This window comes from Cannabis sativa, chromosome 1 (genome assembly GCF_029168945.1).
Source record: "Cannabis sativa cultivar Pink pepper isolate KNU-18-1 chromosome 1, ASM2916894v1, whole genome shotgun sequence".
NCBI lineage: Eukaryota > Viridiplantae > Streptophyta > Magnoliopsida > Rosales > Cannabaceae > Cannabis > Cannabis sativa.
The window spans coordinates 57404089-57476177 of NC_083601.1; the positions used below are offsets into that span (position 1 = coordinate 57404089).

General features: G+C 36.6%; 2 pseudogenes; both read left to right on the plus strand.

Annotated features, from left to right (window-relative positions):
- Window positions 1-33705: 33705 nt before the first annotated feature.
- LOC133033646 (amino acid transporter AVT6C-like) lies at window positions 33706-35741 on the plus strand (annotated as a pseudogene).
- A 54-nt stretch (window positions 35742-35795) lies between these two features.
- LOC115705845 (cyclase-associated protein 1-like) lies at window positions 35796-38453 on the plus strand (annotated as a pseudogene).
- The last annotated feature ends 33636 nt before the right edge of the window (window positions 38454-72089 follow it).

Here is a 72089-nt window from a genome sequence, read left to right on the forward strand (position 1 = left end):
TTGGCAAAGTTTACCAGCATCGGATGTATGGAGTATACATCGGAAGGGACCGATATTGAACTTTGATTAAAATTTACCGTAATATCTATTCAATTCAATATCACCTATTGATCCTAGATCAAATGATCTTAATCCTGATATGTTTAGGTTCGATCTCAAGAGTATTATACATGTTCTTTGATTTGTTAGTTAAGCCTACTTTTGGGTCAGGGTGATACGTACATTTTGGGAACATGATAGTATAATTGAGTGGGAGCGCTAACATAAATATGGAATCTATAACTTCTATAGGGATTTAGAAGTGAAACGATGATATCCTTCGAGCTTGGCTAAACAGAGATAAATGGTGGAGATCTCATTTCACTTCGCTGAAATATCATTTATGCGGAGCTAAGTGTTTTAAGGATAAAATACATTGAAGGTGTAACGGTAACTGTTGGGTTTTATGCCCTAAATAAAACTCATTTCAATATAATCAGATTTACTTATTAATAAAGATCAGAAATAACATTTAATGTTGCATGGTTCACATGATTTATTTCATGATTATTTACATAATGTATGAATTCTATTAAAGTCCAAAACATATCAATTTGTTAATTATTATAGTGTTGTCAACAAAGTGGAATATAATCTTAATTATATGTTCGAAAGTTTATTCCCTGATTTGTCAGTTCACTAGATTTAGACTGACATGATAATCAGCGATAGGTATTCTTACACCTTGGATAAGTGTTATGTCCTTTCCAGGGCATTGGCAAAGTTTACCAGCATCGGATGTATGGATTATACATCGGAAGGGACCGATATTGAACTTTGATTAGATATGTTAAAAATTACCGTAATACCTATTCAATTCAGTATTACCTGTTGATCCTAGATCAAATGATCTTAATCCTGATATGGTTAGGTTCGATATAAAGAGTACTGTACATCTTCTTTGATTTGTTAGTTAAGCCTACTTTTGGGTCAGGGTGATACGTACATTTTGGGAACATGATAGTATAATTGAGTGGAACCGCTACCATAAATATGGAATCTATAACTTCTATAGGAATTTAGAAGTGAAACGATGATATCCTTCGAGCTTGGCTAAACAGAGATAAATGGTGGAGATCTCATTTCACTTTGCTAAAATATCATTTATACGGAGCTAAGTGTTTTAAGGATAAAATACATGGAAGGTGTAACGGTAACTTAGTGCCTTTTCAATGTAGATCATCTGTTAGAGGGTCATTAATCAAATTAGGATTATAACAATGGATAACTAATGACGTATCTATATCGTGGAACATATAGAACGTTCTATATACTGAGAGTGCAATTCTAAGTTCTATGCGTGGATTCAACGCAGAATTAATAATTCAGTGAATTTAAGATATAAATTCTTGATCTGCTTATTGGAAGCTCGGATATATAGACCTATGGTCCCCATACTAGTTGAGACCATACTGCTTGTAAGACTCAGTTAATTGATTTTGATTAATCAATTATAATTCTAAAGTTAGACTATGTCTACTTTGTGAATTTTCATTAAGCAAGGGCGAAATTGTAAAGAAAAGAGATTCTAGGTTTATTTGTTAATTAAGAGACTTTATATGTCTAATTAATAAATATATTAAATGACAATATTATTTAATAATTAATTTTTAGTTATTAAATAATTAGAATTGGCATTTAAATGATTGAATTTGAAAAATTGGCATTTTTGAGAAAATGAGATGCAGAAATGATAAAACAGTAAAATTGCATAAGTGAGGCCCATTATCCAAAGCCCATGGCCGACCACACTTATAGGGTTTTATCATTTATTTTTTCATTATTTTAATGCCAAATAATTCTAACCTAAACCTAGGTGGTTACCTATAAATAGATAGTGATGGCTCTCATTCACACTTAACTTTGTCAGATGAAATTTGAGCCTCCTTTCTCTATAGGCCGAACCTCTTCTTCTCTTTTCTTCTTTTACTTTTCGAAATTCTTGAGTGAATGAGTGAGTGCCCACACACATCAAGTGGTATCTCAATCATAGTGTGTAAGACTGTGGAAAATCAACAAACAAGAAGGAGAATCAGCATCAAAGGAAGGAGAGAAAGAGATCCAGGTTCAGATCTTCGTGATGCTCTGCTATAGAAAGGAATCAAGGGCTAGAGATCTGAACGGAAGGAGTCATTATATTCCGCTGCACCCAATGTAAGGTTTCCTAAACTTTATATGTGTTTATTTCATTGTTTTAGATTTCATATTAGGATGTTAATGAAACATACTTGTTAGTAAATCTATATCCTGGTAAAATATATCCAACAGTAACTTAGTGCCTTTTCAATGTAGATCATCTATTAGAGGATCATTGATCAAATTAGGATTATAACAATGGATAACTAATGACGTATCTATATCGTGGAACATATAGAGCGTTCTATATATTGAGAGTGCAATTCTAAGTTCTATGCGTGGATTCAACGAAGAATTAATAAGTCAGTGAATTTAAGATATAAATTCTTGATCTACTTATTGGAAGCTCGGATATATAGACCCATGGTCCCTATACTAGTTAAGACCATACTGCTTGTAAGACTCAGTTAATTGATTTTGATTAATCAATTATAATTCTAAAGTTAGACTATGTCTACTTTGTGAATTTTCACTAACCAAGGGCGAAATTGTAAAGAAAAGAGATTCTATGTTTATTTATTAATTAAGAGACTTTGTATGTCTAATTAATAAATATATTAAATGACAATATTATTTAATAATTAATTTTAGTTGTGAAATAATTAGAATTGACATTTAAATGGTTTAATTTGAAAATTGGCGTTTTTGAGAAAATGAGATGCACAAATGATAAAACAGCAAAATTACATAAGTGAGGCCCATTATCCAAGCCCATGGCCGGCCACACTTTATGGGTTTTATCATTTATTTTTTTATTATTTTAATGCCAAATAATTCTAACTTAAACCTAGGTGGTTACCTATAAATAGATAGTGATGGTTCTCATTCAAACTTAACTTTGTCAGATGAAAACTAAGCCTCTATCTATTCTCTATAGCCGAAACCTCTTCTTCTCTTTTCTTCTTCAATACTTTTCGAAATCCTTGAGTGAATGAGTGAGTGCCCACACACATCAAGTGGTATCTCAATCATAGTGTGTAAGACTGTGGAAAATCAACCAACAAGAAGGAGAATCAGCATCAAAGGAAGGAAAGAAAGAGATCCAGGTTCAGATCTTCGTGATGCTCTGCTACAGAAAGGAATCAAGGGCTAGAGATCTGAACGGAAGGAGTCATTATATTCTGCTGCACCCAATTTAAGGTTTTCTAAACTTTATATGTGTTTATTTCATTGTTTTAGAATTCATATTAGGATGTTAATGAAACATACTTGTTAGTAAATCTAGATCCTGGTAAAATATATCCAACAACTGGCCTCAGAGCCATGGTAAATTTACTTTCATGAAACATGAATTAAAATGATGATTTGTGTTGATTTGGATGGTTTCATGTGGTTTATGTGCTTATTTGATGATAGTTTAGAAATCGCAATATATATTACTGAAATACTTCCTTTTTCGATGTGGAAGTATTTTTTCTGGAAAGTAGACGAAAAATTAATAAATTTATGCTTTTACAGAACCTAATTTGGATTTTTTATGAATTAGTTATTATTTTTTGAAGTTGGACGATAATATCAGGATTTGAATGCACGCACGCACGCGCGGACGCTCGGACAGCACCCCTGTCTGAAGTGCAGCTCGCGCCCACGTCCCTTGGTCAAAAGAAGCTGCTCGCAGCCTCTTTCCTAGGCCAAAATCATGCATCCGCGCGCGCAGGGGTATGCAATGCATACATTGCATACCCTGTGCCTCAAACTTGTTTTCTTCATAACGTTTGATTCAAAGATCGTTTTTCATTGAAACAAAAGCCAGTTTTTGGTAGAATTTTGTGTAGAATCTGAATTTTCAATTAAACATCTAATTGTCATCATAAAATTAATTTTTATTAATTTTTTAATTAATTAAAATTAGTTTCTGATATTAGTAGGCTTTGAATTTTGAAAATTTAATTTCTCACAAAGGAGCCTTATGGTTATTTTTGAAATTTTAGATTATTTTATTTATTTTAATTATAAGATAAGATATTATTTTAAATTTTAAATGATCTTACTTTGATATTAAAATATTATCTTTCAAAAATAATCTTGTACTAATTTCAAAATTTGCTAACCATATCATATTTTTTTTTTCAAATTTGTTATTTTCAAAATATATTTTATTAATTAAAATCATAAGATTAGGAAAATGTTAGGTTTAACATTTTATCTTATTAGACATTGTTTTATTAAAATTATATTTTGGCAAAAATAACATGAAGATTTGAAAAATTGGTTAGTTTAGTTTGAATAGATATTTTAGGGTTTCAAACCATAAACTTTTCAAACTTATTATTATTATTATTATTTATTCTAACCATATAAAATATCTTATTTTTCAATTAGTTTATTTATGTAATATTTAAATTTATTAAATTATAAGACTCAGAATATAATAAAATATCTAAATTTAAAATTCAAGATATTATATTATATTATCTTATTAGAAATTTTAAATAAATTTTAATTTTGAATAAACTTGATATTTAAAAAATTGGTTAGATATTTTTGATTTTTTGTTAGAATTTAAGAAATTTAGGAGTTTGTTGAATTTTGAATTTTTTTAAATATTCTCTAACAACCTAAATTTGAATTCTAGTTAAGATATTTATTTTAAAATTTTATTTTATTTTAAATTTTAAAATTGAGATATTTTAGCTTACTTTCTAGATATTCCAGATCAGTTATTTGTTTGTATTGTTGGATTATATTATTATGTATTGAATTTTTTTTTTTACAAACCTATTATTTATTTGATCTAAATTGCTATGATTAACTTGTTGACAGATCCAATGATCTGATTTTAATCATAGTCCAATTGTCAATAGATCTTATAAATAATTTGTAACAAGTAAATTTTGCAATTTCTTTCATCTGTGTAAACCTAGTAACATGATAGGGCCCATCCAAATCTTTTGACCTGTGTGAGCCTATATGTTTGCTATTGGGCTTAGATGCATATAGGAAGCCCATTTAAGTTTTACTAAGTAAATGGACTAGGTTGCTAAAATAAATTTTGACATAAGTAAATTTATTTAGGCCCAATTAGATTTGGGCTTATTCAATGAATAACAATTGTTTATTTAAAGGTTAAATTCCTCTCTTTTGGGCCTTGTGTGAGAGTTGGGGATCAATAGAAGTGGGTACGACATACTGAACCCAGCTCCCCCTCACATGAACTACCTCAATTGTGAAGGCCCATTTGCCATATTTAAATAATTGTATAAGGTTAATTATATTAGTCTAACCTAATTAAAATTGAATTAGCAACATAATTAACTTTTAAAATATATAAAATTTATTTTTTCATTTAATATTTTAAAGTTAGTTTTAGAAAAACACTTAGTAAATGAAATTATTCTAGATAGTTATTTCTAGAACTAGTTATTTGTTCTAATATTTAATTAGGAAAATATCATAGATTGTGAAATTAATTGTTTAATAATTAATTTTGGTACAATCTAATCTAAAGTATATTTTTCCTAGTATTAAATTAGAATTAATAATTAAGTCTTCCCTATACTTAATTATTTATTTCTTCAATTTAATACATTTAATTAAATTGAAAATTTAAATATTTAAGTTGATTTTCACCATGACACTTAAATATTATTATTTTCATGTTATTTAATTAAAATTAAAAATTATTTTAAGTGTGAAATCTTATTTCATATAACTTAAATTTGAATAATTTTCAAAATATATTTTATTTTATTTTATTAATCTTTTTCCACAATTTTGAAATTGCATTTCTTAAATGCAGAAATTTTGAATTTTATTTGAAAAATAGATTAAAGTTGTAAATTATTTATTTTAATTTTGGACCAACTTAAATCAATGATTTTTTCATTTAATGATTAATTAAAATAAATGAAGTAAAATATATTTAATTAGAAAATGAATTAATTAGTCAATGAAAATCTAGATAGATATTATTTGTTTTTGCTTGAAGTATTTTTCTAGTGTATTTAATTAAATAGAAAATTAATATTTAAGTTGATTTTCAGCATGATACTTAAATATTTTAAATTTTTCTTATATATTTAATTAAATAGGAAAATTATATTTTTTTGTTGTAAATTAATTTTATTAATTAATTTTGGGCCAACATTAAATTAGAATAATTTTTCCAGAAGTTATTTTTATTTATTTTAAAGCATTTTTTCGAAAATAGTCTTCTTAAATACTTCAATTTTTCGAAATGCAATGTATATTTATAGAAAATTAAATTTGAGTTGTAAATTAATTTAAATTAATTTTGTAACAACTTAAATTGAATATTTTTCTAAATATTTATTGGAAATTATTACTAAGATGGAAATAATTCATGTTATTTTCATATCCATCTAAGTAAAATTTATAAATATTAAATTAAAATTTATATTTAGAATCTTTCATTCTAAATTGGAAATTTTAATTAAATAAATATATATATTTAAAATAAATTGATTAAAATAAATATTAGAGGAAAATACACTTTAAATAATGAGCTTTATTATTAGGACATTCGATCTCCATTGTTGGTTTTACATAGCTTATGTTTTAGTGAGTAATCCTCCCTAATGGAGGAAAGTTCATTAGCAAGTTAGTGTTGGGTTTTATGCCCTAAATAAAACTCTTTACAATCTGATTAGTTATCAATATAAGAAATTTGAAGTGATTGATGTTTGCATGAATTTTACATGCTAATGGTTTAATATGTTTAATATGTTTATTACATTCATACACACAAAATCAGTTAAATCCAGATCATATGTTTATTCACAATTACAGTATCGTCAACACAGTGGAATGTGATTGTGATCATATGAATCAAAAGACTTGGTCCCTGTTTCATCAGTGTTATTGGATTTACACTAATGTGATAATCAGCGATGATGTATACTTACACTTGGAGTAAGTGTTATGTTCTTTCCAGGACATTAGTAAAGTATACTAGTTTCGAATGTATGGAGTATACATTGGACTGGACTGATATTGCAACTAAGTTAAGATATTACAAACTTACCGTTATTGTAACACCCTAACTAACATAGGCGTATTACGTGATTTTTAAACATGTTGTGCAGCTCGTTGCTAATCAACGAGGTTTATGGAAAAACGTGATTAATTAAAATTTTTGCTTTTTAATTAAACTTATAAAATAATATTACAAAAGACTCGGGATCCCGATTATAAAATCATTTACAAAAAGATTTAACTGTTTAACTGATACACAAAATAAATGTCGCCTAGCGACCAGTTACAAAATCAGCCTCGCTGTCCCGATGATCGTACGCTCCAGGCCTAACCGCCCCGACATGTACAACCTTCATAAGCTCGCTCACGGTCCATCAGCTCTAGCCTTGCCTTTACCTACACATCAACGTAGAACTGTGAGTCGACAGACTCAGTAAGAAAAGCATAATAATACTCATACATAAATCCCGGTCATGATCAGACGCCCATACCCCTGACCACAACCCTAACTGCCGTGTCCAACACGATACTGAGTCCCGCTACTGCCGTGTCCAACACGGTACTGAGCCACTACTGCCATGTCCAACATGGTACTGAGTTCTGAACGTTCATAGGGACGGTACTATTGACACGTAACAACCTGATCGGTCGAACCGGTCATACTCCGGCCGCTGGTCATACTCCAGCCTGTACCGACGTGTTACTATATCCTCCTGATCGGTCGAACCGGTCATACTCCGGCTGCTGGTCATACTCCAGCCTGTACCGACGGGACACGTCAATAGTACGGAACCACCAACCAAGTGTCTGATCGGTCGAACCTGGTCATACTCCGCCGTCGGTCATACTCCACTCGTACCGACGTGACAGGGTTGGATGGTTCGAAGCCAACATACATAACTAATGTAATCTAACAGGCTTCCTACATGCACGCTAAACATGTAATCTACATATGCATACTGTTATACTAATCTTACCTGGATTCCGAATTCAGGTGTGCCGGTCAACCTGACTGGAACTTTAACTGCGCGGCGGATTACAGGCTCCTAAACCATAAAAATCACAACACTATAAGTGACACGCTAAATCACTTCCCGGGGACTTAAACTAGGAACCAAAAGTTTCCCTATCGATAAAAAACATGGCAATACCCCCTAAAACACAAAATCGAGAAAATCTAGGGTTTCAGAATTTTCCCCAACCGGCAGACTGGTTGCCCAACCGGAATTCCGGTTCTGGGAAAATTCAGAACCCCATCCGGAATTCCGGATGCACTACTGGAATTCCGGTTCCTCGCAGGCAGCAACATCAAAAATCATATCTTGCACAAATCAACCCCAAATCACATGAAACCTTCCAGACCTGTTCTATACCTCCCCTAGAACATTTCTAAAGCCTCAAAACCACCCAGAAAGCACAGAAACGAAAAGTGCCATTAAAGCTCAAGCTTTGAGTTCTAAACTCAAACTTGAGTAAAATCACCTAACATGCATTCAAACCAACTCAAATCCTCCTAAACAAGCATAATATAGCCTCTGAAAATGAAATCTACTAACTACAGAAGTAATTTACAGATCCACACATTTCTTCAAAAATTCATGTTCTTGAACTAAAAACTTCAAAACTTAAATCCAAGCAACTATCATGCATACACTAACTCTGAACCACTTAAAATAGCAAGATTAAACCATTGAGAACAACAACAAACACAGCAGCAAGTATCACAACAATTCACATGCAACAATCATCTTTTAAACATTTTCTTCATAAAATACAAGAGGAAGAGATTAAAGACCTTACCAAAGCTTGAAGAATACTTAGATTGGAAGAGAAATGGCTTGAAAATCAAAGGAAAAAATCTAACTTCATGCAACCACATACCCAGCCGAAAGAGAGAGGAAAAGAGAGAGTGGGTTTTTGAAAATTTTCTTTCTAGTGTTGATTTTTGTAAAAAAAAAATAAATTAAAGCCACTTAACATATACAATCCATTTCAGCCAAATAAAGCATAAATAAACATTTATTTTTCAATTACTAAACTCACTAAAAGACAAAATACTAATGGGGCAAAAAGACCATTTTGCCCCTCCACCTTAAAACCACATAAATCATACTAAAGGGGTATTTTTGGGAAATTCTAAATTCCCGGCCATTCCCGACATTCCCAATGTCTAAAACTCGTCCCAAACTACTAACATACTAAGTTGTGATTTCTACTGAGCCAAACGCCGAGTTCTAAAATACCGGGCACCGAAATGCAAAATATGAAAACTACTGAATGACATAGCAATGCATTTCTGAATTCCATAAATAACAGTATAATAAATTATTTAAATAGCTATAAATAATTTTCATAATTAATCATAAACACTGCTAATTTCCAAAATAAATAAGCGGGCTTTACAATTATCCCCCCCCCCCCTTAAAAGGATTTCGTCCTCGAAATCTAACCTGAATAACTCTGGATATTGAGCTCTCATATCTGACTCTAGCTCCCAGGTGGCTTCCTCCACCTTGCTGTTTCTCCAGAGAACTTTGACCAATGCTATGGTCTTATTCCGAAGGACTTTATCCTTTCTATCCAGGATCTGCACTGGCTGTTCCTCATAAGTCATGTCTGGCTGTAGCTCAAGACTCTCTTAACTGAGTATATGAGAGGGATCTGAAACGTATTTTCTCAACATCGAGATATGGAATACGTTGTGAACTGCTGATAAGGCTGGAGGCAATGCTAACCGATATGCCACTTGACCTATCTTCTCGAGAATCTCGAAAGGTCCTGTAAATCTAGGGCATATCTTGCCTCTTTTCCCGAAACGTTTAATCCCCTTCATCGGAGATACCCGTAAAAACACATGGTCCCCTACTTGGAACTCAACATCTCTGCGTTTCGGATCTGCATAACTCTTTTGTCTGCTCTGTGAGGCAAGCATTCTAGCTTTTATCTTCTCTATTGCCTCATTGGTCCGCTGCACTGACTCTGGACCTAGGTATTTCCTCTCCCCTGTCTCATCCCAGTGGATAGGAGATCTACATTTCCTACCGTATAACAGTTCATAGGGAGCCATCCCTATCGTACTCTGGTAACTGTTGTTGTAAGAAAATTCTATCAACGGTAGATACTTATTCCATGAGCCTTCAAAGTCCATAACACAGGCTCTCAACATGTCCTCCAATATCTGAATTGTCCTTTCGGACTGACCATCTGTCTGAGGATGGAATGTTGTACTAAATTTCAGCCTTGTACCCATTGCTCGTTGCAAACTTTGCCAAAATTTGGAGGTGAACTTCGGATCCCTGTCCGAAATTATAGACTTCGGTACCCCGTGAAGTCTCACTATCTCTCTGACATACAACTCTGCCAACTGATCCACTATAAATGTTGTTCTAACCGGCAGAAAATGAGCAGATTTCGTAAATCGGTCCACCACTACCCAGATGGAATCAAACAAACCCGTGGTCCTAGGTAACCCGACCACAAAATCCATCGTGATATCTTCCCATTTCCATTCTGGTAGGGTTAGAGGCTGCAACAACCCTGCTGGTCTCTGATGTTCAGCCTTAATCTGCTGACAAGTGAGGCATCTCGATACGAATTCTACCAAATTCTTCTTCATACCGCTCCACCAGAAGTACGGTTTCAAATCTTGGTACATCTTAGTGGTGCCGGGATGCAGAGAATACGGGGTAGAATGAGCCTCCTCAAAGATCTCATTTCTAAGTTCCACACAATTCGGAAGACAAACCCTGGCTTTATACGAAAGCATCCCACTGTTTGACACTGAAAAGTCCTTGGCTTGACCAGCCAACACCTCATCTCGGATCTTCACTAACTCTGGATCCGTCATCTGAGCGACTTTTATTCTTTCCAACAAATCAGATTGCAGCGTTAAGTTGTGAAGCTGACCTACCACAAACTCAATGCTGGATCTAACCATATCCTCTGCTAGCTGAGGTGAGATTCGAACCATACTAGCTACTTGCTTGGGACCCTTTCTGCTCAGGGCATCGGCCACTACATTGGCTTTTCCGGGGTGATAGAGGATCTCACAATCGTAATCTTTCACTAATTCCAACCAACGTCTCTGTCTCATGTTCAAATCCTTCTGAGTAAAGAAATACTTGAGACTTTTATGGTCGGTATAGATTTCACACTTTTCCCCGTAAAGGTAATGCCGCCATATCTTCAGTGCAAAAACCACTGCGGCCAACTCTAGATCATGAGTCGGGTATCGCTGTTCATAATCCTTTAACTGACGGGAGGCATAAGCGATAACCTGATCGGCTTGCATCAACACACACCCCAAACCCTGTTTGGATGCGTCACAATAAACTACGAACTTCTCCTTGTCTGAAGGCAAAGCTAGCACTGGAGCGGTAATCAACCTCCGCTTTAACTCCTGAAAACTAGCTTCGCACTTGTCTGTCCAAATAAATCGCTGATTTTTCTTTGTAAGTTCGGTTAGGGCATTGAAATTTTAGAGAACCCTTCGACGAACCTACGGTAGTACCCAGCTAAACCTAAGAAGCTTCTGATCTCTGTCACTGTCTTCGGTCTCGGCCAATCCCTGACGGATTCAATCTTCCCGGGATCTACCTTGATCCCATCTTTGCTCACAATGTGCCCTAGGAAGGACACCTGAGATAGCCAGAACTCACATTTCTTGAACTTGGCATAAAGCTTATGTTCTCGAAGCCGTTGCAGTACCATCTGAAGATGTAACTCATGCTCCTCTTCTGATTGAGAGTACACGAGGATGTCGTCGATAAACACAATCACACAGATATCGAGGAAATCCTTGAATACTCTATTCATCAGGTCCATGAATGCTGCAGGAGCATTGGTTAGTCCGAATGACATAAGCAGAAATTCCTAATGTCCATACCTAGTGCGGAAAGCCATCTTCGGAATGTCCTCCTCTCGGATTCTCAACTGATGATAACCCGAACGGAGATCAATCTTAGAAAAGACTATCTTCCCCTAAAGCTGATCGAACAAATCATCGATCCTACGTAATGGATATTTATTCTTCACCGTCAGCTTGTTCAATTCCCTGTAGTCGATGCACATCCTCATAGACCCATCCCTTTTCTTGACGAATAAAACCGGGGCTCCCCAGGGTGACACACTGGGCCGAATAAACCCTATGTCAAGCAACCCTTGGAGCTGAATCTTTAATTCCTTAAGTTCAGCTGGAGCCATTCGATACGGGCTTTGGAAACCGGTTCCACCCTTGGTGCCAAATCTATCACGAAGTCAATCTCCCGCTGAGGTGGTAACCCTGGAAGTTCTTCGGGGAAACATCCAAAAATTCCCGAACCACTTTGATGTCCTCTGGCCGAATGGTATCTGGCCGAGTGGTGTCCACCACCACGGCCAGAAACCCTAAACAACCGACGTGCAATAAATCCCTAGCTGACATGGCCGAAATCACCGGGATCTGAGATCCCTGAACTGAACCAACAAACACAAATGGTTCTTCACTTTCCGGTTGGAAGATCACCATCCTCCTTTTACAATCAATGCTCACCGAATATTTAGATAGGTTATCCATTCCTAAAATAATATCAAACTCTACTAGACTCATCTCTATCAAATCAGCACTTAACTCTCTACCATCTATCCTGATAGGCATAGACCTAATCCACCTTTTGAAGATAACCAATTCTCCGCCAGGTAATAGGGTTCCAAACCCTGATTCACATCTATCGTACGGTCTATCCAATTTACTAAAGATTCTGGCAGCCACATAAAAACAACCTTGACCTAAGCACTCACCCGGAGGATGCCTCTTACTAATGAGACACTCCAGTAGGAATAACGGGTCTCAACACTACCCTGACGACCGTCTTGATTCTAGTTCCCTCAGAACCTCTTGTTCTGCCTCGAGCCACCGGATGCAGTGGATGATTTCCTCCTCCAGTCCATGGCCGAACCACTACCTCCCCTGCTGATACCTGACATAGGAGGGGTAGGAGCCCCGCCACATACTGGAGTCTAACTGACCCCACATACATCTAACTGGGCCCTCAGCTCACAGTGCTTTCTCCGCCATCTCAGCTTAGATGGTCTTATCGTCGGTAGTGATCATAAGGTCATACTTGATCTTCACATCAAGTCCATCAAGATATTTTTCTTTCTTACTGAAATCGGTTGGCACGAATCCCGAGGCTAACCTCGCCAATCGGTTGAACTGAGTAATATATTCCGTCACGCTCATATTCTCACGCTGGGTCAGGTGAGCGAACTCTTTCCTCTAGGCGCTTCTGACTGCCTCATTATAATACTTGACGTTGAAGAGTTCCTGGAACCTTTCCCAGGTCATGGTGGTGACGTTGTGAATCTGAGACACCATGTCCCACCAGACCGGAGCGTCTTCTTGAAACTTGAAAGTGGCACACACCACTCTGTCGTTCCCGGTGACACCCATAAAGTTCAGGATCTTGGTAATCACCGTCAGCCACTGCTCGACTTTCATCACGTCCGGACCTCCCAGGAAAACCGGAGGTGCTTGCTTCCGGAACCGCTCGTACAAAGGTTCCAATCTATTGGCCGCCACCACTATCTCGGCTTGGGCAGCAGGGGCAGGTGCCACTGGAACTACGGGCACTGGAACTGCGGGAGCACCCTGCTGTCTCAACCTCTGAATCTCGAGGTCTTGCTCTTCAATCCGAGCTTGCATTTCAGCAAACCTAACTTCCCAATTCTGGGCTTCCTGATTGACTTGGGCAGCCTGCGGTGAGTTAACATCACCCCAACCGCGAACCCTGCCCCTGGGACCTCTACCTCGGCCCAAAACACTTGAGGGGAACTGAGCTCCTCGACCTTGATCTGACCCGACTGAGATGCCCTGACTCCTAATATTTCGTCTGGCGTCCATCTAGTCTGAACCGCCTCGAAATCCCGAGTTTGCACTTCAGGTCACGATCATCGAGAGCTTACTAATGCCGCTTAATTTGGAAATTAAAAACGAAACATGCGCCTATTCTACTATCAGGCTACTAACATGCTTCCTAACAGGCTTTTCTTTTTCATAACTGAATAAATAAACTACTAAAGCAATAAAGGCTTACTGAACCGTGAAACGAGCTAACTGCTGATGATGATTGTACATGTCGTGACGATCTTCGGAAGACAACCTGGCGGCTCTGATACCAAATTGTAACACCCTAACTAACATAGGCGTATTACGTGATTTTTAAACATGTTGTGCAGCTCGTTGCTAATCAACGAGGTTTATGGAAAAATGTGATTAATTAAAATTTTTGCTTTTTAATTAAACTTATAAAATAATATTACAAAAGACTCGGGATCCCGATTATAAAATTATTTACAAAAAGATTTAACTGTTTAACTGATACACAAAATAAATGTCGCCTAGCGACCAGTTACAAAATCAGCCTCGCTGTCCCGATGATCGTACGCTCCAGGCCTAACCGCCCCGACATGTACAACCTTCATAAGCTCGCTCACGGTCCATCAGCTCTAGCCTTGCCTTTACCTACACATCAACGTAGAACTGTGAGTCGACAGACTCAGTAAGAAAAGCATAATAATACTCATACATAAATCCCGATCATGATCAGACGCCCATACCCCTGACCACAACCCTAACTGCCGTGTCTAACACGATACTGAGTCCCGCTACTGCCGTGTCCAACACGGTACTGAGCCACTACTGCCATGTCCAACATGGTACTGAGTTCTGAACGTTCATAGGGACGGTACTATTGACACGTAACAACCTGATCGGTCGAACCGGTCATACTCCGGCTGCTGGTCATACTCAGGCCTGTACCAACGTGTTACTATATCCTCCTGATCGGTCGAACCGGTCATACTCCGGCTGCTGGTCATACTCCAGCCTGTACCGACGGGATACGTCAATAGTACGGAACCACCAACCAAGTGTCAGCCTGATCGGTCGAACCGGTCATACTCGTTCTTGGTCATACTCCACATTACCGACGTGACGGGGTTGGATGGTTCGAAGCCAACATACATAACTAATGTAATCTAACAGGCTTCCTACATGCACGCTAAACATGTAATCTACATATGCATACTGTTATACTAATCTTACACGGATTCCGAATTCGGGTGTGCCGTCAACTTTGGAACTTTAAGCTAACGCGGCGGATTACAGGCTCCTAAACCATAAAAATCACAACACTATAAGTGACACGCTAAATCACTTCCCGGGGACTTAAACTAGGAACCAAAAGTTTCCCTATCGACAAAAAACATGGCAATACCCCCTAAAACACAAAATCGAGAAAATCTAGGGTTTCAGAATTTTCCCCAACCGGAATAGGTTGCCCAACCGAATTAGGTTCTGGGAAAATTTAGAACCCCATCCGGAATTCCGGATGCACAACCGGAATTCCGGTTCCTCGCAGGCAGCAACATCAAAAATCATATCTTGCACAAATCAACCCCAAATCACATGAAACCTTCCAGACCTATTCTATACCTCCCCTAGAACATTTCTAAAGCCTTAAAACCACCCAGAAAGCACAGAAACGAAAAGTGCCATTAAAGCTCAAGCTTTGAGTTCTAAACTCAAACTTGAGTAAAATCACCTAACATGCATTCAAACCAACTCAAATCCTCCTAAACAAGCATAATATAGCCTCTGAAAATGAAATCTACTAACTACAGCAAGTAATTTACAGATCCACACATTTCTTCAAAAATTCATGTTCTTGAACTAAAACCTTCAAAACTTAAATCCAAGCAACTATCATGCATACACTAACTCTGAACCACTTAAAATAGCAAGATTAAACCATTGAGAACAACAACAAACACAGCAGCAAGTATCACAACAATTCACATGCAACAATCATCTTTTAAACATTTTCTTCATAAAATACAAGAGGAAGAGATTAAAGACCTTACCAAAGCTTGAAGAATACTTAGATTGGAAGAGAAATGGCTTCAAAATCAAAGAAAAAAATCTACCTTCATGCAACCACATGCCCAGCCGAAAGAGAGAGGAAAAGAGAGAGTGGGTTTTTGAAAATTTTCTTTATTTTTTCTAAGTGTTGATTTTTGTAAAAAAAAATGAATTAAAGCCACTTAACATATACAATCCATTTCAGCCAAATAAAGCATAAATAAACATTTATTTTTCAATTACTAAACTCACTAAAAGACAAAATACTAATGGGGCGAAAAGACCATTTTGCCCCTCCACCTTAAAACCACATAAATCATACTAAAGGGGTATTTTTGGGAAATTCTAAATTCCCGGCCATTCCCGACATTCCCAATGTCTAAAACTCGTCCCAAACTACTAACATACTAAGTTGTGATTTCTACTGAGCCAAACGCCGAGTTCCAAAATGCAAGCACTTAGGAAATGCAAAATATGAAAACTACTGAATGACATAGCAATGCATTTCTGAATTCCATAAATAACAGTATAATAAATTATTTAAATAGCTATAAATAATTTTCATAATTAATCATAAACACTGCTAATTTCTAAATTAACTAAGCGGGCTTTACAGTTATACATATCTTTCCAAGTCAATATCAGTAGTTGATCTTAAGATTAAAAGAATCTAAATCCTGATATGCTTAGGCTCAACTCAGGAGTGCTATTCATGTTCTTAGATTTATTAGTTAAGCCTACTTTTGGGTCAGGGTGATACGTATATTTTGGGAACATGATAGTATGATTGAGTGGGAGTGCTGAACATAAATATGGAATCTATCGCTTCTACTGGTGTATAGAAGTCAAGTGATGATTCCCTTCGAGCTTAGCAAATAGAAGTAAATGGATGAGCTCTTGTTTAACTGTAATGACCGCTTTAATAATTTGGATTAGTAAAGGCAATTAGCACTAATTTTTATTATTTTATTATTATTTGTGAATTAATTTAATTGTGGACCCCCAATATTTAGAAATATATTGTTTATGCCCTAATTAGGTACTCTGGAAGGTTTCATGGCATTTGGTGGAAGATTGAGCATTGAATGAAATGCTTTGGGGAAACTGGTGCAAACCGGCTAGCCGGTTAGCAGCGCCACAAAAACTGGCTAGCCGGTTTTGGCAGGGTTCCCCGGGCCTTTCATTTTCTCAATTTTTGCCATTTCAATGCCTCGGATGGGTGTTTCCCCATTTCCAGAGTTGGAATAACCCATTAAGAGCATAGCAGAACCTAGGGTTTTGGTTTTGGATTTCCCGGGTTAGGGTTTTGAATCATGTAACTTACCCGGTTTCAAAATGTGATTAGGGCATCCATCTAGCACGAGATTTCCGTTCAGGTCGGCCAGCACGTTTGAATTCGGAAAACAGGTAAGAACTGAATATAACGTGTGATATAAATATCTGGGTGTATGTATATGTATGATATATATATGCATGCTGTGTGTATCCTTATATATGTTTGGGTGATATCATAGCGACATAACCATTGTGTCGGTTCAGCAGTACAGGCATCGTACTGGTTAAGAGTGTTATTCACCCTGGAAAGTATGTTTTGGTACTATCATAGCGACACAACCATTGTGTCGGTTCAGCGATACGAGCATCGTCTTGGTTAAGAGTGATATCATGGCCAATCATACTTTTGGATGTCATTGATGCTATCATAGCGGCACGAACATAGTGCCGGTCCTACAACACGATTATAGTGCTGGTAGGAGTGATATCATGGTCAGTAGCACAAGCAGTTAGAACGTTCTTGCTCATCTGTTAAGCCCTGTAGATAGGTGTATGGGCGCCTATTTACAGGTCGAAATTTATGTGATATGTTATATGCATTTCTTACTGAGTCTGTCGACTCACAGTTTCTACTTTCATGTGTAGGTAAAGGAAAGGCGAAGGCTGAACAGGAGTGAACCTGAGCTCGGGTGAGATTGTACATGTCAAAGCAGCGCGACCTGGAGTGTTCGGTCTCGGGACATCTGGGAGTTGTATTTTGAAAGTCGCTGTGCGACCTGTAAATCTGTATATTTTGGAATGTATGCTTGAAAAGTAAATTTTATAAAGTTTTAAAAAAAAAACGGGATCCCGGCACTTGTAAATATTTTAATAAATTACAAAGTTTAGTAGTTAATGCAAAAGTTTTAATTTGACACGTTTTTCGAGAAATTTCTTTGATTAGCAAAGATTGCACAATAATTTAAAAAGCACTGTAGCGTGCCTTAGCATTAGGGCGTTACAATTTTGGTATCAAAGACGCCAGGTTTGTCTACCGAAGCTTGCTAAGATATGTACAATCGTCATCAGAGAAAGCTCGATTCACGGTTCAGTAAGCCCGTACTTGTTTAGCATTTTCTTTTTAAAAGTTACGAATGTGAAAGCATGTTAGGAAGCATATTAGATTATAATTATTTATGTTAAGTGCATTGCCTTAAAATCCGTAAGTGCGGTAGTAAGTATGTAAATAGGCCGTTGCCTGACTAGACTGACTTACTAACTGACAGGTTAGTCTTATAAAATGGACACCTGGTGCTATATGGAGAGTCAGAGTAAAGTGGCCAGGGCTAGTAACGGTTGGAGAGAATGGAGTCCAAATTGTCCCCGTAACCAAGGTGAAATCCCTTGGAGGGCTTCCGACGGGAGTGATGGTTATCCGTCACAGGCTCCGTTGGATTTGGAGCAAAGGTTTGCAAAAATGGAAGCTGTGATTCAACGACATGAAGAAGAGATTCAGAGGTTGAAACAGCAAAGGTCTCATGTAGTATCTTTACCACATATGCCAATCATTTTTGATTCGGTATTACCAGCGAAGCATGGAATGGCTGGTACTCAAGTGGAACCATTGCATGGAAAGATTTGGATCCAAGAACCTTCAGACCTTCAGGGAGGTTCAAATGTGAAGAATGCTTCTTGGGTTGGAAGCCCTGAGGAAATTATTATGAGACCTCAGGAGATTATGGTAGGGGGTCAGAATATTACCTGCCTGAATCCAGAATATGGTGGAAGTGGTAGGAGCTCCATGATTGAGCGAAAGAGGAAACCTACGTCATCAGTGGTGGGTTTAAGACAGAACAAGCGGTTCCGAAGGTTTCAAGGCAAGGGAGCACGCCAGGGTTATTCTTACCCTGAGTGCCCACGTTGCATGAAACACCATCCAAGAGAATGCAACCGAAAAGTATGTTTTCAATGTGGGAAGGTTGGGCATTTTAAGAAAGATTGCCCACAGGTGGAGAAAGAAGAACAAGAGCAGAAAGTGGTATTTGTTCCTACCCCGGTGAATGCTAATGCTCAAGCTGATGATGCAGCAAGCCCTTCTGTAGTGGCAGGTCAGTTCTTTGTAAGCGACTTCTTTTACATTGTGATGTTTAATTCGGGAGCTACACGCTTATATGTAATTATAAGAGTGATTGATCTTTTAGGGTAGGCCTTGTGATGTTTTAGAAAGAGGGTTTGGAACCCTAATGCCTAGCGGGGAATTGATTATCTTTAATAGGCGCATTAGGTCTAAGCCAGTTAGGATCGAAGATTGGAAGTTAAGTACTGACTTTATAGAGTTGAAATTAACTGAGTTTGCCATTATACTGGAAGTGGATTTTCTGTCCAAGTATTCGGCCAGTATAGGTTGTAGGCGGAAAATGGTGATTTTTCATCCGGAAGGTGAAGATCCATTTGGTTATGTTGGATCAATCCAGGGGTTTCGGATCCCGGTTATATCTGTACTAAGGGCTAGGGATTTACTATGCAGTGGCTGTGTAGGATTTCTAGCAGTGGTAATTGACTTCAGCAGACCTGAAACATTTGGGCCTAAGGCAGTTAGAGTGGTAGAAGATTTTCTCGGCGTCCCGAGGAGTTGCCGGGATTGCCGCCACAGCGAGAGATTGACTTTGTAATTGATTTGGCACCTGGAGTCGAACCTGTTTCTAAAGCTCCATATAGGATGGCTCCAGCAGAACTCAAGGAGCTTAAGTTACAACTTCAGGGGATGCTTGACGTTGGGTTTTATTCGACCCAGTGTGTCGCCCTGGGGAGCTCCGGTTCTTTTTGTGAAAAAGAAAGATGGTTCCCTCAGAATGTGTATTGATTATCGGGAACTAAACAAGCTGACGATTAAAAACAAGTACCCGTTGCCTAGGATCGATGATCTGTTCGATCAGCTTCAGGGAAAGACAGTGTTTTCGAAGATTGATTTACGGTCTGGTTATCATCAACTTAGAATTCGGGAGGAGGACATACCGAAGACTGCTTTTAGGACCAGATATAGGCACTATGAGTTTTTGATAATGTCATTCGGATTGACTAATGCTCCTGCGGCTTTTATGGATCTCATGAATAGGGTATTCAAGGATTTCCTCGATAACTCCGTTATAGTGTTTATCGATGACATTCTTGTATACTCTCAGTCAGAAGAGGAGCACGAGCATCATCTTCGAATGGTGATACAGCGACTTGGGGATCTCAAGCTGTATGTCAAGTTCAAAAAGTGTGAATTCTGGTTGTCCGAGGTGTCCTTTCTGGGTCATATTGTTGGGAAGAATGGAATTATGGTTGATCCAAACAAGGTAGAATCAGTGAAGAACTGGCCGAGGCCCAAGTCTGTGACGGAAATTTGAAGTTTTCTCGGGTTAGCAGGGTATTATCGACGTTTTGTCGAAGGATTTTCTAAACTTTTTATGCCCCTAACCGAATTGATCAAGAAAAATCAGAGGATTGTGTGGTCAGATAAGTGTGAAACAAGCTTGCAGGAGTTGAAGCAACGTTTGATAACAGCTCCGGTGTTAGCTTTGCTATCAGATTAAGAGAAATTTGTGGTGTACTATGATACATCCAGACAAGGTCTGGGATGTGTTCTGATGCAAGCTAACAGAGTCACAGCCTATGCCTCTCGTCAACTGAAAGATTATGAGCAGCGCTATCCAACTCTTGATTTAGAGCTCGCTGCTGTGGTTTTTGCTTTGAAGATATGGCGACATTATCTTTACGGTGAAAAGTGTGAGAATTATATTGATCATAAAAGTCTCAAATACTTTTTCACCCAAAAAAGATTTGAATATGAGGCAGAGAATGGAGCTGGTTAAGGACTACGATTGTGAAATTTTGTATCACCCTGGGAAAGCCAATGTTGTAGACGATGCTCTAAGCAGAAAAGGTTCCGGGCAAATTTGTACCCCAGTTATGATAGCCCCTCAACTAGCCTCGGAAATGGTTAGTGCAGGGATTGAGTTCATGGTCGGGAAATTACATAATGTAACACTCCAATCTGATCTGTTAGAGAGAATCAGAAAGGCACAGCGGGAAGATCCCGAGCTAATTAAGGTTCGAGACAAAGTAATAACTGGTCGGCCTAGAGGCTTTTCAGTCTCGAACAATGAAATGTTGTTATATAAAGCTCGAGTTTGTATTCCTAGTGTTGATGAGCTTAAGAAAGAAATACTGGATGAAGCTCATACCACACCTTATTCGTTGCATCCGGGAACCACCAAAATGTATTAGGATTTGAAACCCTATTTTTGGTGATATGGGATGAAAGGAGATGTGGTGGACTACGTGTCCAAATGTTTAACCTGCCAGCAGATTAAAGCTGAACATCAGAGGTCGGCAGGGTTATTGCAACCTTTAGTCCTTCCAGAATGGAAGTGGGAGGACATTGCAATGGATTTCGTAACTGGTTTATCTAGAACTACGGGGATGTATGATTCAGTATGGGTCATCGTGGAAAGATTCACAAAGTCAACTCACTTTCTACCAGTGAAAGTTACATATTCAGTGGATTAATACACTGATTGTATGTGAAGAAGATAGTTTGTCTCCATGGAGCCCCTAAATCTATTGTGTCAGATAGGGATCCAAAGTTTACATCGAAGTTTTGGGTGAGTCTTCAGAAGGCTATGGGTACCAAGTTAAGATTCAGTACAGCCTATCACCCTCAGACTGATGGTCAATCAGAAAGGACTATTCAAATTTTGGAAGACTTACTACGAGCCTGTGTTATGAACTTTGAGGGTTTTTGGAGTAAGTACTTGCCTTTAATTGAATTCTCCCACAACAATAGCTACCAGAGTACAATAGGGATGGCTCCCTATGAGATGTTATATGGTAGAAAATGTCGTTCTCCTATTCATTGGGACGAGACAGGAGAAAGGAAGTACTTGGGTCCAGAGTTAGTGCAGAGGACCAATGAAGCTATTGATAAGATCAAGGCTCGGATGCTTGCTGCTCAAAGCAGGCAGAAAAGTTATGCTGATCCGAAGCACAGAGATGTTACATTTCAGGCAGGGGAACATGTTTTCCTGCGGGTTTCACCAATGAAGGATATTAGGCGCTTCGGGAAGAAGGGTAAGTTAAACCCTAGGTTCATTGGGCCATTTCAGATACTCGAGAAGGTCGGGCAGGTAGTATATCGGCTAGCAGCGTTATTGGCTGTTCATGACGTATTTCACATATCTATGTTGAGGAAATACCTATCAGACCCGACTCATGTCTTGAGTTATGAAGCCCTTGAACTGTAACCAGATTTATTCCATGAGGAGCAACCTGTACAGATTTTGGATAAAAGGAAAAAGTTCTTCGGAACAAGACTATTGAACGGGTTAGGGTGCTCTGGAGGAACAGTAAGGTGGAAGAAGCCACTTGGGAATTGGAGTCGAATATGAGGACTCAATATCCAGAGCTATTCAGATTAGATTTCGAGGACGAAATCCTTTTAACGGGGGGATAATTGTAATGACCGCTTTAATAATTTGGATTAGTAAAGGCAATTAGCACTAATTTTTATTATTTTATTATTATTTGTGAATTAATTTAATTGTGGACCCCAATATTTAGAAATAAATATTAGAGTTATAATTTCTCAATTCCGGAGATTTTATTAAACTCTAGGGGTATTATCTAGCTTATATGTGTAATATGTTATTTTTGTAATTTTTGTTCGGCGACAACGGAAAATGCGATGGATGGCTAGATTGATCACATGGGTAAGTTTAGAACCTTATTTCTTAGTGGGAAATATTTTAAAGGAAATATTTTGTCGGGATTGAGCGGGGTTATGGAATTGACCATTTTACCCCTAGCTTTTGAGACACCTAAGTTGATAACTTAAAGGGCAAAGTGGTAATTTGTTTGGGGTTGTGTGGCTGCCTAAAAGTGTGGCACGTGGCCACTTGTTTTCAGCCAAGGGAAATGGATTTTCCCTAAATGAATTTATTTCATTTATCCCATTTAGAAAATTAGAAGGAAAATAAGAAATTCAAAGGAAAAGCTTTCTTCTTCTCTCTCTCTCTCTTCGTAACCAGCAAGGGCAAGGATAAAGGGCTGCTGAATCTTGGTGATTTTAGCAAGGAACCTTGGGAGATTCAAGTTAAGGTAAGCCCTAGTGAACCCCTCTTTAGTTTGTAAGTTTTTGCTTATTTTGAAATGGTGAAATTGTGTTAGAGGAGCTGTTAGAGTTTGATGTTAGTTTGGTTCGAATTCTAGGGTTAGGTTGAGTTGAATTTAGCCTATAGCAGCTGGTTTTGAGTTTATTTGGTTGGTTTGATATCACTTTGAACATGGAGTTCAAAGCTTAGAGCTTTAATGGCAAATTGATTTTGAATGGTTTGTTCTGTGAATTGTTGGCTGGAATATATTGTTTATGCCCTAATTAGGTACTCTGGAAGGTTTCATGGCATTTGGTGGAAGATTGAGCATTGAATGAAATGCTTTGGGGAAACTGGTGCAAACCGGCTAGCCGGTTTGCAGGGCCACAAAAACCGGCTAGCCAGTTTTGGCAGGGTTCCCCGGGCCTTTCATTTTCTCAATTTTTGTCATTTCAATGCCTCGGATGGGTGTTTCCCCATTTCCAGAGTTGGAATAACCCATTAAGAGCATAGCAGAACCTAGGGTTTTGGTTTTGGATTTCCCGGGTTAGGGTTTTGAATCATGTAACTTACCCGGTTTCAAAATGTGATTAGGGCATCCATCTAGCACGAGATTTCCGTTCAGGTCGGCCAGCACGTTTGAATTCGGAAAACAGGTAAGAACTGAATATAACGTGTGATATAAATATCTGGGTGTATGTATATGTATGATATATATATGCACGATGTGTGTATCCTTATATATGTTTGGGTGATATCATAGCGACACAACCATTGTGTCGGTTCAGCAGTACAGGCATCGTACTGGTTAAGAGTGTTATTCACCCTGGAAAGTATGTTTTGGTACTATCATAGCGACACAACCATTGTGTCGGTTCAGCAGTACAGGCATCGTACTGGTTAAGAGTGATATCATGGCCAATCATACTTTTGGATGTCATTGATGCTATCATAGCGGCACGAACATAGTGCCGGTCCTACAACACGATTATAGTGCTGGTAGGAGTGATATCATGGTCAGTACTACTATATATAATTGTGGCACCGTTCCAACCTGTCTAAACTACTAGTGTTAATTTCCTGATTAACGAAAAGTAGTTGCCAAAGGTATAGAATCCAGTATCCCAAAAGAGTAGACATATAGAGAGGAATTTCACAATATCAAAGATTTTGTGATTAAGGAAGAGTAATGGTGGAGGAGAGATTGTGGTTAATTCAACCCGTCAAATCCTATTACGAGGAGTATACTACTACTACACTTGATTTGTATATCAAGGTATTGAGATTATTTGAAATGCACATTTTGTTTTATATTAGTGCGAGTGGGAGTTTGTTGGGTTTTATGCCCTAAATAAAACTCATTTCAATATAATCAGATTTACTTATTAATAAAGATCAGAAATAACATTTAATGTTGCATGGTTCACATGATTTATTTCATGATTATTTACATAATGTATGAATTCTATTTATGTCCTATTACATATCAATTTGTTAATGATTATAGTGTTGTCAACACAGTGGAATATAATCTTAATTATATGTTCGAAAGTTTATTCCCTAATTTGTTAGTTCACTGGATTTAGACTGACATGATAATCAGCGATAGGTGTTCTTACACCTTGGATAAGTGTTATGCCCTTTCCAGGGCATTGGCAAAATTTACCAGCATCGGATGTATGGAGTATACATTGGAAGGGACCGATATTGAACTTTGATTAGATATGTTAAAATTTACCGTAATATCTATTCAATTCAGTATCACCTGTTGATCCTAGATCAAATGATCTTAATCCTGATATGGTTAGGTTCGATCTCAAGAGTACTATACATGTTCTTTGATTTGTTAGTTAAGCCTACTTTTGGGTCAGGGTGATACGTACATTTGGGGAACATGATAGTATAATTGAGTGGAAGCGCTACCATAAATATGGAATCTATAACTTCTATAGGAATTTAGAAGTGATCTAGGTTCAGATTTTGGTGATGCTCTGCTACAGAAAGGAATCAAGGGCTAGAGATCTGAACGGAAGGAGTCATTATATTCCGCTGCACCCAATGTAAGGTTTCCTAAACATTATATGTATTTATTTCATTGTTTTAAATTCATATTAGGATGTTAATGAAACATACTTGTTAGTAAATCTAGATCCTGGTAAAATATATCCAACAGTAACTTAGTGCCTTTTCAATGTAGATCATCTATTAGAGGATCATTGATCAAATTAGGATTATAACAATGGATAACTAATGACGTATCTATATCGTGGAACATATAGAGCGTTCTATATACTGAGAGTGCAATTCTAAGTTCTATGCGTGGATTCAACGAAGAATTAATAAGTCAGTGAATTTAAGATATAAATTCATGATCTACTTATTGGAAGCTTGGATATATAGACCCATGGTCCCCATACTATTTGAGACCATAGTGCTTGAGACTCAGTTAATTGATTTTGATTAATCAATTATAATTCTAAAGTTAGACTATGTCTAATTTGTGAATTTTCACTAAGCAAGGGCGAAATTGTAAAGAAAAGAGATTCTAGGTTTATTTATTAATTAAGATACTTTGTATGTCTAATTAATAAATATATGAAATGACAATATTATTTAATAATTAATTTTAGTTGTTAAATAATTAGAATTGACATTTAAATGGTTGAATTTGAAAATTGGCGTTTTTGAGAAAATGAGATTCAGAAATGATAAAACAGCAAAATTGCATAAGTGAGGCCAATTATCCAAGCCCATGGCCGGCCACACTTTATGGGTTTTATCATTTATTTTTTTTATTATTTTAATGCCAAATAATTCTAACTTAAACCTAGGTGGTTACCTATAAATAGATAGTGATGGCTCTCATTCAAACTTAACTTTGTCAGATGAAAACTGAGCCTCTATCTATTCTCTATAGCCGAAACCTCTTCTTCTCTTTTCTTCTTCAATACTTTTCGAAATCCTTGAGTGAATGAGTGAGTGCCCACACACATCAAGTGGTATCTCAATCATAGTGTGTAAGACTGTGGAAAATCAACCAACAAGAAGGAGAATCAGCATCAAAGGAAGGAGAGAAAGAGATCCAGGTTCAGATATTGATAATGCTCTGCTACAGAAAGGAATCAAGGGCTAGATATCTGAACGGAAAGAGTCATTATATTCCGCTACACCCAATGTAAGGTTTTCTTAAACTCTTATGTGTTTATTTCATTGTTTTAGAATTCATATTAGGATGTTAATGAAACATACTTGTTAGTAAATCTAGATCCTGGTAAAATATATCCAACAGGTCCACCCCTACTCACTTAGAATAGCTAACAAACATGCAAACCATGGTTAACATTTCTAGCTTTTCTTAAGATTTCGATTAGGTCATCCATGAATCTAGTAATGATTTACATTAAGTATACAACCATTGCAATGTTGACAATCCATTAGGGATTTATCTCATTAGAACAACAAACGAAGTTAGACCAACAATGAAGATTTGAAATTAAACTACAATTTAATATCAGAAAATAACATGGTTCAATATAAATTCATACACAATTCAGAAATTATTAATCACATAGCAAGTAGGAATGACAAGTGAAAATACTAAAACATACAATCCTAAATAATTTCCAAGGTCTTCAACAAACTGATATCAGTGTCCCGTTTAGGCGAGAGTCAGTGATACCATCTATTGAATAGAGTTGTCAGCTCATCTAAAATGATAAACATTCTAGCAACCTTTTATTCGATCAAGACTAGAATCCAACGTTGTCTCGTTTAGGCGAGAGTTAAGGTTATTCTATCTTATGAGCTTCCACCATTATTTCATACTTTTGTAAGTCAAATACCGTCGCCACCATTAGGGTGATCAAATCTATATAAAACACTTACAAATAATATTATCTTTCGAGATTCTACGGCGTTAAATTACTAATGAACGTTCCTCCATTAGGGAGGATTACTCACTAAAACAAGAACTATGTAAAAACAACAATGGAGATCGAATGTCCTAATAATAATAAAGCTCATTATTTAAAGTGTATTTTCTTCTAATATTTATTTTAATCAATTTATTTTAAATATATATTTATTTAATTAAAATTTTAAATTTAGAATTAAAAATTCTAAATATAAATTTTAATTTAATATTTATAAATTATACTTAGATGGATATGAAAATAACATGAATTATTTCCATCTTAGTAATAATTTCCAATAAATATTTAGAAAAATATTCAATTTAAGTTGTTTCAAAATTCATTTAAATTAATTTACAACTCAAATAAAATTTTCTATAAATATATATAGCATTTCGAAAATTGAAGTATATAAAAATACTATTTTCGAAAATGCTTGTTAAAATAAAATAAAAGTAAATCTTGGAAAAATTATTCTAATTTTATGTTGGCCCAAAATCAATAAAAATTAATTTACAACAAAAATATAATTTTCCTATTTAATTAAATATTTAAGAAAAATTTCAAATATTTAAGTATCATGATTAGGAATCAACTTAAATATTGATTTTCTATTTAATTAAATATCACTAGAAAAATACTTCAAGCAAAACAGATAATATCTATCTAGACTTTCATTGACTAATTAATTCATTTTCTAATTATAATATATTTTAGTTCTTTTATTTTAATTAATCATTAAATGAAAAAATCATTGATTTAAGTTGGTCCAAAATTAAAATAAATAATTTTCAACTTTAATCTATTTTTCAAATAAAATTCGAAATTTCTGCATTTTAAAAAAAAAAATGCAATTTCGAAAATAATAAAAAAAGATTAATAAAATATATTTGGAAAATTATTCAAGTTTAAGTTATTCTGAAATTTTAAAGAAAAATTTCCAACTTAAAATAATTTTCTATTTAATTAAATATCATGAAAATAACAATATTTAAGTATCATGATGAAAATCAACTTAGATATTGAAATTTTCAATTTAATTAAATGTATTAAATTCAAGAAATAAATAATTAAGTATAGAGGAGACTTAATTATTAATTCTAGTTTAATACTAGAAAAATTATACTTAACTTAGATTGTACCAAAATTAATTATTAAACAATTAATTTCACAATCAATGATATTTTCCTATTTTAATATTAGAAATAATAACTAGCATAGAAATAACTATCAAGATAATATCTCAATTTAATTAAGTATCTTTTCAAAATTTGGAAAATATCTAATTTAAGTTGTTATAGAAAGAATCTAAAAAAAACAACTTAAAAAATTTCTAAATAAAATCTAATTAAATATCAAAATTAAGTAGTAACTACCTAATTTAAGAATATTCCATTTTAAGTTTAATAACTTAAAAAAATATCTCTAGAATCTTCAATAACCAACTCTTAGAATTCCTCAGCTCAATTTTAAATTCAAAAGATATTCAAATTTAAGTTGATAGGAAAAAAATTAGTTAGTAATAACTAATTTATAACTTAAATAGGAATATTTAATAAAATAATTAAAATAAGTTTCAGAAAGAATCTAGTTAGTTAAAATTCTTTATTGAATTAAATACAAGAAAAATACAAATAGTTTATCTAGAAATAATATCTTAAACTAAGAGTGTTTTTCTTAAAATTAACTATAAAATATTAAAATGAAAATAAATTTCATATATTTTAAAAGTTAATTATGTTGCTAATCAATTTTGTTAAGTTAAACTAATTTCATTAACCTAACACAGTTATCCAAATCAGGCAAATGGGCCTTCACAATTGGGGTAGTTCATGTGAGGGGGAGCTGGGTTCAGTATGTCGTACCCACTTCTATTGGCCCCCAACTCTCACACAAGGCCCAAAAGAGAGGAATTTAACCATAAAATGAACAATTGTTATTAATTGAATAGAAACAAAAACTAAATTGGCCTAAATAAAATCTATCATGGTGTGACATTTTATTTAGCAACAACCTATATGCATATAAACATAAAGTAAACATATAAGCTCACACACGCATACAGATTGGATGGATTCTATCATGTTACTAGGTCATACACAGATGAAAGAAGAATGTAAAATTTACCAGTTACAAATTATTTACTTGACCTATTGACAATTGAACCATGGGTTAAAATCAGATTATTGGATCTGTCAACAAGTTAACCATGGCAATTTAGATCAAGCAATAATAGGTTTTGAAAAAAACTTACAAACAATCTAAAACACATACTCCTGCAACAAGTTAGATTGGATAGTTGGATGTAGGATTTATTTAATTTAAAATATTAATTTCGAAAATAAAAAATAAATAAAAAATATTTTCAGTTTTAAGTAAAATAAAATAATATTTAAAATTAAACCTACAATTTTTGAAAAAATTAGGTTTCTACTAACCTAAATATCATTTCAAAAAATTGCTAACCACCTTTTAAATTTTCATGTTATTTTATAAATTAAATATTCAATAAAATAAAATGATAAATACATACCCTTTTCTGATTTTATAATTTAATTTAAGTAAAAATAACAAAATTTAAAAGTTAGCAAAAATATCTTATTTCCTTTTAAAATACCATGATTATAGTAATCTTATTTTAAATCTAAATAAGGTCAAATTACTTAAAATAGAATATTTTATAAAAGGAATTTAATATGTGACCTTAGATTTAAAAATATGATAAAATAATCAAATTTTAAAAAATAAGAAAAGAAGTAAGCAAAAATAGATTTTTACCTATTTTCAAATTCAAATTACACTAATATCTAAAATTAATTTTTTTTTTAAAAAAAATCAAATTAATTTATTTCTGATAATTTTAGATTTGAAATATGAAAAGTAAAAATCAAAATACAAAACTACACAAAAAATCGGAAGTTAATTTCATGAAATAGCATGAAAAATCGAAGAAAAACGAAAAAACTTTGAGGTGTACGGACGGTATGCAAAGCACACCATCCAGGTGCACATCCTTGGGCGCAAGGGGCTGCTTGGGCGCACAAAGGGTGCTGCCAGAAGCCAGCCACGCGCACAAGGGTGTGTCACCACCCCCGATTTTTTCAAAACTTCAAAAAATTATAACTAATTCAAATAAAATCGAAATTAAGTTCTGTAAAAAATTAAATTGCTTAATTTTTTCCAAACTATCCAATAAAAATAATTCCAGAAATGAAAATTCAATTATTTTTCATAAAATTTCACAAGCATCAATCAATCATCATATAACACACAGATCAACATGAAACCATCCAGATCAATATATATCATCATTTTAATTCATATTTAATGAAAGTAAATCATTACCATGGCTCTGGTGCCAATTGTTGGAAATATTTTACCAGGATCTAGATTTACTACCATGTATGTTTCATTAACATCCTAATATGAATTCTAAAACAATGAAATAAACACATATAAAGTTTAGGAAACCATACATTGGGTGCAGCAGAATATAATGACTCCTTCCGTTCAGATCTCTAGCCCTTGATTCCTTTCTGTAGCAGAGCATCATCAAGATCTGAACCTGGATCTCTTTCTCTCCTTCCTTTGGTGCTGATTCTCCTTCTTGTTGTTTGGATTCTTCACAGTCTTACACACTATGATTGAGATACCACTTGATGTGTGTGGGCACTACTCATTCACTCAAGGCTATTTCGAAATTGAAGAGAAGAAAAGAGAAGAGAGGGGCAGCTATGGCTTTTCTCTGAAAGAAACAATATGCAAGTCACCGTTTCATGAAGCCAACACTTTCTATTTATAGAATGCCAACTAGGTTTAGGTTAGAATTGTATGGCATTAAAATAATAGAAAAATAAATGGTAAAAGGCTTGCATAGTGGCCGGCCATATAAGGAAATTGGGCCTCACTTTGCAACTTTCCCATTTTGTCATTTTTCAATCTCATTTTCTCAAAAAGGCCAATTTTCCAATTTAACCATTTAAATGCCAATTCTAATTATTTAATAACTAAAAAATAATTATTAAATAATATTGTTATTTAATATATTTATTAATTTAGACATATAAAGTTGCTTAATCAATAAATAAACCTAGAATCTCTTTTCTTTACAATTTCGCCCTTGCTTAGTGAAAATTCATAAACTAGACATAGTCTAAATTTATAATTATAATTGATTAAACAAAATCAATTAACTGAGTCTTACAAACAGTATGGTCTCAACTAGTATGGGGACCATGGGCCTGTATAAACCGAGCTTCCTATAAGTCGAACCGAATTTACCAAGTAAATTCCCTAACTTATTAATTCCTTATTGAATCCACACTTAGAACTTGGAATTGCACTCTCAATCATATAGAACGCTCTATATGTTTCACGATATAGATACGCTATTAGTTATCTGTTGTTATAATCCTAATATGATCAATGACCCTCTAATAGATGATCTACATTTAATAAGCACTAAATTGTCGTTACACCTTCAATGTATTTTATCCTTAAAACACTTAGCTCCGTATAAATGATATTTCAGCAAAGTGAAATGAGATCTCCACCATTTATCTCTATTTAGCCAAGCTCGAAGGATATCATCTTTTCACTTCTAAATTCCTATAGAAGTTATAGACTCCATATTTAAGTAGCGCTCCCACTCAATTATACTATCATGTTCCCAAAATATACATATCACCCTGACCCAAAAGTAGGCTTAACTAACAAATCAAAGAACATGTATAATACTCTTGAGATCGAACCTAATCATATCAGGATTAAGATCATTTGATCTAAGATCAACAAGTGATATTGAATTGGATAGATATTACGATAAATTTTAATATATCTAATCAAAGTTCAATATCGGCCCCTTCTGATGTATACTCCATACATCCGATACTGGTAAACTTTGCCAATACCCTGGAAAGGACATAACACTTATCCAAGGTGAAAGAATACCTATCGCTGATTATCATGTCAGTCTAAATCCAGTGAACTGACAAATCAGGGAATAAACTTTCGAACATATAATTAAGATTATATTCCACTGTGCTGACAACACTATAATCTTTAACAAATTCATATGTTCTGGACTTAAATAGAATTCATACGTTATATATATAATCATGAAATAAATCATGTGAACCATGCAACATAAAATGTTATTTCTGATCTTTATTAATAAGTAAATCTGATTATATTGAAATAGGTTTTATTTAGGGCACAAAACCCAACATGGGAGTCGTACCGAGTTTTCATAAAGTGTTTGTGTTACTTGCCTCTAAGTTTAGTTCTGCTGTGTTTTTTTTTTTTTTTTTTTATTTCCCGTAATTTGAATAGTTTGGCGGATTTCCTGGCCTCACAAGCCAGAGAGAATCGGTTGTGCCAAACATCTCTGGTTTTAGGGAGTCACCCCCTGTTGTGGGAGACATCTGACTCGTTAGTTTTCTTTTTCGTTTTCAATGAAGGCAAGTTTTAATCAAAGAAAAAAAAAAAAGTTACAGAACAGTGATATAGAGATTGAGACACAATAATTCAGATTTTAACTGCTTCTCTCAACAATAAATTAATAATAATGAAAAAATATCTTATTTAAAATAATAAACAAGTATGTTTTTTTCTTGTAAAAAATAAGAAAATATCTAAAATTTTGGATAAGCACACATCTCCATCCAACCACCATATCTCCCTGCCCCCTGCCCTCTGCCCCATTGGCAAGCTTACCATATTATACAAGACACTGATGCTTGCGCTTGACTGTTAATTATTATTCTTTTCCCCATTGAGTTTCTTCTCATAAAAGCAAAAAAAGAATGTACCATGAACTCATGAAGAGGGACGGTGGGTTAAAGTCCCATCTCTAAGTTTGATTTATGTGAAATGTTACACTAAAAACAGGTTTTATACCATAAAAATACAAAGTTCCGACTCGAAAATTAAATATATAAATAGTCTTAAGGGCCACTCTCATTTGCCATTTTTGGTTGATAGAAATTGTTTGTTTAGTGCCAAAAATGATATTAGTTTTAGTTTGCGTGCACGATATGGATGTACACGTTCCCTTTAATTCATCTTTTTTTTCTTATTTTAAATAATAATATTTTATATTTATGACTGGCAATCTGAATATATGGTCAAACATTATAAATAGTTTCAAGTGTAATTGCTAACTGTTTGTATGTATAGCGTATCAGGGCTGTAGATGACAAAGATTTTTAAACCGATAAGGCACTTTCTTTTGACCTTAACCCTACTCTCCCCATTTTACCCTCACAGGAACAAGCTTAATACTTATGCACGTCAATGGACATCTTGGTAAACTAAACTGCCCCAAAGCTGGGCCATCCATTATATATAGAGGGAGAATATGGACTAAAAAGCATTAAGTTTATAATAAGGGAAAATAATTGGACTCGGGAGGATGTCGCCGGCCATTGAACCACAAGCTCCGCTACTTCCGAAACAGCAAACGCAGGGGCGAATCATGCGTCTATATCTGGTGCTGTGTTCAACATCGCCACAACCATAATCGGTGCTGGGATCATGTCGATTCCGGCAACTCTTAATGTTGTCGGAGTAATACCTGCTTTTACGCTTATTGTCATTGTCGGTCTATTAGCTGAAGTATCAGTGGAGTTCTTGGTGAGGTTTACGCAGTCCGGCGAATCCATTACCTATGCTGGAGTCATGAACGAGTCATTTGGCCGACTCGGTTCGGTGGCTACCCAAGTTTGTGTCATGGTGACTAATCTCGGGTGTTTAATAATTTACCTCATCATTATCGGTATGCTTCAATTGACAAAGCTTATGAGTACTAGAAAGTTGGTCTGTTCTGATTTAGGATTTGTTTAGTTTCGTTTCAAGTCTTTATGCTTACTGCGATACCATTTATCAGAAATTGTAGTAGCTCAACCCTTAATTTGATTTCTATGAGCAAAATCACATGACGATCACAGATTTAATATATGTGGATAGATTTTGTGGTAATCGTGTTGTTAATGAATGCTTTTGCATTTTTAATTGCAGGGGATGTACTCTCGGGAAGTCAATCTGGAGGAACTGTACACTTGGGAGTTTTGCGAGAATGGTTTGGCATCCATTGGTGGAACTCTCGCGAATTTTCCATCTTAGTCATTGTCGTTTTCGTTATGCTTCCATTGGTTTTGCTAAGGCGTGTAGGTCAGTCAAACGTACTGCAATTTTGCTCTGTTACTTCATATTGAATAAAGTTGAATTGGGTTATGCTTCAGAAGTTTTTGCCTGAATTTGCTGACTTTTTCATCTGGGTTATGGCTATTTTTGTCAGAATTGTTGAAGTTCAGTTCATTCGTGTCAGTGCTTCTTGCCTTGGTTTTTGTTGGCATATGTACTGTGATGGCAATAATTGCACTTGTCCAAGGCAAAACCAAGGATCCAAAACTAATACCTCATCTAGACGAACACACATCCTTCTTTGACCTTTTCACTGCCGTCCCCATCATTGTAGCAGCTTTCACTTTTCATTTTAATGGTAAATAACATGCAAGAAGCACCCCAAATGTTTGTTCATATATTGGTTGCAATTATTGTGCTAATTCTTTCTGACCAATTCGAACAGTTCATCCAATTGGTGTCGAGCTAAGCAAACCATCAGACATGCTCTTAGCTGTCCGAATTGCATTAGTTCTTTGTGCAACAGTTTACTTCGCCATCGGCCTATTTGGCTACTTACTCTTCGGAGATTCAATCATGCCAGACTTACTAGTCAATTTCGATAGAAACTCTGCTACAGCAACTGGTGCAGTGCTTAATGATGCGGTTCGACTGAGCTACGCACTCCATCTGATGCTGGTTTTCCCTCTATTGAACTTCCCATTAAGAGCAAATATAGATGAATTTCTCTTCCCCAAGGAATCCCTTTTGGCCTCAGACACCAAAAGATTTTTGGTTCTCACAATATCTCTTTTGGTCTTTTCATACTTAGCAGCCATAGCCTTCCCAAACATTTGGTATCTCTTTCAGTTTGTGGGGTCAACATCTGCAGTTTGCCTTGGCTTTATCTTTCCTGGTGCTATTGCTGTAAGGTTTGTTATCGTTTCTTTTCACCCACTCTTTGTTTGGAATGACATTATGCTCATTTTTATGTTCAAGTTATTTTGTTGGTGTTGTTTTGATTTCGAATCATTTTACAGGAATGTTAATGGTGTGTCCACAAGAAAGGACAAAATCATGGCAACAATAATGATAGTCTTGGCAGTAGTAACAAGCATAATTGCCATTTCCACAAATATATATAATCTGCTTGGAGATGGAGAAAAGTCATAGTATTTTCTTTTTCATATATATTGGTTGATTGAATGATTGTTAATTCTGTTGTTGTTGTTGTATCAAGTACGAACATTGCTTTTATCTCCTTCTTTTTCAACGATAATTAGGATAAAAAATACTTAATAGTTGATTTGATTGTACAAATAGGTTTATAATGATAATTATGATTGAAAAAAACAAGAAATTATGTTCTTTTTATTGTATTATATTTTACTTACAGAATACAGATCCACCATCCTTTGCAACACCAAAATGTGCCATAACAATGTTGATTTTTTTTTTTTTTTTTTTTTAATTTTTCGTGGAAAAACCTCTTTGTTGGAATCAAAAGCAAGCTGCCACATTGGGGGTAGCTTCCCTAATATTTTTCTGGCTCCATTTAGCAATAGCTTCAATTGGAGATGGAGCGCCTAGGCTTCACACATTAACTCGATTGCTGAATTGATTTAATTAATTTTATCCATTGTAGAGAGCACATATGTGAAGCATATTGTGGGTTATCACAGCTATTTCCTAAGTTGTTTGATCAGTCTGAAACTGCACATCTACTTTGATCTTTGGTAATGTTTTAGAGATGAATTGAAAAAAAATCCTATCTCAAATTAAATGCAGAACCACTTTGAGCATTTGTGACACATGACATTTTTCATGTATAGTCTTCATTATACCACTGAGGCTAGCTGGGTAGTGAGGGAGGGTAGGGGTAAGGTAGAGGTCTCATGTTTGCACCTAGGACCTCTTCGTTATTTGGGTAGTAATCTGTGTACTAAATACTTCAAAAGAAAAAGAAAAAAAATGTGTAGTGCTTCATCAATGACAATAGAGTTTTGTGACTATACATGAACATGGCATTTCTAATTCAGATTCTTGTAGAGTACAAAAGCAAATACCCAAACCATGTAGAATGCGCCAAAGCCCTGGAGCTTTATTTACCTTGTTTGAGGGACTATGTTAAAAGTAATTATTCTTTGGGTCAAGTTTGGAGTTCTACTGGGAAAGCAGTCACTGCTGCTTCGTCAAAAGCTCCTAGACCCAGTGCTCCTGCGCCTCCTCCTCTCTGCCAGCATCTTTTTTTACATCTGAATCTTCTCATTCATCATCATCAACAGGTTGTAAGCAAGGGATGTCTGCTGTCTTCCAAGAAATTAATTCTGGGAAGCCTGTGACGTTTGGTAATTTTCTTTTTTGTTATGTTTTTTTTGCCTCTTTCCTTTGGTTTTATCTATTAAGTTTGCTTTAGGAATGTATTGGCCTGATTGCTATTTGTTTGTAGGTTTGAGAAAGGTTACTGATGATATGAAGATGAAGAACTGTGCAGGAAGAACTGGTGTTGTTGGTTCTGGTGAAAAAGAGACTCGCACCAGTGCACCTTCATTTTTTAAGGCAGGGCCTCAAAACTAGAACTTGAAATGGGTCATAAGTGAGTATTATTACATCTACATGGTGATTTATTTTGTATAGGGATTGTGCCAGTTTATGATGTTTTCAAATGGATGTTTATTTTGTAGGTGGGTTGTTGAGAATCAAATTGGAAAGAAAAGCTTAGTGATTGATAATTGTGATTCAAAACAATCTGTGCATATTTTTGGATGAAAAGACTCTATTTTGAAGGTTTCAAGGTAATTTATGTGTATTTACACGGTTTATAGTTTCTGTCTTACATGAGAAGTCGCATTTAGTTTATCATAATTTCTCATTTTCAGGTAAAGTAAATAACATCACTGTTGACAAATGTACTAAGATGGGAGTTGTATTTAGGGTAAGTAGAATATCTTTTGTGGCAGAAACAATCTGTTGTGATGTGGAATTCATGCTCATCAATGCTTTTTTTCCTATAATGCTTTTGAGATTGTAAACTGCAATGGGGTGGAGGTGCAATGTCAGTTATCTATTTATCTTTCCCTCAACTAACTTAATGATTTAATGGTTGAATTTGGACCTTTTGTGCTTTTAAACGTTATGATTCACAAGGTTTGGTCCAGAGGCCTTATATTATGTTGAGAATCAGTTGCAAGTATATTCCTAAAATGTTAATAAATGCATTTTCTTATTTATATGTATTTATGCTCTGTACGGATCAGCTCCAACAATTTCAGTTCACAATACAGAAGGCTGCCAATTAATCTAAGCAAAGATTCTCTTGGGGTTATCAATAACAACTGCCAAGTCAAGTGAGATCAATTCTGAGCTGGACGGTGATTGGGTATGTTTCTTGTTTTGTATGACATTCTAATATCTTGTTTTTGACTACTTGATGGATTTTGTAGAGGTATCCTATAGTGCATAACTTGAATATTCTCTTTGATTCTAGAATATATGAACCTGATGCTTTTCTGTTACTTGACATTCTTGAATACTGCCTATACATCTTTACCAGGAACTGGAATGCCTTTTGGGCTGAATCTTATCCATGGCTAGCTTCTATCACATGGCTTATCTATTTAAGGATGGTCACTTTGAGACTACTCCTGTTTCCCACTCTGGAGGGTAGTTAATACTTATTTCAGTTGCCGATTGCGTATACTGTTGTTCTCTAATATTATTCCTTGTCATTGATCATTTGGGCTGTGGTTGCGATTCTAGTCTTCTGTTCTTTCTTTAATACGTTATGGCAACCTTATGAGTTTGATAAACCTTGGGAACCGTTTTTTTTCTGTTGAGTTTTCTGAGTGAGATCTGTAACAGCTATCAAGCTGTAAAGAAAAGAGCATATGTATGTTCTTGTAATGTTCTGCTGTATAATTTTTCTTATTATCTTATTTTTTATTTATTTATATCGATTTTGTACTTGTATTTGAGTATTTTGAAGATGAAAGTAATGGTTTTGAAGCTGTTATTTGTTTTGAAGTGATGCGCGTTTTGCCAAAATATATTTAAGAATATGGTTTTGAGTGTAATAATTTGACAGTATCTTGTTCATGTTTATGTCTTTGTGGTTACATTTTCAAGGGTTGGAGACTGCTTGGAATTCTTTTGCTTTATGTTACGTAGATTAGGAATGCATGTAGTGAATTCTTTTGCTTTTACTATTCAAGGGTTAAATATTTTAGCTCATTATCCCAATTTGAGGAAATGCATGTACTTTGGCGTTCTTCATCCAATCTAATCTGCATTATTTTGCTCATAGTGTATTCGAATCGCACTAAGTGCAGATTTCATATTTTAGATCTAATTCAATCCACACAATAGCTAAAATTCAATTCAATACATATTAGATCGATTATTTTGGATTAGTTACTTTTTAATATTAAATTATTTAATATCTATCAAAAAAATATATTTTATATAACTAACAACAAAGTAAAATAAATTATTATTGTTTTATGTCTTCAACAACGAATAAAATGAATAAAAGAAAAATAACAAATCAAATGAAGAAAAATAATTGTATGTACAAAGAAATGTTTAATTTTTTTTACATTATATGTAAAAAAAATTAAATGCAAAAATAAAATATACATTTGATCTATTAAGTTTTGAAATATATATTTGTACTAGATAGATGTTACGGTCTTGCAAGTAAGTTTAGTTTTATTTTAGATTTTCGTTCATTCCATGGTCAACTGCTGTCATTAATTCATTCAAACATCAAATGTATGTAAACTAGAAACAATGGCCTTGAACCCACGTTACATTACGGCCTCCCACAATAAGCATAAGTAAGAAACATAAACATAAGTAAGAAAATTAAAGAAACAATGAACTAATAATTAGACCAATATCAATATAACATATCATGGAAAATTAACGATAGTACACACTATACAAGACAAGATTTAACCAACATGTATAACAAGATCATCATTGTACAAAGGATCAGAGTAAGGGACACCCAATTCAAATATATAAGATCCACACTAATCAAGAACCTTCAAAGCTTTTCCCATGGCCTCAAGATCAGGATCACCAGCAATGATAAAAGGGATAATTTCCACCTACTAATTAGACACTTGTTTGATTATAAACATTCTCAAAAACTACTTTCTTCAACCACGACAAAATTAGGTGTTCTCAATGTCACCTAACAATCATTTTTTTTCTTACCGGAGGGCAATTACGATCAATTGATGAGATCGTGAAGAGTTTCTTCAAACAGCGCCCAACTTTTGATTGAACGTGACAACCTTGATTTAAGAAACATAACCCAACAAGTAGGAAACTTACATGGAAAATTTCCCTTTTAGTTTTTTGAAATATTTTACATCTTCAAAGAGCATCCCTTTTAGCTTTTTCAAAGAAACATTAGCTTCTTCTCTGACTTAAGGGCAAGAATAAACAAATCAACACCAAAAGAATCAATATTATAGGAGAGAAGAGGATTGAGAGACATGCGAAAATGAGGATCAATTTACCTTGAGACTGCCATGGATGTTTGAAGCGGTCATTCGCTGACGCCGTTTTCTTGTTGCTAGGCTAGACCGATGAAAACTCTTCAAAAATTCAAAAAGGATGTAGCTATATAATACTTAACTACTTTTCAGGTTTTTAGGCAGTAGCTAAATTGAATAATATTTTTTATCTTTTCAGTTCAAATATCTATTGTTGCCCCTGAATTCGCCCAAAATACGTGGACCAGTCGAAATGGGACACGTGGATCAGATAACTTGTAAATATTTAATAAGTCTTTGTACGCCACAAGGAAAGCGCCATGGGCATAGGTCCCGGAGGGGACACCCGGAATACAAGGTACTCCCGGAAGCTCGTATAGCATGAAGCCTCTCCGGGATGTGTCAGGCCTCTCCTGAGTAATCAAGTCGCATTTAATGCCGCATGGGAGGAAGCGTGTTGGGACTGTAACACGCAATAAAGTCTGACGGCACAACCCCCAACCAGCAGCGCTACAGTAATGATCATTTAAGTCTAGCGACGGCTACTCTGCGAAGAGTCACGTCAATCACAAGGCAAAAAGGACATTCCTCATAAAAACCCTACAGCACCTAGGGATTTGACCATGCATCACCCATGGTATATTCATTGGAAATACCCAACTTTATGGATACTTACAGATACATGTGTAAGAACAATTCTAGGGATTACCCCACCAAAAACACTATAAATACCCCTTCAAAGCTCATTTAATGGGGTCGAGAATCTTGGGTTGCATAAGAGCAAGAAGAGAAAATACTCACCAAGAACATTCTCTGTATTTAGGAGAAAAACATTCTCTCAAGTGTGGAATCTGTATTAAATACATCCATTAATAACAAAGACTCGTGGACTAAGGCTCATTAACGCCCCAACCACGTAAAAAATCTTCATCTCACTTTCTTACAGCTCTTTAATATAATCATATTCTAATAGTTGCCGAAAATCTCGGTCAACATTTTGGTGCTTTCATTGAGAGCTGAGGAAAGCTGCTGCATAACAAGCATTTGACTTCACAACAATGGTGGAGACAAGAAGTACACGTCACCCTCGTCCTCTGGAAGATGCTCAAGATCCAAATGAGGAAGATGTAGCCTCAAGAGCGGCAGAGGAGTTCGAGGAAGAAGAAGAAGAAATAGTTCCTGACGAGAACTACGAGGAAAACCTCGACGAGTATGCCTACGACGGAGGAAGTTACTCGGAGTTGGTGCTCCTTAGACAAAAAGCTATCGATCATGAAGCTGAGATCGAAGCTCAGAAAGCGCAAAATCAAAAAATGCAGGAAGTGATGCTAGCTATGCAAAAAGCCATGGAGGCAGCTGGCATTCACGTGCACCCCAAGGCAATGGCCGCTGGGCTCGACGGAGAGCCAGCGGCGTCCTCGCCTAATTCCCAGCAGCAAAAGCCTAGGGAACCTAGCCCTATAAGGCACCCTGCTGAGGAAAATCAAACAAAAAACCCTACTTCTACCCCTGGGCGAAAGAAAAAGGTACAGGATCCGCGAAAGGTCCGCTCAGATTTCCCTAAAGGGAAAGGTCCGCAGAGGGGCAAGCCCCAAAGAGGGAGTCTTGGCCCTCAGGATCGAGGGGACCGGAAAAGCGTTTCCGTGCACCAGGAACCAGGGGGTAGAGGAAGGAGAGGGCAGAGGTGTCCTCCCATTGATCTGAGAAATCAAATCAATGGGAATCAAGGTGACCTCCGGGATCACCTTGACCAAAAAAGATACAGGCCCGTGGTCTCCTCGGGTACGTTAAACGAAGGAATTATGGCAGAACTTGCCATACTTCGAAAAGACATTGCTCGAGTCTCCCGGAGGCAGAAGGGAGACGACTCCGACTCGGACAGCGAGGATCGGGAGCCATGTGCCAAGCATATCCTGGAGGCGGAGCTCCCTAAAAATTTTAAGATGCCTGAAATGGCGGCATATACCGGGAACTCCGACCCCAGTGACCACCTGTCACGGTTCAACCGTGTCATGACAGTCATGCGGGTCGGCAATGACGCCAAATGCCTGTGCTTCCCCCTCACTCTGAGCGGATCAGCGGAGGAATGGTTCAAAAAGCTGGAACCAGGATCCGTGGGTTGTTGGAACAAACTCCAAACCAACTTCCGGAGACAGTTTGTCGCCGCCAGAAAGGTTATTTGGAGGTTAGTGCCTTGACAAACATCAAGCAACTGCCTACCGAGACCTTGAAGAATTACATTAAGATGTTTCGGGAAGAGGCCTCGAAGACCAAGAAGGTTGATGACGGACAACAGCTTGCACTTCTCCAAGCAGGAATCCGTACTGGAACTCCCTTCTGGAATGAGTTGCAGCAAGAAGGTGCTGCTAGCCTCCAGGACTTTCAGAAGAGGGTCCAAAAATATATTAACCTCGAAGAAGCCCAGATCGTGGCTTACGGAGGCTACTATCCCACCGGGATAGCAGGGTACATGCCCGGAGTGCCGCCCTCGGGCACTGCCCCGACCGCAACTCCACAAGTGAGTGGCATACAATTCTCTGCTACTCCCGGGTACAGCCAGGGCCAAGCTTTGGCACCAGCATCTTCCCATTACGGCAACCCGTCCGGGTGAATGGACGAGCTCCTTCACAGGCGGCCCCAACTGTTAGCTTAACCGGCCCTACCCAGGGGTCGAGGAGCAAAAGGTCCTCCAAGGGCAGCACCCGAACGGGAGAGAAGCGCCAAAAGAAGGGGTACACACCCCAATATACTCAGTACACAGAGCTCACGGACTCCCAGGAACGTGTATACTTTGCCACTAGGCAAAATACGCACTACCGGAGACCACAACCATTGTACAAAGATAGCTCCCGGAGAGATCCGAGTAAAAGATGCGAGTACCACAACGACATTGGTCATAGCACCAATGAGTGTAAGAATCTCAAAGACGAGATTGAAAATCTGATCCGCTTGGGCCACCTCTATGAGTGGATCAAAAATAGGTTGCCCCACCTTAATCCAGGGCAGGTGGCCGGGGGTATGCCTCCGGGAACGCCAGTGGGGTACAGCAGAGTATTGCCTCCACCGCTCCCGCAGTGACACCCAGCATATTCCCGGGCTACCGCCCCGGCCTAATGGACGGGTAGCCATGATCTCCAGAGGTCCCCATATCGGAGGAAACACTCGCAAGGAGCGAAAACGATATGCCGAGGCCGCGAAACACAGTGAGGTGTGGGAGGTTACTCAACTCCCAGCTCAAAGGCCTCGGCTAATGGACCAACCCATAACGTTCACGGAAGAAGACGCCAAGACGGTGCGTTTCCCTCATCACGACCCGCTGGTCATTGAGACCCCCATCGCAAATAAAGTGGTGGCAAGGGTCTTGATTGACAATGGGAGTTCCGTGAACTTTCTCTTCAAAGAAGCCTTCACTGCGATAGGGTTGACCGACCGGGACCTCTCGCCTAGTGGGTCACAGCTCACGGGGTTTAACGGGACAACGCTAATCCCAATGGGAAAAGTAAGGCTCCCGGTTACCCTGTGCCCGGATACCCCCCAAAGCACATTTAAGTATTGCACCTTCGTGGTGGTAGACTGTCCAACAGCCTACAACGCAATCCTAGGCCGACCGGCCCTAGTGGACTTTGGTGCGATTACTTCAATCCGAAACCTGTGCTTGAAATTCCCTACCCAGGAAGCCGGAGTCGGAACTGTGAGGGGAAACCAAGGAGAAGTCAGGCAGTGTTACAATGTTGCCACCCACTTACCAGTACTCATGGTCCGGGGGTCCCCTGAGATAGAGAAGGCTGAAGAGGATGAGTTGGATCCTCGCATAGGATCCGAAAGGGTCGTGGAACCAATGGAGGACGTCGAAGAAATACCGGGTGCGACGACGACTCCACCAAAGTACTCCGGATAGGGAAGAGCCTAGATCCGGAGGAAAAGGATAAAATAATAAAAACACTGAAGGGCGCCATCGACATCTTTGCATGGCGCCAAGAAGACATGACCGGCATCAGCCCTCATGTCATCACCCATGTACTCAATGTCAACCCGGACATGCCCCCTGTACAGCGAAGGAGACGTCCGCTCGACTCGGTGAAAGCCGAAGCCTTGGAGAAAGAGGTGGACAAACTTTTGACCAGTGGCATGATCCGCGACGTGTACTATCCGAATGGCCGGCCAATCCTGGCCCCGGTGCCCAAGCCGAACGGGACTTGGCGTGTTTGTATAGATTTCACAGATCTAAACAAAGCTTTCCCAAAGGATCGCTTCCCGCTACCTGTGATCGACCAAATGGTAGACACCAAATAAAAATGCATACAATGCTCAGAGTGCACTAGCTTCGGACCGATAAGGGGTATACCGGCTACCTAGTCATGCCTTTCGGACTGAAAATCGCCGGAGCAACTTACCAAAGAATGGTTAACCGGATGTTTAAAAGCCTCCTGGGACGGAACATGGAGGTATATGTGGACGACATGCTCGTCAAATCCAAAGCGTGTAACAGCCATGCAAGCGACTTAGAAGAATGTTTCGAAGTCGTCCGGAGATACGCTATGAAGCTCAACCCGAAAAAGTGCACCTTCGGGGTCAAGTCGGGAAAATTCTTGGGCTTCATAGTCAGCCAAAGGTGGATCGAAGCAAACCCGGAGAAAATCCAAGCTCTCCTGGACATGCCATCCCCCAAGAAACACAAAGACGTGCAGAGCTTGACCGGAAAGGTAGCCGCACTGAGCCGCTTTATCTCACGGTCCACGGACAAGTGCATACCCTTCTTCAACATATTGAAGAAATGCCAAAAGTTCGAATGGTCGGATGAATGCGAGGAGGCATTCAAGAGGTTAAAAGACCACATGGCCAAACCTCCTATCCTATCAAAACCCGTCCTTGGAGAAGACTTGTTCCTTTACTTGGCCGTCTCCGAGCACGCTGGCCGCGTCGCCCGGTCCGGAGGAAGAAAATTCAGCACCCCGTGTACTATGTCGCAAGCGCATGATAGGGGCCGAGACAAGGTACCCGGTCATTGAAAAATTAGTATTCTGCCTCCTGATGGCATCAAGGAAGCTGAGGCCATACTTCCAAGCCCATCCGATCAAAATCTTGACCAATCATCCGCTCCGACAAGTTCTCCAGAAGCCTGAAGCATCCGGAAGACTCCTCAAGTGGGCGATGGAGCTGAGTCAATTTGACTTACATTACGTCCCCCGGATTTCCATAAAAGGCCAAGCCTTGGCAGACTTCATCACCGAATGTAATGAAGCCGAGGCAACAGCTAATACGCCGGTACCGCCAATCCCCACTTGGAGGGTATTTGTAGACGGAGCTTCTAATGAGAACGGTTCGGGAGCCGGAGTGGCTATGATATCACCTACTGGATTGCGGCTCCAGGCAGCACTCCGATTCAACTTCACAGCTTCAAACAATGAGGCCGAATATGAAGCCCTGATAGCAGGGCTGAAATTGGAAAAAGCTGTAGGAGCCAAAAGAGTGGAAGTTTACAGTGACTCTCAACTGGTCGTAAACCAGGTATCCGGAGAGTACCAAACTCGCGGCGAGCGGATGGCCGCGTACGTAACAATAGTCCGAGAACTGCTCCACGAGTTCGCGGACTATAAAGTAGAAAGAATCCCCCGAGAGAAGAACGCTCATGCGGACTGTCTGGCTAAGTTAGCCTCGGACAGTGAAATCAAAGAGCTGGGGGTAGTACCAGTGGAACGCTTGGCTGAGCCAAGCATCAAAATAAAAGAGACCACACTAACGGTTGGGCAAGAACCCAGCTGGATGGTCCCCATCATAAAATACATAACCACAGGTGAGTTGCCCCAAGAGAGGGCACTGTCTCGAAAGATTCAGTATCAGGCTCATCGTTATGTAATGATGGACCAAATTCTCTACCGAAGAGGACTCAACATGCCTTATTTAAGGTGTGTATCAGACCCTGAAGCTAGACAGATCATGCTGGAGGTCCATGAAGGGTTCTGTGGAGATCATACGGGAGGACCCAGCCTCTCAAAGAAAATATTGAGGCAAGGGTTGTAACGCCCTGTCCAACAGGGACGCCACGTGTGTGCAATTTATTTAAAATACCAATAATTATATAAGATGTAATTATACTAAAAGTGTGGGTAATTAAATTTTTTTTGATAGTTAAAAACTCAACCTTTAAACTATTTAACAAAAGATAAGTAACATGAATTATGGGGTCCCCCTGTTTTCAAAATATTTACAAACTGGTTTTAAAGTATTTTACAACATAAGCTTTATATTTTCCAAAATACAATCAAAATAGAGCATCCTGTAAACTGGGCTGCCTACGGCTGGTATGTACATTGCTGCTGCGACCATAAACTCATGGTTGCTCGACTTTAGCCTTTCCTTTACCTGCACCATAAAGCACCAGTGAGTCACAGAGACTCAGCAAGAAAGTGATCAAAACAATAATTGAAAGAAAATGATTATCAACTTATTCTCATGCCATTATGTTTACTCACTATTCGATAATAATAAGCATTCCCTTAAACATCAAACATTCCTGGTACCTAATAAAGTACCACTTTTTACCACTCGTCACATACGAGCTGAATATGTCACTATCGTTGCCCGATAAAGCAAACGATAAGTAAGAAACCTAACCGCAAGCTTTCAAGAGTAATTACTCATAACGGTAATAACCGTTTCCAACCCTAGGTCATAACCTAGGCTTAATAAACTTTAATCAGCATCATGATAATAATTAAGGCCACTTCCATTCATCCATTAATCTTTAACCACATACGGTGCTTACCACTTTTCTTACCTTTATTCAGAAGTCAAAAGTATGGCCGACCTGAGTGGAAGAACAAGCTAAGCTATCCCGGTCCTATGTCACGACAATTGAAACACAATAAATACCTTAACTCAAAGTTCCGGATTAAAACCCTAATTTAGAAATCAAACGTAACCTAACTCCCAGCAACCCCAATTTAGGTCAAGCATCCCATATTTAATTTAAAACAGATAGTACACAACTCCCCGGTCAAAACCGAACATAAAGCAAACACGAAAATTTCTCCCCTGCAGTAACCGGGCCGACCGGCTCGATACACCGTAACCCATCCGGTCGACCGGTTTTGCGTACCAGAACAAAAGTTCCTCTTCACCAAAATCGAACCAAAACCCCTCCAAACCTAACCAAACTTTCCAGAACAGTATATTAACATAAATATGGCATAACCTAAGCTGCAAAACACAGTGGTTCAATCTCTAGCTTAAAATCACACACTCAAGTGAAGAAATCAAATTTCTTTTAGCTTCCTCACTCACCAATCAATCCCAACAGCCATGAATTCAATTCAAACATGCATTAACAGACCTTATTCAACTTGGATAACAAACCTAAACCTTCACTAAACCTACAGCTTTGAAAACTTTCAAAAAAAATCACAACCCTAGCTTAGAAACCTAAGAAAAACACCAAAACTTAAAGATGAACTTACCTAGGGTGCAAGGTTGACTTGAAGGTGGAGTTTGGCTCTGAAAATTGGAGTTGGCTGAAGCAAAACAATCCCCCTAGTGGCCGGTTTCACTCGCTCGAAGGAAGAGGAGAAGAAGGTTGAGAAAAATATGTTACTTGTCTTGGAAGAAAGCTTCCTCTTCCTTTTAAAATACTTTGTTTTCTTTTTTTTTATTTTAAATATAGGCAGCTACAAAATAAAACAAAAACCAACACCTAAATTACTAATCTACCCCTCTTAAATATTAAATTCTTAAAAAAAAACCCTAGGGGCATTTTGGTAATTTTACTAATTCCCCAATCCGACATTCTAATAAAATTCTAACTTAATCCGGGATATTCTCAAAATAATTCTTTCATTTAATGTCGTGACATTGCTAACCACATAGCTAAAATTCCACAATAACCGGGCCCAAAATAACGTATTTCATTAAATAATTTCTCAACAATTTACCTAAGTAAGATCATAATCCTACTTCATTTTCCAAGTAATTACATATTTAATAAAATATGTCCATTTAAATATTATTTATTTTCTGGGATATTACAACTATCCCCCACTTATAGGAATTTCGTCCTCGAAATTTACCTGAAAAGCTCGGGATACAACTCCCGCATCTGCGACTCTAATTCCCAAGTCGCTTCTTCAACTTTGCTGTTCCGCCACAACACTTTGACTAGTGAAATAGTCTTGTTTCGCAACACCTTTTCTTTCCTGTCTAAGATCTGTACTGGTTGTTCTTCATATGACAAGTCGGTTTGAAGCTCAATGTCTTCATAACTTAAAATATGAGTTGTATCAGATACATATTTCCGAAGCATCGAGACATGAAACACGTTATGAACCCCAGATAAAGCAGGAGGTAGAGCCAACCGATAAGCTACCTGACCTACTTTCTCAAGAATCTCAAATGGACCAATAAATCTGGGACTCAACTTTCCTTTCTTCCCGAACCTTCGAATTCCCTTCATTGGGGACACCCGAAGAAAAACAAAATCCCCAACTTGGAATTCAACATCTCTACGCTTTGGATCTGCGTAGCTTTTCTGTCTACTTTGGGAAGCAAGCATACGAGCTCGAATCTTTTCAATAGCCTCGCTCGTTCTTTGGAGAGCTTCAGGTCCAAGGTACCTACGTTCACCAGCCTCATCCCAGTGAATAGGTGATCGACATTTCCTTCCATAAAGCATCTCATACGGAGCCATGCCAACGGTACTCTGATAACTATTGTTATAAGAAAACTCAATCAGAGGTAGGTACTTGTTCCAAGAACCTTCAAAGTCCATTATACATGCCCTCAACATATCCTCAAGTATCTGGATAGTTCTTTCAGATTGACCATCGGTTTGAGGATGAAAAGCTGTACTGAATTTCAACTTAGTACCCATTGCTTGCTGTAAACTTCCCCAGAATTTGGATGTAAATTTTGGATCTCTATCTGAAACTATCGACTTTGGGGCACCATGAAGTCGAACTATCTCCTTAATATACAAATCAGCATATTGATCCACTGTATACGTTGTCCTAACCGGGAGAAAGTGAGCAGACTTCGTATATCGATCCACTATCACCCAAATAGAATCATAATACCCTACTGTTCTGGGCAATCCTACCACAAAATCCATGGTGATGTCTTCCCATTTCCATTCAGGAATCTTTAGAGGTTGAAGCAAACCTGCCGCCTTTGGTGTTCGCTTTAATTTGTTGACAGGTTAAGCATTTTGACACATATTCAACAATATCCCTCTTCATACCCGGCCACCAGTATAAAGCTTTCACATCATGATACATCTTGGTTGTTCCCGGGTGTAAGGAGTACGGTGTAGTATGAGATTCATCAAGAATCTCTTGTCGATTTCTTTATCAACCTACATACGTATTCTGTTTTTGTATCGCAACAACCCATCAGATAAGCACGAAAAGTCTCTTGCCAATCCAGCCTCTAACTTCTCCTTATGTCCCTGTAGCTCAAGGTCACCTTGTTGGGCTACTCTAATTCTTTCCAATAGATTAGATTGTATGGTGATATTAGCAAGTTTTCCAATTACAAATTCAATTCCCGCTCTCGTCATATCCTCAGCCAACTTGGCTGAGATTTCCTTTAGTTCACAAACTTGCCCTGGTCCTTTCCGACTTAGAGCATCCGCTACCACATTTGCTTTACCAGGGTGGTAGAGAATCTCGCAGTCATAATCTTTGACCGCTCTAACCATCGTCGTTGCCTCATATTTAAATCCTTCTCGGTGAAAAAGTACTTCGAGGCTTTTGTGATCTGTATAAATTTCACACTTCTCACCGTATAGATAGTGACGCCAAACTTTTAGTGCAAAGACAACCGCTGCTAATTCAATATCATGGGTAGGATATCGTTGTTCATACTCCTTCAATTGCCTGGATGCATAAGCAATCACTTTCCCTGACTGCATAAGAACACAACCTAACCCTTGTTTGGATGCATCACAATAAATCACAAACTTTTCATCACTTTTTGGTAAGGTTAGCACAGGAGCGGTAATCAACCTTTGCTTCAATTCCCGGAAACTACCTTCACACTTGTCACCCAAACAAACTTACAATTCTTTCGGGTCAACTCAGTTAAAGGCGTAGAGATCTTTGCAAAGCCCTCAACAAATCTTCGGTAATACCCTGCTAACCCCAGGAAACTTCTAACTTCAGTTGCTGACTTAGGTCGAGGCCAGTCACGAACTGCTTCAATCTTTACTGGATCCACTAAAATACCATCTTTACTCACCACATGCCCCAAGAAACTCACCTGAGGTAACCAAAATTCACATTTCTTAAACTTGGCATACAACTTATGCTCCCTGAGACGTTGTAATACCATTCGAAGATGTCTTTCGTGAGTCTCTTCCGAGTCTGAATAAATTAGAATATCATCGATAAAGACAATAACAAAATCATCCAGAAAATCTTTGAACACTCGGTTCATCAAATCCATAAATGCTGCCGGGGCATTTGTTAATCCGAAGGACATTACCAGGAATTCATAATGACCATACCGGGTCCGAAAAGCTGTCTTGGGAATATCCTCCTCTCGAATCCTCAGTTGGTGATAACCAGATCGAAGATCAATTTTAGAAAAGACAGTTTTACCCTGCAACTGATCAAATAAATCATCTATTCTTGGCAGAGGGTACTTGTTCTTCACTGTTAATTTGTTTAACTCCCGATAATCTATACACATTCGTAATGTTCCATCTTTCTTTTTCACAAACAAAACTGGTGCACCCCAAGGTGAAGTACTAGGTCTAGTAAATTTGAAATCCATCATCCCCTGTAAATGAACTTTTAACTCTTTCAGCTCTGCAGGTGCCATCCTGTAGGGAGCTTTCGATACAGGCTCAACTCCTGGTATTAAATCAATCTCAAAATCAATTTCACGCTTTGGTGGCAACCCTGGTAACTCTTCTGGGAACACATCCAGAAATTCTCGAACCACTGGGACATGCTCCGGTCCCGCTAGTGGTTCTCTGGAAATATCCACAACACTTGCCAAGAAACCAATGCACCCCTCACACAACAAATCCCTTGCCTTAAGGGCTGAAATTAAGGGAATCCGGGATCCTTGCATCTTACCCACAAATACAAAAGGGTCCTCGCCCTCAGGCTGAAAAGTTACCATCTTTCTTTTACAATCAATGGTGGCGTTGTATTTAGCAAGCCAATCCATCCCCAAAATAACATCAAAATCCTCCAGATTTAATTCTATCAGATCAACTGATAACTCTCTTCCTTCCACAAACACTGGAAGGGATCGAACCCACCTGCTGGAGATAACCAACTCCCCAGTAGGCAACAAGGTTCCAAAACCTTGTAACGGAACAAAGTCTAGCGTCTCGAGGTTATATTGAAAAAATTTAACTATTGTAAGACCAACAATGGAGATCTAATATCTTTTGATTAAAGCTCATTACTTTAAAAATATGTATTTTATTTAATCATCTGTTCCATATTTTAATAATGAAAAATTACAAACTAAAGTTGGTTTAAATAAAAAAATCAACTTTAATTAAATTTCAATTATTATTTAAATTCGAAAAATAAATTCGAAAATAATGGAACAAATTTGAAAATATCTTGTTTAAGTTGTTTAGAAGAATCTAAAAAATCAACTTAAATATCTTTCAAATTAGATTTAATTAAATATAAAATTAAGTTGTAACCACTTAATTTGAAAATATTCCATTTTAAGTTAATATTTGAAAAAATATCAACTCAAAAAATATCTAAAGAATCTTAATAACCAATTCCTAAAATTCCTCAACTTAATTTTGAAATTTGAAATTCAAAAGATATTAAGATTTAAGTTGATTAGTTAGAGATAACTTATTGTCAACTTAAATAGGAATATTTAATGAAAAATGTAAATTAAGCTTCAGAAAGAATTTAGCTGGTTATGATTCTATATTTAATTAAATACTAGAAAATACATATAGTTTAGCTTAGAATATAATTCATTAAACTATGTTTTCTTAAATTAATTTCAAAATAAATGAAATTAATTATGTTGCTAATTAATTTTCTTAGGTTATACTAATTTAATTAACCTAGTACAGTTATCCAAATCGGGCAAATGGGCCTTCACAATTGGGGTAGTTCATGTGACGGGGAGCTGGGTTCAGTATGTCGTACCCACTTCTATGGCTCCCAACTCTCACATAAGGCCCAAAAGAGAGGAATTTAACCTTAAAATGAATAACTGTTATTAATTGAATAGGCCCAAAAACTAAATGGGCCTAAATAAAATCTATCAAAAACTATGATATTTTATTTAGCAACAACAACCTATATGCATCTATAATAAAATTAAACATATAGGCTCACACAGGCACACATTTGGATGGATCCTATCATGTTGCTAGGTCATACACAGATGAAAGAAGATTGTAAAATTTACCTGTTACAAATTATTTACTTGACCTATTGACAATTGAACCATGGGTTAAAATCAGATCATTGGATCTGTCAACAAGTTAACCATGGCAATTTAGATCAAGCAATAATAGGTTTTATAAAACTTACAAACAAGCTAAAACACATACTCCTGCAACAAAATGAATTGGATAGTTGGATGTAGGAATTATTTAATTTTAAATAATAATTTTTTGAAAATATTTAAAAATTTCGATATTTTTTATTAAAATAAAATAATAAAAAAATTAAAATTAAACCTACAATTTTTGAAAAATTAGATTTCAACTAACCTAAATATCATTTCAAAAATAATTGCTAACTACCTTTTAAATTTTTAAAGTTATTTTATAAATTAAATATAAAATAAAATAAATATTTTTCAGATTTTATAATTTAATTTGAATAAAAAATAACTAAATTTAAAAGTTAGCAAAATATCTTACTTCTATTTAAAATTACATGATTATAGTAATCTTATTTTAAATTTAAATAAGGTCAAATAATTTAAAAAAAATTAATATCTGACCTTTAAATTTAAAAAATAAGATAAAATAATCAAATTTAAAAATAAAATATAAAATCAAGCAAAAAGATAGATTTTTACTTGTTTTCAAATTCAAATTACACTAATTAAATTTAAAAAATTTAAATTAATTTATTTTTTATATTAGATTTGAAAATTGAAAAGTAAAAATCAAAATACAAAACTACACAAAAATCGGAAGTTAATTCCATGAAATAGCATGAAAAATCGAAGAAAAACGAAAAAATTGCAAATGGTACGGAGAGTATGCATTGCATACTGTCCACACGCACAAGCAGCCAGGCGTGACCGACGTCCCTCGGCGCAGGAGGCTGCATGCAGCCTCATCCGCGCGCGCATGGGACGATTTCAGATAGCCAATCTTGTCTGACCGAGGTAGCCTCGGCCGAGCTGGATGTCTGCGCGCGTGTGGTCGAGGGTATCACCCTCATCCGCGCGCGTGAATGGGTTGCACGACCCTGATATTTTTCCAATCTTCAAAAAATCATAACTAATTCAAATTAAATCGAAATTGAGTTCTGTAAAAAAGTAAATTACTTAATTTTTCCCAAACTATCCAATAAAAATAATTCCAGAAATAGATATTCAATTATTCTTCACGAAAATTCATAAACATCAATCAATCATCATACAACATACAAAAAAACATGATACCATCCAAAACACAAACAAATCGTTTTAAGTCCAAATTTCTTGCAAGCAAACCAATTACCATGGCTCTGAGGCCAGTTGTTGGAAATTCTTTTAACAGGATCTTAGATCTACTCACAAGTATGTTGATTAACACCCTAAATATGAACTTCTAAAACGATTATAAATTAAATACATATAAAGTATGAGAAACCTTACAGTGGGTGCAGCGGAATAAAATGTCTCCTTCCGTTCAGATCTCTAACCCTTGTATCCTTTCTGTCGCAGAGTATTATCAAGATCTGAACCTGGGTCTCTTTCTCTCCTTTCTTTAGTGCTGAATCTCCTTCTTGTTGAATGTCTTTCTTCACGATCTTCCTCACTATGATTGAGGTATCACTTGTTGTGTGTGGGCACTACTCTATCACTAAGAGGTTCAAAATTATTCAAGGAAGAAGAAGAGTATGAAGGTGGCGGCTAGGGTTTAGAAAGAGAAGGCTCAGATTTTTCTCTGAACGAAACCAGAAGTAAAAGTGTTTTGTGTAAATTTCCTAAAGCCTTCACTATCTATTTATAGCATTCCACATAGGGTTAGGTTTGAATTATTTGGCATTAAAATAATGAAAATAATATATGATAATGCCTATAAAAGTTGCCGACCATGGCTATATGGATTTGGGCCTCACTTTTTGCAATTTTGCAGTTTTATCAAATTCAACCATTTAAATGCAAATTCTAACTATTTAATAATTATAAATAATTATTAAATAATATTGTCATTTATCATATTTATTAATTGAACCATACAAAGTATCATAATTAACAAATATGCCCTAAAAACTTTTTCTTTACAATTTCGCTCTTACTTAGTGAAAAACTAACAAATAGACATAGTCTAATTTGAGAATTATAATTGATTAATCAAAACCAATTAAATGAGTCTTACAAGTAATATTATCTCAACTAGTGGGGGGACCATGGGTCTATATAACCGAGCTTCCAATAAGCAGATCAAGAATTTGTAATCTAAATTCATTGGCTTATTAATTCTTCGTTGAATCCATGCATAGAACTTAGAATTGCACTCTCAGTATATAGAACGGTCTATATGTTCCACCATATAGACACGTCATTAGTTATCCATTGTTATAATCCTAATTTGATCAATGATCTTTTATATGAATGATCTACACTGTAAAGGGATTAGATTACCGTGACACCCTACAATGTATTTTATCCTTAAAACACTTAACCCTGTATAAATGATATTTCAGCTATGTGAAATGAGTACTCCACCATTTATTTTCGTTTGGTCAAGCTCGAAGGAGATCATCCTTTACTTACTATTCACCAGATAGAAGCTATAAATTCCATATTTATGTTAGCTCTCCCACTCAATTGCACTACCGTGTTCCCAAAATGTACGTATCACCCTGACCCAAAAGTAGGCTTAACTAACAAATCAAAGAACACGAATAACACTCTTGAGATTGAGCCAAATCATATCAGGATTTAGATCATTTGATCTAGGATCAACTAGGCGATATTGACTTGAATAGATATTACGGTAAGTTTGATAAATCTATGTCAAAGTTCAATATCGGTCCCTTCCGATGCATACTCCATGCACCCAACCTGAGCTTTACTTTAACCAATGCTCTGGAAAGAACATAGCATTTCTCCAAATGCAAGTAAACTCTGTTGAAGATTATCATATCAGTAAAACCCTGTGTCTGATAAATCTAGGAATCTTTATTCACATAGTCATGTTTACTTTCCAATGTGTTGACAACACAATAAACAGGATCAAGTATGTGAAAAGGGTTTCAGATGAATTTATAAATCAAATAGACAAGCAATTGATAAGATGAACCAAAACATACACAAATGAATGAAAAATACTTCTGTTTCTTTATTGATGTTGAATAAAATGGATTACATTGAAATGGAGTTTTATTTAGGGCATAAAACCCAACAGTGTAGTAGTAGTATACTCCTCGTAATGGGATCTAACAGGTTGAATTAAACACGACCTTCTCTCCATCATTTCTCTTCCTTAATCACAGAATCCTTGATAATGTGAAATTCCTCTCTATATGTCTACTCTCTTGGGATACGGGATTCTATACTTTTGGCAGCTACTCTTTGGTTAATCATGAAATAACACTAGTAGTTAAGACAAGTTGGAACGGTGCCACAAATGTATAAAACTTTCCTTAGACTGAATAAGTACCTTTCCTGCAACTTTAACATTCAGTCTCTCTCTGGTAGACCTAGAGACTTCAGATAGGTTTTTTACACTTCTCCAAAATCACTACTCCACCCCCAGAGTAATCACCATCTTATCAGCAGACTTTCTAGCATAAAGGCAAGTTTAGAAATCTGATGTGGTGTAGTCTAAGAGTTTTAAACACACCCTTATCGACTAACATATAGTTCATCTTCTTAATCTTAAGATTTACTTGATTGTCTTCCAATGTTCCTCTCCTGGATTAATCTGATACCTACTCATTACTCCCACTCAACAGCAGGTATCTGGTCTAAGGCATACTAAAGCATATCTGAGACCTCTCACTGTTGATTTAAGAAATTCTTTCATGGCTTTATCTTTTCTGGAATAGTTGAGACATTTTGTTAGATAAATAAAATCTATGCCTAGAAGTTGAGAAGCTTCTATAGATTGCCATTAAATGAAAATGCTTCAGCATCTTACTAAAGTAAGTTGCTTGCATTAGAGTAAGTAATTACCAAGTATACCACAAGCCATAGGTTTACATAAACTCAAACCTATAATACTAGGAACGGAAAGTTTTGTTAAGTCCATTGAATAGACTTATTAACGAAAATTTCCTTTTATGTCTTTGTAATAGAAATCTTTAGGTTACTCTATGTGAATGGATAACACTATAGTTCTCTTGCTTTTCTTCTTAGTTTCTTATCTTGACAATCCATTACTTGTTTAAACTCACAATGGATTTTAATCACTAGTATCTTCAAAGTCATAAGAAGAGTGAGTTCCTTGAAACTCTCCCACTACGACAAGGTACCGTGATTTATGTCTAAGAAAACTAAATGGTATTGACCTCTTCGGTTGTGTTAAGACAACAGAGGCAATGGGATCATCTTGTAACAAATAAGATGATAGAACACTTATGGAATCAAGAAAAAATATCTCCTTTATTTGTTACTTTGTTTTTCAGACTTAGTCATTTTCTTAGAAAAGTAGTATTTGTTTAAACAAACACTTTCTTATCTAATGACTATGGGATGGTCCTGTTGGGTTTTATGCCCTAAATAAAACCCATTTCAATATAATCGTATTTACTTATTACTATAGATCAGAAATAACATTTAATGTTCCATGTTCACATGATTTATTTCATGATTATTTACATAATGTATGAATTCTATTTAAGTCCAGAACATATCAATTTGTTAATGACTATAGTGTTGTCAACACAGTGGAATATAATCTTAATTATATGTTCGAAAGTTTATTCCCTGATTTGTCAGTTCACTGGATTTAGACTGACATGATAATCAGCGATAGGTATTCTTACACCTTGGATAAGTGTTATGTCCTTTCCAGGACATTGGCAAAGTTTACCAGCATCGGATGTATGGAGTATACATCGGAAGGGACCGATATTGAACTTTGATTAAAATTTACCGTAATATCTATTCAATTCAATATCACCTATTGATCCTAGATCAAATGATCTTAATCCTGATATGTTTAGGTTCGATCTCAAGAGTATTATACATGTTCTTTGATTTGTTAGTTAAGCCTACTTTTGGGTCAGGGTGATACGTACATTTTGGGAACATGATAGTATAATTGAGTGGGAGCGCTAACATAAATATGGAATCTATAACTTCTATAGGGATTTAGAAGTGAAACGATGATATCCTTCGAGCTTGGCTAAACAGAGATAAATGGTGGAGATCTCATTTCACTTCGCTGAAATATCATTTATGCGGAGCTAAGTGTTTTAAGGATAAAATACATTGAAGGTGTAATCGGTGAATCGGCTGGGTTTTATGCCCTAAATAAAACTCATTTCAATATAATCAGATTTACTTATTAATAAAGATCAGAAATAACATTTAATGTTGCATGGTTCACATGATTTATTTCATGATTATTTACATAATGTATGAATTCTATTTAAGTCCAAAACATATCAATTTGTTAATTATTATAGTGTTGTCAACAAAGTGGAATATAATCTTAATTATATGTTCGAAAGTTTATTCCCTGATTTGTCAGTTCACTAGATTTAGACTGACATGATAATCAGCGATAGGTATTCTTACACCTTGGATAAGTGTTATGTCCTTTCCAGGCATTGGCAAAGTTTACCAGCATCGGATGTATGGATTATACATCGGAAGGGACCGATATTGAACTTTGATTAGATATGTTAAAAATTACCGTAATACCTATTCAATTCAGTATTACCTGTTGATCCTAGATCAAATGATCTTAATCCTGATATGGTTAGGTTCGATATAAAGAGTACTGTACATCTTCTTTGATTTGTTAGTTAAGCCTACTTTTGGGTCAGGGTGATACGTACATTTTGGGAACATGATAGTATAATTGAGTGGAACCGCTACCATAAATATGGAATCTATAACTTCTATAGGAATTTAGAAGTGAAACGATGATATCCTTCGAGCTTGGCTAAACAGAGATAAATGGTGGAGATCTCATTTCACTTTGCTAAAATATCATTTATACGGAGCTAAGTGTTTTAAGGATAAAATACATGGAAGGTGTAACGGTAACTTAGTGCCTTTTCAATGTAGATCATCTGTTAGAGGGTCATTAATCAAATTAGGATTATAACAATGGATAACTAATGACGTATCTATATCGTGGAACATATAGAACGTTCTATATACTGAGAGTGCAATTCTAAGTTCTATGCGTGGATTCAACGCAGAATTAATAATTCAGTGAATTTAAGATATAAATTCTTGATCTGCTTATTGGAAGCTCGGATATATAGACCTATGGTCCCCATACTAGTTGAGACCATACTGCTTGTAAGACTCAGTTAATTGATTTTGATTAATCAATTATAATTCTAAAGTTAGACTATGTCTACTTTGTGAATTTTCATTAAGCAAGGGCGAAATTGTAAAGAAAAGAGATTCTAGGTTTATTTGTTAATTAAGAGACTTTATATGTCTAATTAATAAATATATTAAATGACAATATTATTTAATAATTAATTTTTAGTTATTAAATAATTAGAATTGGCATTTAAATGATTGAATTTGAAAAATTGGCATTTTTGAGAAAATGAGATGCAGAAATGATAAAACAGCAAAATTGCATAAGTGAGGCCCATTATCCAAGGCCCATGGCCGGCCACACTTATAGGGTTTTATCATTTATTTTTTCATTATTTTAATGCCAAATAATTCTAACCTAAACCTAGGTGGTTACCTATAAATAGATAGTGATGGCTCTCATTCACACTTAACTTTGTCAGATGAAATTTGAGCCTCCTTTCTCTATAGGCCGAACCTCTTCTTCTCTTTTCTTCTTTTACTTTTCGAAATTCTTGAGTGAATGAGTGAGTGCCCACACACATCAAGTGGTATCTCAATCATAGTGTGTAAGACTGTGGAAAATCAACAAACAAGAAGGAGAATCAGCATCAAAGGAAGGAGAGAAAGAGATCCAGGTTCAGATCTTCGTGATGCTCTGCTATAGAAAGGAATCAAGGGCTAGAGATCTGAACGGAAGGAGTCATTATATTCCGCTGCACCCAATGTAAGGTTTCCTAAACTTTATATGTGTTTATTTCATTGTTTTAGATTTCATATTAGGATGTTAATGAAACATACTTGTTAGTAAATCTATATCCTGGTAAAATATATCCAACAGTAACTTAGTGCCTTTTCAATGTAGATCATCTATTAGAGGATCATTGATCAAATTAGGATTATAACAATGGATAACTAATGACGTATCTATATCGTGGAACATATAGAGCGTTCTATATATTGAGAGTGCAATTCTAAGTTCTATGCGTGGATTCAACGAAGAATTAATAAGTCAGTGAATTTAAGATATAAATTCTTGATCTACTTATTGGAAGCTCGGATATATAGACCCATGGTCCCTATACTAGTTAAGACCATACTGCTTGTAAGACTCAGTTAATTGATTTTGATTAATCAATTATAATTCTAAAGTTAGACTATGTCTACTTTGTGAATTTTCACTAACCAAGGGCGAAATTGTAAAGAAAAGAGATTCTATGTTTATTTATTAATTAAGAGACTTTGTATGTCTAATTAATAAATATATTAAATGACAATATTATTTAATAATTAATTTTAGTTGTGAAATAATTAGAATTGACATTTAAATGGTTTAATTTGAAAATTGGCGTTTTTGAGAAAATGAGATGCACAAATGATAAAACAGCAAAATTACATAAGTGAGGCCCATTATCCAAGCCCATGGCCGGCCACACTTTATGGGTTTTATCATTTATTTTTTTATTATTTTAATGCCAAATAATTCTAACTTAAACCTAGGTGGTTACCTATAAATAGATAGTGATGGTTCTCATTCAAACTTAACTTTGTCAGATGAAAACTAAGCCTCTATCTATTCTCTATAGCCGAAACCTCTTCTTCTCTTTTCTTCTTCAATACTTTTCGAAATCCTTGAGTGAATGAGTGAGTGCCCACACACATCAAGTGGTATCTCAATCATAGTGTGTAAGACTGTGGAAAATCAACCAACAAGAAGGAGAATCAGCATCAAAGGAAGGAAAGAAAGAGATCCAGGTTCAGATCTTCGTGATGCTCTGCTACAGAAAGGAATCAAGGGCTAGAGATCTGAACGGAAGGAGTCATTATATTCTGCTGCACCCAATTTAAGGTTTTCTAAACTTTATATGTGTTTATTTCATTGTTTTAGAATTCATATTAGGATGTTAATGAAACATACTTGTTAGTAAATCTAGATCCTGGTAAAATATATCCAACAACTGGCCTCAGAGCCATGGTAAATTTACTTTCATGAAACATGAATTAAAATGATGATTTGTGTTGATTTGGATGGTTTCATGTGGTTTATGTGCTTATTTGATGATAGTTTAGAAATCGCAATATATATTACTGAAATACTTCCTTTTTCGATGTGGAAGTATTTTTTCTGGAAAGTAGACGAAAAATTAATAAATTTATGCTTTTACAGAACCTAATTTGGATTTTTTATGAATTAGTTATTATTTTTTGAAGTTGGACGATAATATCAGGATTTGAATGCACGCACGCACGCGCGGACGCTCGGACAGCACCCCCGTTCGAAGTGCAGCTCGCGCCCACGTCCCTTGGTCAAAAGAAGCTGCTCGCAGCCTCTTTCCTAGGCCAAAATCATGCATCCGCGCGCGCAGGGGTATGCACTGCATACATTGCATACCCTGTGCCTCAAACTTGTTTTCTTCATAACGTTTGATTCAAAGATCGTTTTTCATTGAAACAAAAGCCAGTTTTTGGTAGAATTTTGTGTAGAATCTGAATTTTCAATTAAACATCTAATTGTCATCATAAAATTAATTTTTATTAATTTTTTAATTAATTAAAATTAGTTTCTGATATTAGTAGGCTTTGAATTTTGAAAATTTAATTTCTCACAAAGGAGCCTTATGGTTATTTTTGAAATTTTAGATTATTTTATTTATTTTAATTATAAGATAAGATATTATTTTAAATTTTAAATGATCTTACTTTGATATTAAAATATTATCTTTCAAAAATAATCTTGTACTAATTTCAAAATTTGCTAACCATATCATATTTTTTTTTTCAAATTTGTTATTTTCAAAATATATTTTATTAATTAAAATCATAAGATTAGGAAAATGTTAGGTTTAACATTTTATCTTATTAGACATTGTTTTATTAAAATTATATTTTGGCAAAAATAACATGAAGATTTGAAAAATTGGTTAGTTTAGTTTGAATAGATATTTTAGGGTTTCAAACCATAAACTTTTCAAACTTATTATTATTATTATTATTTATTCTAACCATATAAAATATCTTATTTTTCAATTAGTTTATTTATGTAATATTTAAATTTATTAAATTATAAGACTCAGAATATAATAAAATATCTAAATTTAAAATTCAAGATATTATATTATATTATCTTATTAGAAATTTTAAATAAATTTTAATTTTGAATAAACTTGATATTTAAAAAATTGGTTAGATATTTTTGATTTTTTGTTAGAATTTAAGAAATTTAGGAGTTTGTTGAATTTTGAATTTTTTTAAATATTCTCTAACAACCTAAATTTGAATTCTAGTTAAGATATTTATTTTAAAATTTTATTTTATTTTAAATTTTAAAATTGAGATATTTTAGCTTACTTTCTAGATATTCCGCATCAGTTATTTGTTTGTATTGTTGGATTATATTATTATGTATTGAATTTTTTTTTTTACAAACCTATTATTTATTTGATCTAAATTGCTATGATTAACTTGTTGACAGATCCAATGATCTGATTTTAATCATAGTCCAATTGTCAATAGATCTTATAAATAATTTGTAACAAGTAAATTTTGCAATTTCTTTCATCTGTGTAAACCTAGTAACATGATAGGGCCCATCCAAATCTTTTGACCTGTGTGAGCCTATATGTTTGCTATTGGGCTTAGATGCATATAGGAAGCCCATTTAAGTTTTACTAAGTAAATGGACTAGGTTGCTAAAATAAATTTTGACATAAGTAAATTTATTTAGGCCCAATTAGATTTGGGCTTATTCAATGAATAACAATTGTTTATTTAAAGGTTAAATTCCTCTCTTTTGGGCCTTGTGTGAGAGTTGGGGATCAATAGAAGTGGGTACGACATATCGAACCAGCTCCCCCTCACATGAACTACCTCAATTGTGAAGGCCCATTTGCCATATTTAAATAATTGTATAAGGTTAATTATATTAGTCTAACCTAATTAAAATTGAATTAGCAACATAATTAACTTTTAAAATATATAAAATTTATTTTTTCATTTAATATTTTAAAGTTAGTTTTAGAAAAACACTTAGTAAATGAAATTATTCTAGATAGTTATTTCTAGAACTAGTTATTTGTTCTAATATTTAATTAGGAAAATATCATAGATTGTGAAATTAATTGTTTAATAATTAATTTTGGTACAATCTAATCTAAAGTATATTTTTCCTAGTATTAAATTAGAATTAATAATTAAGTCTTCCCTATACTTAATTATTTATTTCTTCAATTTAATACATTTAATTAAATTGAAAATTTAAATATTTAAGTTGATTTTCACCATGACACTTAAATATTATTATTTTCATGTTATTTAATTAAAATTAAAAATTATTTTAAGTGTGAAATCTTATTTCATATAACTTAAATTTGAATAATTTTCAAAATATATTTTATTTTATTTTATTAATCTTTTTCCACAATTTTGAAATTGCATTTCTTAAATGCAGAAATTTTGAATTTTATTTGAAAAATAGATTAAAGTTGTAAATTATTTATTTTAATTTTGGACCAACTTAAATCAATGATTTTTTCATTTAATGATTAATTAAAATAAATGAAGTAAAATATATTTAATTAGAAAATGAATTAATTAGTCAATGAAAATCTAGATAGATATTATTTGTTTTTGCTTGAAGTATTTTTCTAGTGTATTTAATTAAATAGAAAATTAATATTTAAGTTGATTTTTAGCATGATACTTAAATATTTTAAATTTTTCTTATATATTTAATTAAATAGGAAAATTATATTTTTTTGTTGTAAATTAATTTTATTAATTAATTTTGGGCCAACATTAAATTAGAATAATTTTTCCAGAAGTTATTTTTATTTATTTTAAAGCATTTTTTCGAAAATAGTCTTCTTAAATACTTCAATTTTTCGAAATGCAATGTATATTTATAGAAAATTAAATTTGAGTTGTAAATTAATTTAAATTAATTTTGTAACAACTTAAATTGAATATTTTTCTAAATATTTATTGGAAATTATTACTAAGATGGAAATAATTCATGTTATTTTCATATCCATCTAAGTAAAATTTATAAATATTAAATTAAAATTTATATTTAGAATCTTTCATTCTAAATTGGAAATTTTAATTAAATAAATATATATATTTAAAATAAATTGATTAAAATAAATATTAGAGGAAAATACACTTTAAATAATGAGCTTTATTATTAGGACATTCGATCTCCATTGTTGGTTTTACATAGCTTATGTTTTAGTGAGTAATCCTCCCTAATGGAGGAAAGTTCATTAGCAAGTTAGTGTTGGGTTTTATGCCCTAAATAAAACTCTTTACAATCTGATTAGTTATCAATATAAGAAATTTGAAGTGATTGATGTTTGCATGAATTTTACATGCTAATGGTTTAATATGTTTAATATGTTTATTACATTCATACACACAAAATCAGTTAAATCCAGATCATATGTTTATTCACAATTACAGTATCGTCAACACAGTGGAATGTGATTGTGATCATATGAATCAAAAGACTTGGTCCCTGTTTCATCAGTGTTATTGGATTTACACTAATGTGATAATCAGCGATGATGTATACTTACACTTGGAGTAAGTGTTATGTTCTTTCCAGGACATTAGTAAAGTATACTAGTTTCGAATGTATGGAGTATACATTGGACTGGACTGATATTGCAACTAAGTTAAGATATTACAAACTTACCGTTATTGTAACACCCTAACTAACATAGGCGTATTACGTGATTTTTAAACATGTTGTGCAGCTCGTTGCTAATCAACGAGGTTTATGGAAAAACGTGATTAATTAAAATTTTTGCTTTTTAATTAAACTTATAAAATAATATTACAAAAGACTCGGGATCCCGATTATAAAATCATTTACAAAAAGATTTAACTGTTTAACTGATACACAAAATAAATGTCGCCTAGCGACTGCCATAAAATCGGCCTCGCCGTCCCGATGATCGTACGCTCCGGCCTAACCGCCCCGAGCATGTACAACCTTCATAAGCTCGCTCACGGTCCATCAGCTCTAGCCTTGCCTTTACCTACACATCAACGTAGAACTGTGAGTCGACAGACTCAGTAAGAAAAGCATAATAATACTCATACATAAATCCCGGTCATGATCAGACGCCCATACCCCTGACCACAACCACAGCTCGCCGTGTCCAACACGATGCGAGTCCCGCCACTGCCGTGTCCAACACGGCATGCGAGCCACTACCGCCATGTCCAACATGGTACCGAGTTACGAACGTTCATAGGGACGGTACTATTGACACGTAACAACACGATCGGTCGAGCCGGTCATACTCCGAGCCGCCGGTCATACTCCGGCTGTACCGACGTGTTACTATATCCTCCTCGATCGGTCGAGCCGGTCATACTCCGGCCGTCGGTCATACTCCGGCTGTACCGAGCGGGATACGTCAATAGTACGGAACCACCAACCAAGTGTCGGCTGATCGGTCGAGCCGGTCATACTCCGCCGCTGGTCATACTCCGGCACTCGTCTACCGACGTGACGGGGTTGGATGGTTCGAAGCCAACATACATAACTAATGTAATCTAACAAAGGCTTCCTACATGCACGCTAAACATGTAATCTACATATGCATATTGTTATACTAATCTTACTCGGATTCCGAATTCAGGTGTGCGTCAACTCCGACCGGAACTTTAATCGCGCGCGGACATACGGGCTCCTAAACCATAAAAATCACAACACTATAAGTGACACGCTAAATCACTTCCCGGGGACTTAAACTAGGAACCAAAAGTTTCCCTATCGATAAAAAACATGGCAATACCCCCTAAAACACAAAATCGAGAAAATCTAGGGTTTCGTAATTTTCCCCAACCGTACAGATGGTTGCCCAACCGAATTCGGTTCTGGGAAAATTCAGAACCCCATCCGGAATTCCGGATGCACTACTGGAATTCCGGTTCCTCGCAGGCAGCAACATCAAAACTCATATCTTGCACAAATCAACCCCAAATCACATGAAACCTTCCAGACCTGTTCTATACCTCCCCTAGAACATTTCTAAAGCCTCAAAACCACCTGCGGAAAGCACGTAAACGAAAAGTGCCATTAAAGCTCAAGCTTTGAGTTCTAAACTCAAACTTGAGTAAAATCACCTAACATGCATTCAAACCAACTCAAATCCTCCTAAACAAGCATAATATAGCCTCTGAAAAGGAAATCTACTAACTACAGAAGTAATTTACAGATCCACACATTTCTTCAAAAATTCATGTTCTTGAACTAAAAACTTCAAAACTTAAATCCAAGCAACTATCATGCATACACTAACTCTGAACCACTTAAAATAGCAAGATTAAACCATTGAGAACAACAACAAACACAGCAGCAAGTATCACAACAATTCACATGCAACAATCATCTTTTAAACATTTTCTTCATAAAATACAAGAGGAAGAGATTAAAGACCTTACCAAAGCTTGAAGAATACTTAGATTGGAAGAGAAATGGCTTGAAAATCAAAGGAAAAAATCTAACTTCATGCAACCACATACCCAGCCGAAAGAGAGAGGAAAAGAGAGAGTGGGTTTTTGAAAATTTTCTTTCTAGTGTTGATTTTTGTAAAAAAAAAATAAATTAAAGCCACTTAACATATACAATCCATTTCAGCCAAATAAAGCATAAATAAACATTTATTTTTCAATTACTAAACTCACTAAAAGACAAAATACTAATGGGGCAAAAAGACCATTTTGCCCCTCCACCTTAAAACCACATAAATCATACTAAAGGGGTATTTTTGGGAAATTCTAAATTCCCGGCCATTCCCGACATTCCCAATGTCTAAAACTCGTCCCAAACTACTAACATACTAAGTTGTGATTTCTACTGAGCCAAACGCCGAGTTCTAAAATACCGGGCACCGAAATGCAAAATATGAAAACTCTCTTGAATGACATAGCAATGCATTTCTGAATTCCATAAATAACAGTATAATAAATTATTTAAATAGCTATAAATAATTTTCATAATTAATCATAAACACTGCTAATTTCCAAATTAAATAAGCGGGCTTTACAATTATCCCCCCCCCCCTTAAAAGGATTTCGTCCTCGAAATCTAACCTGAATAACTCTGGATATTGAGCTCTCATATCGACTCTAGCTCCAGTGTGGCTTCCTCCACCTTGTCGTTTCTCCGCAGAACTTTGACCAATGCTATGGTCTTATTCCGAAGGACTTTATCCTTTCTATCCAGGATCTGCACTGGCTGTTCCTCATAAGTCATGTCTGGCTGTAGCTCAAGACTCTCTTAACTGAGTATATGAGAGGGATCTGAAACGTATTTTCTCAACATCGAGATATGGAATACGTTGTGAACTGCTGATAAGGCTGGAGGCAATGCTAACCGATATGCCACTTGACCTATCTTCTCGAGAATCTCGAAAGGTCCTGTAAATCTAGGGCATATCTTGCCTCTTTTCCCGAAACGTTTAATCCCCTTCATCGGAGATACCCGTAAAAACACATGGTCCCCTACTTGGAACTCAACATCTCTCGCGTTTCGGATACGCATAACTCTTTTGTACGCTCCGTGAGGCAAGCATTCTAGCTTTTATCTTCTCTATTGCCTCATTGGTCCGCCGCACCGACTGCGGGACCTAGGTATTTCCTCTCCCCGTCTCATCCCGGATTGGATAGGAGATCTACATTTCCTACCGTATAACAGTTCATAGGGAGCCATCCCTATCGTACTCTGGTAACTGTTGTTGTAAGAAAATTCTATCAACGGTAGATACTTATTCCATGAGCCTTCAAAGTCCATAACACAGGCTCTCAACATGTCCTCCAATATCTGAATTGTCCTTTCGGACTGACCATCTGTCTGAGGATGGAATGTTGTACTAAATTTCAGCCTTGTACCCATTGCTCGTTGCAAACTTTGCCAAAATTTGGAGGTGAACTTCGGATCCTGTCCGAAATTATAGACTTCGGTACCCCGTGAAGTCTCACTATCTCTCTGACATACAACTCTGCCAACTGATCCACTATAAATGTTGTTCTAACCGGCAGAAAATGAGCAGATTTCGTAAATCGGTCCACCACTACCCAGATGGAATCAAACAAACCCGTGGTCCTAGGTAACCCGACCACAAAATCCATCGTGATATCTTCCCATTTCCATTCTGGTAGGGTTAGAGGCTGCAACAACCCCGTGGTCTCTGCGATGTTCACCTTAATCTGGCCGACAAGTGAGGCATCTCGATACGAATTCTACCAAATTCTTCTTCATACCGCTCCACCAGAAGTACGGTTTCAAATCTTGGTACATCTTAGTGGTGCCGGGATGCAGAGAATACGGGGTAGAATGAGCCTCCTCAAAGATCTCATTTCTAAGTTCCACACAATTCGGAAGACAAACCCTGGCTTTATACGAAAGCATCCCACTGTTTGACACTGAAAAGTCCTTGGCTTGACCAGCCAACACCTCATCTCGGATCTTCACTAACTCTGGATCCGTCATCTGAGCGACTTTTATTCTTTCCAACAAATCAGATTGCAGCGTTAAGTTGTGAAGCTGACCTACCACAAACTCAATGCTGGATCTAACCATATCCTCTGCTAGCTGAGGTGAGATTCGAACCATACTAGCTACTTGCTTGGGACCCTTTCTGCTCAGGGCATCGGCCACTACATTGGCTTTTCCGGGGTGATAGAGGATCTCACAATCGTAATCTTTCACTAATTCCAACCAACGTCTCTGTCTCATGTTCAAATCCTTCTGAGTAAAGAAATACTTGAGACTTTTATGGTCGGTATAGATTTCACACTTTTCCCCGTAAAGGTAATGCCGCCATATCTTCAGTGCAAAAACCACTGCGGCCAACTCTAGATCATGAGTCGGGTATCGCTGTTCATAATCCTTTAACTGACGGGAGGCATAAGCGATAACCTGATCGGCTTGCATCAACACACACCCCAAACCCTGTTTGGATGCGTCACAATAAACTACGAACTTCACCTTGTCTGAAGGCAAAGCTAGCACTGGAGCGGTAATCAACCTCCGCTTTAACTCCTGAAAACTAGCTTCGCACTTGTCTGGCCAAATAAATCGTTGATTTTTCTTTGTAAGCTCGGTTAGGGGCATTGAAATTTTAGAGAACCCTTCGACGAACCTACGGTAGTACCCAGCTAAACCTAAGAAGCTTCTGATCTCTGTCACTGTCTTCGGTCTCGGCCAATCCCTGACGGATTCAATCTTCCAGGGATCTACCTTGATCCCATCTTTGCTCACAATGTGCCCTAGGAAGGACACCTGAGATAGCCAGAACTCACATTTCTTGAACTTGGCATAAAGCTTATGTTCTCGAAGCCGTTGCAGTACCATCTGAAGATGTAACTCATGCTCCTCTTCTGATTGAGAGTACACGAGGATGTCGTCGATAAACACAATCACACAGATATCGAGGAAATCCTTGAATACTCTATTCATCAGGTCCATGAATCTTTGCGGGGAGCATTGGTTAGTCCGAATGACATAACCAGAAATTCCTAATGTCCATACCTAGTGCGGAAAGCCATCTTCGGAATGTCCTCCTCTCGGATTCTCAACTGATGATAACCCGAACGGAGATCAATCTTAGAAAAGACTATCTTCCCCTAAAGCTGATCGAACAAATCATCGATCCTACGTAATGGATATTTATTCTTCACCGTCAGCTTGTTCAATTCCCTGTAGTCGATGCACATCCTCATAGACCCATCCCTTTTCTTGACGAATAAAACCGGGGCTCCCCAGGGTGACACACTGGGCCGAATAAACCCTATGTCAAGCAACCCTTGGAGCTGAATCTTTAATTCCTTAAGTTCAGCTGGAGCCATTCGATACGGGCTTTGGAAACCGGTTCCACCCCTGGTGCCAAATCTATCACGAAGTCAATCTCCCGCTGAGGTGGTAACCCTGGAAGTTCTTCGGGGAAACATCCAAAAATTCCCGAACCACTTTGATGTCCTCTGGCCGAATGGTATCTGGCCGAGTGGTGTCCACCACCACGGCCAGAAACCCTAAACAACCGACGTGCAATAAATCCCTAGCTGACATGGCCGAAATCACCGGGATCTGAGATCCCTGAACTGAACCAACAAACACAAATGGTTCTTCACTTTCCGGTTGGAAGATCACCATCCTCCTTTTACAATCAATGCTCACCGAATATTTAGATAGGTTATCCATTCCTAAAATAATATCAAACTCTACTAGACTCATCTCTATCAAATCAGCACTTAACTCTCTACCATCTATCCTGATAGGCATAGACCTAATCCACCTTTTGAAGATAACCAATTCTCCGCCAGGTAATAGGGTTCCAAACCCTGATTCACATCTATCGTACGGTCTATCCAATTTACTAAAGATTCTGGCAGCCACATAAAAACAACCTTGACCTAAGCACTCACCCGGAGGATGCCTCTTACTAATGAGACACTCCAGTAGGAATAACGGGTCTCAACACTACCCTGACGACCGTCTTGATTCTAGTTCCCTCAGAACCTCTTGTTCTGCCTCGAGCCACCGGATGCAGTGGATGATTTCCTCCTCCAGTCCATGGCCGAACCACTACCTCCCCTGCTGATACCTGACACAGGAGGGGTAGGAGCCCCGCCACATACTGGAGTCTAACTGACCCCACATACATCTAACTGGGCCCTCAGCTCACCGTGCTTTCTCCGCCATCTCAGCTTAGATGGTCTTATCGTCGGTAGTGATCATAAGGTCATACTTGATCTTCACATCAAGTCCATCAAGATATTTTTCTTTCTTACTGAAATCGGTTGGCACGAATCCCGAGGCTAACCTCGCCAATCGGTTGAACTGAGTAATATATTCCGTCACGCTCATATTCTCACATGGCCCAGGTCAGGTGAGCGAACTCTTTCCTCTAGGCGCTTCTGACTGCCTCATTATAATACTTGACGTTGAAGAGTTCCTGGAACCTTTCCCAAGTCATGGTGGTGACGTTGTGAATCTGAGACACCATGTCCCACCAGACCGGAGCGTCTTCTTGAAACTTGAAAGTGGCACACACCACTCTGTCGTTCCCGGTGACACCCATAAAGTTCAGGATCTTGGTAATCACCGTCAGCCACTGCTCGACTTTCATCACGTCCGGACCTCCCAGGAAAACCGGAGGTGCTTGCTTCCGGAACCGCTCGTACAAAGGTTCCAATCTATTGGCCGCCACCACTATCTCGGCTTGGGCAGCAGGGGCAGGTGCCACTGGAACTACGGGCACTGGAACTGCGGGAGCACCCTGCTGTCTCAACCTCTGAATCTCGAGGTCTTGCTCTTCAATCCGAGCTTGCATTTCAGCAAACCTAACTTCCCAATTCTGGGCTTCCTGATTGACTTGGGCAGCCTGCGGTGAGTTAACATCACCCCAACCGCGAACCCTGCCCCTGGGACCTCTACCTCGGCCCAAAACACTTGAGGGGAACTGAGCTCCTCGACCTTGATCTGACCCGACTGAGATGCCCTGACTCCTAATATTTCGTCTGGCGTCCATCTAGTCTGAACCGCCTCGAAATCCCGAGTTTGCACTTCAGGTCACGATCATCGAGAGCTTACTAATGCCGCTTAATTTGGAAATTAAAAACGAAACATGCGCCTATTCTACTATCAGGCTACTAACATGCTTCCTAACAGGCTTTTCTTTTTCATAACTGAATAAATAAACTACTAAAGCAATAAAGGCTTACTGAACCGTGAAACGAGCTAACTGCTGATGATGATTGTACATGTCGTGACGATCTTCGGAAGACAACCTGGCGGCTCTGATACCAAATTGTAACACCCTAACTAACATAGGCGTATTACGTGATTTTTAAACATGTTGTGCAGCTCGTTGCTAATCAACGAGGTTTATGGAAAAATGTGATTAATTAAAATTTTTGCTTTTTAATTAAACTTATAAAATAATATTACAAAAGACTCGGGATCCCGATTATAAAATTATTTACAAAAAGATTTAACTGTTTAACTGATACACAAAATAAATGTCGCCTAGCGACCAGTTACAAAATCAGCCTCGCTGTCCCGATGATCGTACGCTCCAGGCCTAACCGCCCCGACATGTACAACCTTCATAAGCTCGCTCACGGTCCATCAGCTCTAGCCTTGCCTTTACCTACACATCAACGTAGAACTGTGAGTCGACAGACTCAGTAAGAAAAGCATAATAATACTCATACATAAATCCCGATCATGATCAGACGCCCATACCCCTGACCACAACCCTAACTGCCGTGTCTAACACGATACTGAGTCCCGCTACTGCCGTGTCCAACACGCATCGAGCCACTACCGCCATGTCCAACATGGTACCGAGTTACGAACGTTCATAGGGACGGTACTATTGACACGTAACAACCTGATCGGTCGAACCGGTCATACTCCGGCTGCTGGTCATACTCCAGCCTGTACCGACGTGTTACTATATCCTCCTGATCGGTCGAACCGGTCATACTCCGGCTG